Source organism: Papio anubis, chromosome 11 (assembly GCF_008728515.1).
Source record: "Papio anubis isolate 15944 chromosome 11, Panubis1.0, whole genome shotgun sequence".
In the NCBI taxonomy this organism is placed as follows: Eukaryota; Metazoa; Chordata; class Mammalia; order Primates; family Cercopithecidae; genus Papio; species Papio anubis.
In genome coordinates this window covers 77,183,339-77,244,286 of record NC_044986.1, presented here as the reverse complement: position 1 = coordinate 77,244,286, position 60,948 = coordinate 77,183,339, and the positions used below count along the sequence as shown (strand labels likewise).

General features: G+C 38.5%; 2 long non-coding RNA genes across 3 annotated transcripts; both read left to right on the top strand.

Annotated features, from left to right (window-relative positions):
• Positions 1-444: 444 nt before the first annotated feature.
• LOC103887494 lies at positions 445-14,667 on the top strand. Of its 2 annotated transcripts, none has more exons than XR_651611.4 (4): positions 445-934; positions 4,969-5,053; positions 7,355-7,472; positions 13,645-14,667. It is a non-coding gene; the product is annotated as an uncharacterized LOC103887494 (long non-coding RNA). The 2 variants fall into 2 exon arrangements; XR_002524299.2 differs by lacking the exon at positions 445-934 and adding an exon at positions 2,700-2,997.
• Positions 14,668-17,843: 3,176 nt separating this feature from the next.
• Positions 17,844-26,019, top strand: LOC116269462. The gene is made up of 2 exons (XR_004176989.1): positions 17,844-18,791; positions 23,969-26,019. It is a non-coding gene; the product is annotated as an uncharacterized LOC116269462 (long non-coding RNA).
• Positions 26,020-60,948: the final 34,929 nt, after the last annotated feature.

The window sequence follows — 60,948 nt, the reverse complement described above, 5'->3', positions numbered from 1 at the left end:
TGTCTATACCCAGAGGAAAGGAATGTAGCACAGGCACACAGGAAAGAATCTCAACAAACAGACCTTGCTAAGTCCCCCCGCCCCAGTTTATTACCATTTACATCATACTCTTTTGTCCTCCAATTATACTTCTGTGCAACTGTTCACAAGAATACAGGTTTTCCTCTTTTGGGGGGTCTTTGTTTCTCTTTTCTTTTTTTTTTTTTTTTTTTTTTTGAGACAGGGTCTCACTCTGTCACCTAGGCTAGAATGCAGTGGTGCAATCACGGTTCATAGCAGCTTCAACCTCCCATGCTCAAGGAATCCTCCCACTTCAGCCTCCCAGGTAGCTGGGAGGACAGGTACACATCACCATGCCCAGCTAATTTTTTGTATTTTTTGTAGAGATTAGATTTCACCATGTTGCCCAGGCTGATCTCAAACTCCTGGGCTCAAGCAATCTTCCTGCCTCAGCTTCCCAAAGTTCTGTGATTACAGGCATGAGCCACTCTGGGTCTTCATTAAAATAAATTTGTTTCCTTTTTGCTTGTTATCTGTTTTTTATCATAGGTCTTTCAGTCTTGAAAGAAATGAAACCTTTTCTCCTCTATGATAGGTATACATGAATTTCAGGGTGCGATGGTTTAAATGGGTCCCCCAAAGTTTATATGTTAGAAACTTAATTCTCAGTGCAATAATGTTCAGAGGGGAACCTTTAAGAAGTGATTAAGTCATAAGGGCTCTGCCCTTATGAATGAATAATGCCACTATTGGTGGAGTCAGTTATCATGGGAGTGGGTTCTTGATAAAAGCAAGTTTGGTCCCTCTTGCTTGCTCTCTCTTTCTCTCACTGCCTCTCTTTCTCGTCCTCTGCCTTCTGCTGTGGAATGATGCAGCAAAAAGGCTCCTCACCAGATGCTACAACTTGATATTGAACTTTCCAGCCTCCAGAACAGTGAGAAACTCATTTTCTTTTTTATAAATTACTCAGTCCTTGCTCTTCTGTTATAGTAGTACAGAAAGGACTAAGACACAGGGCGACTAAATGTTTACTGTTGTAGCTTAATATTTTTATTTAGGTATATATTGAGTGTGGTTTTCATATCAATAAATATTTCCTGCTTATAATTACTATGACAGTTTTTTCATCATTATAAAAATAACAAAGAACTTAAGAATTCCAGCAGTTTGAGTCAGGTGCCATGGTTCACACCTGTAATTCCAGCACTTTGGGAGGCCAAGGCACATGGATCACTTGAGCCCAGGAGTTTGAGACCAGCCTGGGCATCATGACAAAACCTTGTCTCTATGAAAAATACTTTCCTTTTTAAATAACAATAAATAAATAAATATCAAAAAAGTCAAGCAGTTTAAAGAATCAACGCTCATCAACAATTATATATTCTCATAGATATACAGAAATATATACATTTCTTTTCCATACCAATGCAAGCATACAATATGCACTGTTCTGCATTTTCCTTTGTTCACTTAACAACGTGTTATTGAAAATTTTCATTTCACTACCCACACAGAGTATGCCATTGGATGAATATAATTACTTTACTAGAATTCTACTGATAAAAATTAATTTTACTACCTTTTCAGTATTATAAATATAAAAATATTCTTACAATAAATATAACTACTAGGAGCAGTAGTAATCATCACAATATTACTGTTGATGTTATTATTTCTATGTTCCGGGTACTGTTCTAAAGTGATTTACCTGTCGATATTTATTTTTTTTTATTTTTTTGAGATGGAGTCTGGCTCTGTCTCCCAGGCTGGAGTGCAGTGGCACGATCTCAGCTCACTGCAACCTCTGCCTCCCAGGTTCAAACAATTCTCCCGCCTTAGCCTCCCAAGTAGCTGGGATTACAGGCAGGCACCACCACACCTGGCTAATTTTGGTATTTTTAGTAAAGACAGGGTTTTGTCATGTTGGTCAAGCTGGTCTCAAACTCCTGGCCTCATGTGATCCTCCCACCTCAGCTTCCCAAAGTTCTGGGATTACAAACATGAGCCACCACACCCAGCCACATGTCAATAATTTAATCCTCACATCAACTTTATGAAGTAGTCACTATTATTATCTCAGTTTTACCCAAATGAGGAAAATGAGGCACATAGAAGTTAAATAAATTACCTAAATTACACAGATAAATACATATGTATTTCCACATTAATAAACACATAGGATAATTTCTAAGATATGTGAGTCAAATAGAAACACATCTTAAATGTTGAATGATATGGTCAAATTGTCCTTTAAATGAGGCTGTATTAATTATATACTCTTTTCAACAGAATATGAAATCTCTAGAATTCTTCCATTTATCAGCGTTGGGCATTATAAAACTTGGTAATATGTGAGAGTTTAATAAGTGAGCAAATCAAATTATTGTTTTGTTTACAGTACTTTCATTATGAATAATTCTAGCAATTTTAATATAATTTTTAGCTATTTGTAGTCCTTTTTCTGTGAACTGTCTATACTATAAATGTTCTTTGCTATTGAGTTGTGAACTTGTAGGATTGCCTAATATGCCAAAGAAAATAACTCTTTGACTATTATATATTTTGCAAATATGTTTTCCCAGCTTTGCTTTTTACTTCCATTACAAAATTTTTGCAACTACCCTTTTGAGGTATTAAATTTAATTTTTATGTACAGTCCACTGCCTACAAAAAAGAAAATGCTGCTTCACTTTTATTTATTCCCTTGCATCTGTCTGTATGCCTACCAAACATTTTCTCTGTGTGTGTCTTGTTCTCTGCCCCTCCCTGACTCCTTCCTTTCTTTGTTTTCTTTCTTTCTAGTTTGATCTCAGTAGAAATAGTTGAGTTATTCATACTGCTTAAAGAATACTATAATCACATTCGCATGTTATGTGCCCCAATTGTTGCATTTTATTGTACGCCTCCAATCCAGTCCCCACTACCTTTCCTGCCCTGTAGGATCCCACAAAAAGAAGATGCTGGTAAAGCATGACCTTAGTAAAGCCTTATTTGGAGGTAAATTTGATGACTTCTGTTTATCAATCTAATTGTAATCTCCCTTTATATATACATACATATAAATATCATGCATTTTGTCATTTTATCTTTTTTTCTCATTTAAACCATTTCTACTATCAAATAAACTTCTACATATTTCATAGAAAACAGAATGAAATTTTAAAATTAAAAATTACTTTTCACATTAGGGATAGATAAAAATATTTGAAGTATGAGAACAGTAATTTATACTTGATTGCAAAATAAAAATACAGTGTATTGATTACTTAACATTTTATAATTCACCTTCTGTTATTTTAAATAAAACATTTTAATTTACATAAATGACATTATGCTACTGGCCTTTTTCTGTTTATTAATAGCTTCACACAACATTGTATTTTAAAATCTGTCCATATGGCTTTATATCCATGCATCCCATTTTTATTATTCATTGTAATGAATGTGGGCACCTCTGCTGCTCATCTCAAACGGTGTCATGGTAAGCATTCTCACTCTTGTCTGCCTATGACCTGAGTGAGTGGGAGCCTGGCTCATAGAGAATACCCATTCTTCATTTCTCTAAGTGCTGCCAGATTGCTCTCTCAAAGGACAGTATCAATTTACACTTTCAATAGCTGTAACATATTTTTTTCTATATATCTTGGTCAACACCAGGAATTATTCAACATTGCAATCTTTGCCAATATTGGGTATAAAATTACATCTATTTCTTTTGAATTACATTTATCTGCTTATAACTAAGACTGAGAATCTTCTCAATTTTTGTTAACTGTTCAAGTTGAACAGTTGAAAAGATGTTAACTGTTCATCTTTTCAAACTCTTAATAGTTGTAGTAGTTGGCAGTTGATGATGAAGTGACTAGCAACTCAAGTTAAATATCTCAGGGTAAACTTCTGAATCCAAGTTATGGTGTCTCAACTATATTTAAATTAGCAGCTCATTGTCTGTCTTCCTAGCTAGGGCTGATATTCATTCAGATGCACTAATCTAGCTGTATGGGTTTTTCACCTTGCTGTTCACTCTGATTGATCAGATACTACTTTTAATTATGCGATATCTATATCAAATGAGCTGTTATTTTTAATATTATCCTTGTTTCTAGCCCCTAAAATTAAACAAAATCTTCTCACACCTTCCTTCTATCTCCCATAAAAACATTTTAATAGTAATGTCACAAAATTATCTTAATCATTTGTATCTCTGCCTATAAATTTGAAAATCAGCAAGGCAGAGAGATGGAATTTGTGAGGAAATGGATACGAAAGCTACAAAATAATTGCTCCTAAAATCAATAAGTGGCACAGTAAAACGGTTCAAACATTTGGAAAGAATTATAAAAATTCAAGTGATGGTTTCTTTGATCCAGCAATTGATTCCTAATTTACTACCTGAAACAATTCCAAAGACGAAAACTGGCTTTACCCAAAGATATTCACTGCAGTCATGTCTATCTGGAGGGAAGAAAGTTATATTTAAAAAGAAGGTTAATTCGATACTAGTTAAAACTACATGCACCTAAGTAAAGCCCAAACATGGAATTTGTCATTTTATTTTTAATTTTATGTTACTATTTTTGTTATTTTAATTATGAGTAAAGATTAAAAAAAGATAATCATGGAAAAGAATTAATGTTTACTTCTTAAGACATAATAAATTTAAAATTATCTTAATGCTATTAATCAAGTCTTAAGGGATAAATAGGGAATAAATAGATGGAGCATGTTTGAACAAGGCAGAGGTGAAAGATGAGAGAAATGCTAGAGATCAGAGCCTCTAACATGAAAATTCAGCTTTTTAAGAAGAGCAATTTTGGTTTTATATATTATATGGATCATCAAGAACTGATCTAAAATGAAATGTGTGTTGAGCATTCTATTAAGGATCAGCACAGTGTCAAGAAATGTTATCTGCATCCATAATTGTAAGACTCAAATTAAAGTATCGACCCAACTTTGCTCCCTCAGCATCTGAACAACGACTTGCTTGTTAAGCCTTATTTTCTCTAAGATCGCTGAGTTGCAATAAAGAGGAAGCATTTTACAAAAGCAGGTAAAGATTTCTCTTTTAGCGTGTGTGACCCCAATCTATCTTTTGAGTGAATTCTCAGTTTGTGTGAGAACATAACCCTGCTCTTACATAAATCCATATCTGAATGATGAGAGATAATGGATTGACTCTCTTCAGGTTTCATGACTGGAATAGCATGCTTATCTGTTTAAACAGGAACCCCTGTATGTCAACTAAAAATGCTGATGTGTTCATATATTGCAACTATGTATCTTCCATGAAGAGAGTTCTATAGCTGCTAGGACTATGAAGATGGAAATGGTATTATCTGTATACTGATGATTCCTAAATATTAATTCCCAAGTTAAAACTCCTATCTCTTCAACTCAATTCATACAAATCAATTACCACCTAAGCCACTTCCAGCCAGGTGTCTTAAAAACACCTGAAAATAATTGGGTTCTATACTGAATACATCCCGTTACTTTGCAAATATTCTCTCCAAAATCTCTGAACCACTGAGTGACACTACTGTCTCTACCTTGCCTCCGAATCCAAGTGATTCTTGGTTTCTCACTCTCCCTCACTTCCCACAATATAACACTCACCAAATCCTGTTATGTCATCTATGTATCAGTATAATCCAACAAGTTCTCATATGGAGACTTACCGTACTTGGTGGGACTTTTAACGGGACTTACAACACTTGGTAATAATTGAATTTTTATATATGAATTTGCTTAAATCACTGAACAATAAGCTCTTTGTACTTGTTGTTTTGCTTATAATTGTGTTCCCAGAATCTAGCCCAGTGTCTAGCGCATAGTAAACATCACGTAAACATTTTTAAATCACTGAAACTTTCAAGTGATGAAATTTGAAAATAAATCAAAATGCATAGAAGATAAAATTCTACTAAAACTAAAATATTTTCAAAAGCTGAAAATACAGATGAATATAAACAGAGTCCATTTGTTTCATCTGACCTTTTAAATAAAATACATATTCACTCCTTGTTTGGAAAACTGTGTTGTATAAGCCTGTAAAATGTGTTTCTTTATAACAACTTTGTAAGTTCCTTACACATCAAGTACTAAAGACTGAAAAAAATCAGGTACCTCATAAATAACAGTATCTCCAATATTATCATACTTGTTTTTCACTAAACCCTTGGGAAATAAATGGGGATTTTAAAAATATTATTATTTTACAAATAAGAAACAAAGACTTAGAGAAAATAAAAAATCACATGCAAGTTTCCTTGGTTTTTATTCAAAGTTGTTAATATTATGAAATTTATAAAATGGATTGTCAAAGGGCTGGCTAATTCCAGCCAAACCTACCTAGAAGATGATGGAGAGAGAAAAACACTTCTTGTTTCATTTTAAGAAAGAATCCATGAGTCATAATCATAACTGCATTTTCCAAACTACACCTCTAGATGATTTATCTGGTAATATATCCAGTAAATTTGCCTTATTGTATTAAAAATCGTGATTAGAATTGACTTCTTAGTTTTAAAGTGATACATTAAAATAAAAAAATAAATGGCCGTATCTGAATTTTTGCATTACTCCACATAGCACAAAATCATATGAGGGGATGCTATTTTGGGTGGAAAAATTCTATACAAAAAAAGGCATTTTATCACTGTATTAGTCCGTTCTCATACTGCAATAAAGAAATGCCCAAGACTGGGTAATTTATAAAGAAAAGATGTTTAATTGATTCACAGTTCAGCATGGCTGGGGATGCCTCATAAAACTGACAATCATGGCGGAATACAAAGCGGAGGCAGGCACTTTGTGCACAAGACAGCAGGAGAGAGAGTGAATGCCAGATGCTTATAAAACCATCAGATCTCATGAAAACTCATTCATTATCACAAGAACAGCATGGGGGAAAACACCCCCATGATTCAACTCCCTCCACTTGGTCTCTCCCTTGAGACATGGAGATTATGGGGATTATACTTCAAGATGAGATTTGGATGAGAACACAAAGTCCAACCGTATCAATCACTAAAACACAAAGATATTTGAGTTTTGGTTTGCATCTATTTCTTACTGGAAACTTGTACTAGCAATTTTAGTTCAATCTATTGGAAATTTGGTAAAAAGTCACCAAGAAAAAAAATACATTGTTCCTGACCATAAATTCTGAATTTTAAAAATGGGTCAGCAATGCTGACATGCCTATTCATTGGTTTGTGTAGCAAAGTGATTTAGCAAACAGTTTTAGAAACCAAAATTTGGGATTCTAGTTCTACCTCCATAACAAGCTATTTTGGTACACCTAAACAAGTTACATACATTGCCTAAACTTCAGTTTTATATTTTGTAGATTTCCTATGATTATTTCAAATAACTAAGCACCATACAGCTGACAAAGTGCCTGGCATATAAGATTTATTAATACATTTACCGGAAGTTATTAAGAGCAGAATTATAAACTGTCAAAGGTAAGAGGACCTTAATAACCACACACTCTATCCCTGCATTTTATCGGTTTGTAAACTGATTCCTAGAGAGGAGGAAACAGGTGATTCAAAGTCACGGAGGTAAGCTTTCAGTGCAGCAGTGAGTTTTAAGCTTTGCAGTGCGTCAGAATTACCTGGAGGGCTAATTGAATCACTGGTTGCTGGGCCAAAGATTTTTGCCAGTTCCCAGATATTGCCAGTGCTGCTGGTCCAGGGAACACACTGCAGTGAGCTTTCCACTACACTCCACCACCCTACTTCATATCCCTATGGTAATCAGGGGGGACTGATGTCCACACCAGTCAGCCTAGGCTTTGTGTTTCATGAGTCAGAGTTGGAAAAAATTTTTTAAATGTAAACTAGTTTTATTACATATTTACACATTACATTCATCAGCCTAAATATTAATAAATTAAGTCTATGTAGCTTCCCTAAGGTCTTACACACGAGAAGGGGCAGAGCATGACTTCAACACCTGCCTGTGTAACATCACACCCTATGGCCTTACCCCTGTTTCAAACCTGGCATTCTTTCCAATATCCCACACTGAGTAAAACCCTACTCCTCAACAGGCAGTATTAACAAGCATCAAATTGGTAGTAAGGATAGAGGTGGAGATTATGCATTTACATGACACCTGCCTTTGGGAAGTCAGAATCCACTGGGGAGACAGATATGCACTCAGTAAAAACAAAAGCACAGAATGGTTCAAGGCAGCAACATAGGAAGTACTAAGCAATTGTATCTGGAATTGGTGGGTTCTTGGTCTGGCTGACTTCAAGAATGAAGCCGCGGACCCTCGCAATGAGTGTTACCGTTCTTAAATATGGTGTGTCCGGAGTTTGTTCCTGCTGATGTTCGGACATGTCCGGCATTTCTTCCTTCTGGTGGGTTCCTGGTCTGGCTGACTTCAGGAGTGAAGCTGCAGACCTTCACAGTGAGTGTTACAGCTCTCAAAGGTGGCGCAGACCCAAAGAGTTAGCAGCAGCAAGATTTATTGCCAGGGACAAAAGAACAAACTTCCCACAGCACTGAAAGGGACCACAGCCAGTTTCCCCTCCTTGTTCAGGTGGCCTACTCTTATTCCCTTATCTGGCCCCGCCCACATCCTGCTGATTGGTCCATTTTACAGAGAGCTGATTGGCCCATTTTACAGAGAGTTGATTGGTCTGTTTTGACAGAGTGCTGATTGGTGTGTTTACAAACCTTTAGCTAGACACAGAGTGCTGATCAGTGCATTTACAATCCTTTAGCTAGACAGAAAAGTTCTCCAAGTCCCCAACAGTGCCAGAAGCCCAGCCAGCTTCACTGGCACTCGCCACGGGACTTTAGGGCACCAAGCCTGGGCACTCCCGCAGCCCAGAGGGAGCTTGTCCCCAGATCAAACCCAGCAGGCGCCAGCCGGCTGTGCCAAATGTGGGGCTTGCTGAGCCCGCGCTCACCTGAAACCCAGGCTGGCCCACAAGCGCCAGGTGCAGGCCAAACTCCCACCCACAGCTCTCTCTTTAGGCTTCCCCATGAGCAGAGGGAGCCGGCTCCAGCCTCTGCCAGCCCCAGAGAGGGGCCCTCATAGTGCAGCAGCAGGTTGAAGGGCTCCTGGAGCCTGGCCAGAGTGGACAACGAGGTTGAGGAGACATTGAGAGTGAGCAAGGGCTGCTAGCACGTTGTCACCTCTCAATCCCCCCTCTAAACAGGACACCCCAACTGCTGTTGGGAATTTGGCCGACAACTGCTCTAGCTACTTCCTGCTGGATGGGGTGAAGAAAGGGCCCTGCAGTTTAGCTGCACCATAGGAAGTATTAAGCAAAGGCAGGTGGTAGAAGGAAAAACAGTAGAGCTAGGGTGGGGCTCAGAGGTAGAATAATGTATTTCCAGGCAGTCCAGCTACAGGAAGGCATCACAAAGAACCCTGAGTTGAACCTCAGCCTTAACACCTTCCATGGGGTTACCTGGAGCAAGGCATATTGTCTTTCTGTATCTTTTTTTTCTCTTCCATAAATGTGGGATTATGATAGTGTCTGCCCCACTAGGCAAGAACCAGGCTGTAAACCCTGTTGAGACAGCCAGGTAGGAGGGGGTCACTGGAAAAACTACAACAGTCCCGCGCACTTAGGTGGAGTCTCAGGATGTTCCCCATTTGCAGTGGGGAGGAGTCTGGCCCATCCTCTTCCTGTGTGGAAGCTGAGATTCAAGCTGGGGGTGGGAAGTGCTCTAGCAGGGACTCTGGCCTAGCGAGAGTCACTGTTCCCCCCTTTTCTTCCTTTTCACCCAGTGAAACCCTGCTTTACTCACCCAGTGAAACCCTGCTTTACTCACCCTTCAAATCAACTGCAAGTCTAAATTTTCATGGCTGTGGGACGGACAAGAACCCCGTCTTTAGCTGAACTACGAAAAAGTCCTGCAACATTTTTGGCGGGCAACATGGGGACTCAAGAAGCAGTGAGTGAAATGGGGGCTCAAAATCTCTCACTACTGCTTCTAAGCCTTTCCATCCTTGTCCTTTTTTTTTCCTTTTTTTAGAGATGGAGTCTTGCCCTATCACCCAGACTGGAGTGCAGTGGTGTGATCTTGGCTCACTGCAAGCTCTGTTCCTTGGGTTCATGCCATTCTCCTGTCTCAGCCTGAGCAGCTGGGAATACAGGCACCTGCCACCACACCCGGCTTTTTCTTTTTTTTTTTTTTTTTTTTTTTTTTGTATTTTTAGTAGAGATGGAGTTTCACCGTGTCAGCCAGGATGGTCTCGATCTCCTGACCTCATGTTCCACCCACCTTGGCCTCCCAAAGTGCTGGGATCACAGGCTTGAGCCACCGCGCCCAGCCTTTATCCTTGGACTTCTGAAGGGTGAGGGAAACCATTCTACCAACCCCCATTGGTCCTGAGCCTTTTCATGGCCTTTTCCTTCCTTTTGTGGGAGGGACCAGTGAACAGCAGCTCCCTGCCACTCTCCCCTCATTGCCAGAGCTGGGACTCATGGCCCAAGGGTCCCACATAGCCAGCTGGCTGGCCTGTTCTGCCACATGCCACCGGAGCCTTCCCTTTCTCCAGCCAAGGTGTGTCCAGAGTTTGTTCCTTCCAGTGGGTTTGTGGTCTCACTGACTTCAAGAATGAAGCTGTGGACCTCCGCGCTGAGTGTTACAGCTCTGAAAGTGGTGTGTCTGGAGTTTGTTCCTTCTGGTGGGTTCGTGGTCTCACTGACTTCAAGAATGAAGCTGCAGACCTTTGTGATGATTGTTACAGCTCTTAAAGGTGGCACAGACCCAAAGAGTGAGCAGGAGCAAGATTTATTTTGAAGAGCAAAAGAACAAAGCTTCCACAGCGTGGAAGGGGAACCCAGCAGGTTGCTGATCCTGGCGGGGGGATGGCCAGCTTTTATTCCCTTATTTGTTCCCACCCATGTCCTGCTGATTGGTCCATTTTACAGAGCACTGCTTGCTCCATTTTACAGAGCGCTGCTTGGTGCGTTTTACAATCCTAGCTACAGAGTGCTGATTGGAGCATTTTACAATCCTCTTGTAAGACAGAAAAGTTTTCCAAGTCCCCACTCCACCCAGGAAGTCCAGCTGGCTTCACCTCTCAAAGGGGCTTTACTCCACAGGACAGTAATTAAGCTTTTCTCCTGCAGGAAAAACCAGTTGTATAAGAATAACAGGTTCTTCCCCAGGAATTTTTAAATCTTTTTTCTTTCCTCTTCTCCACCCCATCAGCAGTTAACCTTCACTTTTTTTTTTCTTTTAAAAGACGTTTTTACTAGGCCAGCCCCCGCAACTATCACTGTTTATATTCTTTGCAAAGTTTTGGTTGTGAAATCAAGCTTCCATCTTGTTTTACATCCTGAGGGCGTGGCTGGTAACAGCTTGGGAATTCTGCCTTAGGGGATGAGCCCCCTCTGGTTTCTTATCTGCATGTTATTCTAGCCCTGTTTCTTAAAGAACCCCAACCAGTGACTGCGTCGTCTTCTGCCTGTCTGTGTGTATACTGTGTGTGATGTCTGTAAAAAGAGCTCTAATTAATTTAACATAAAGAAAGACAATTGCCTGGATCTCATATTTTTGAAAGCGAAGATAAAAGCTGTGGTATCTTTCAGTTCACATGACTTTAATCTTTGAGAAGAAAAAAACAGCCTTAAAGATTACTGATAAAAAGCAGATGTCATTAAAATGTAAATAGGTGGGCTAGATAATGCAGGTCAGATGCAAGATTTGCTAGGTGTTCTGAGGTTACAAACTGCTTTGGGGGGTTTTGAGAACTACTTGACTTGCCAGCTTCAAAACTGGTAAGGCCTGGGGACATATGGAACTAACCATACCCCTAAGAAAGCAAGCAACCCTTGGCTGCTGTTAGCACACAATTAAAGCTACTTACCAAGTTTTACCTTAAGGTTAATAACTGCTAGGTGTTAACATTATAACATGTAATTGAGACTACTGAAATAGATTTACATACAAGGTGTGTAAGAACAGTAAAATGTATATTTTTAGTAAAAGGTTATAAGCAAGCATGGACACATAAACTTCTGCCTAGGGTTAAATGATTGTTTTGAGTTAAGAAAAAGCTAATGGTTCAACGAAGTTGTGGAAGAATTGTCTAAATTAATCTTGCAAAAGAGGTTCTCTGTGTGAACACATTGACCAAATTCAAAAAAGGGTATTATATGGTTTTTCTGTAAATTGAGCATTGAAATAAAAGCATAACACGCTTTTTCCCAAGGCAAGAATCTGCTCTTTGGTAAAATTTTAAAGGGTTTTGCTTCTTTAAAATGTCTGAGTCATCATTTTGGCAAAATAAATTTATGATAATCTGGAATTCTATTTCATGGTATCAAGTGTTTTAAACCTCAGATATTTAACAGCCATCCCAAAATCAAACTTTAGTTTCAAAATTGTCTTCCCTGGCATCTGGCTTTTCAAATACTTCAAAGAGCCCTGAAATGTCCAGAAAAGAGAGGTAAACAGGATTATTTGATGTATTTACGTACATGGGATTGCCAAAATGATGCTCAATCTTCTTTAGGTTGTATCTTGGAGAATAGTGCTAATATATTTTCCAAAATTGTATGGGATTTCTAAAATTCTAATGTCTGCATATATGCTATCAATCATAATTAAGGTTGTTAAGTTATTGTAAACCACAGAGATAACCAAATTTCTTTGTGTTTCTAACTGTAACTACCCTGGACATTTTGATATTCAGAGATAATTGTTTTAATCCTTTTCAAAGATGGTTTATAATGAGCTATAGAACTTTAACAGGAGCTCTCAAATACAGGCTTCTGATAACTTTAGAGATTATAACATTGGAATAAAGGCAAATGTACAGGACTCATAAAGAGCTGAATGTTCATTAATACCAAGCAAAACAAGAGTTAATTAAATGGACTGAACTCAGAAAACTGAAGCAAATCTTTTTGACTTCTGCTTGAAATATTACTGATCCTTGTTTTTTCAAAGTCAAAGAAACTTATTTTAAGAAACTTACTTAGAGCATATTTGTTTCTTTCTGCCTGGTTCCTCTAGAATTTGGAAACTATCTGAGAGTATTCTTATGGCAATATGGTTGTTTACATCAGTGCAATAAGAATCCATTTCTCTTTTGCAACAGTACACAATTGGAGAAAGTGGTTATTTTACCAAGGCTTAGACTGGAAGGGTATGCTTCCCTTTAAGGAGTCAATCTCAACTTGCAGAGCCAATAAAAGCCCAGTGGAGAAAGGGGCCTCCTACCCTTGTCTATGCAGTCCCTGTACAGGGTTCCTGACCTGTGATCAGTAAATAATGTCACTTTCTAACAGATCTAGGAGCTCCAAGTTTATCTTGGGACCTCACCCAACGCACAGGTGTTTGAGGATACAAATCCATGGTTGAGCTCAGCTTTAAAAGGTCTTATCTGAGATTCCTAGTAGAACAAACTTCCATCAAAGCCAATCCAAAAGGCCTACATAGAAATAATTACTCTTGCTGCCCTTTATGCAAATAATCAGGCCAAGTATAAGACTAAAGTATATTTTGCAAACAACTCGGTCCTATTAAGACTTGTTTGGTTTTTTTTTTTTTAAACAAAAATGAGGACTAGAAAGAGAAAAATTATGTTTCAAAACTTATGTTTTGTCATTAAATTCTAAACTCACTAGTTTTTAACTTTTTATCTACATTTTAGACTAACCCTGCTCATTCCTGTGAACCAACCAGAAATCTCCAGCTGCAGCTCAGAAAGAACAAAAGGGGTGGGTAATGTAAAAATCTGGATCAGTATGCCTGCAAACCTTGCCAGGTGATAGGAATAAATAAATAAACTCAGCGATTTCTTTTTGGGAAAGTAAGACAAAGGGAACTAACCAGAGCCAAACACCATGCACCCAAATCCTAGCAAGCATAACTATAGCTACCAGTTATCTGGGTGTGTCACAAGACATACTTTCCTCTCTTTTTGGAGGAGGACCCGGGTCTACAGTTTCACTTTAGCATTTGGCTTATGATAAGAAGTGAATGCAACCCTGAGATACATTTCTGTCCCAGACTCAATTCCAAACTTTGGGTCAAAGCCCTAGGAAAGAAAACTGGATCTGAGGAATCCAGAGGCAAATGGTAACAGAGGTTAAAAGGCACAGCACAGGTTAGTGTGGCTGATTCCTGCCAATTAAGCCAACCCCATGGTTCCTGCTTCATGGATAAAGCCATGCTAGTATGGCTTTTAGCCATGTTAGTATCCATGGCATAAATGAGGTCTAGGGAACTCCAAGGCTACTGACAGCAGTGGGGAAAGAGGCATAGATGAGAGCAGATAATTCCTATTCTCTAGGCCCTCCCTGCTTCATGGGTGCAAGCCGCCTTTACACCCATGGCAGTGCCTGCCAAGGTCACCAGAACTCAGGGATGCAAGGATGGAAGAAGGAAAGAGGATGCTCTTTCCCTCTCCCTTACGTAGTCTGGGTATCTGCTAGGAAGAGAAAGGAACCAGGGATGCCTGCTCCCATCTTTCTAGAAGGGGAGCCATTCATCTTCAGTCTGTACCCCTTTTGAATGCCTCATGAAACTCTGGGACTCCTTTGAAAAAGAATGCCTTCTATTTTCTTCTCTCCTCCTCAGTTCTCTCTTCACTAGTAGGTAATTGTGTCTCCATACTATGGGAGACTCCCCTCAGATGCATCGTCCAAACTGGAGGGAGTTAATTTCCCCATTTTTTTTTTCTTTTTTTTTTTTCCGAGATGAAGTCTCACTGTGTCACCCAGGCTGGAGTGCAGTGGCGTGATCTTGGCTCATTGCAACCTTCACCTCCCAGGTTCAAGTGATTCTCCTGCCTCAGCCTCCTGAGTAGCTGGGATTACAGGCGCATGCCACCACGCCTGGCTAATTTTTGTATTTTTAGTAGAAATGGGGCATCACCGTGTTGGTCAGGCTGGTCTCAAACCCCTGACCTCGTGATCTGCCTGCCTCAGCCTCCCAAAGTGCTGGAATTACAAGCATGAGCCACCATGCCTGGCCGGTTTCCCAAATCTTAAACTTATTGGCTTAGGATTAGACTCAGGGGAAGGGAACCCAGAAGGCCAACATGCCGGCAAGAGAGTAAAGTTTCTTTGCGAGTCAAGTTTTTGACCTCCCTCTCCCTGTGTAAACTGGTAAAAGGCCTCGAAATTTTTTATCTGTTCTTACCTCCCCCTTGTTTCATTTTGATACGTTTTCTGATAACCTGGTTTGTCTGTTCTTCCCTTCGGGCCATCAAACTCCAAACAGTAATGCAACCAGAGCCTTGGGCGATAGCCCCTTTGGCTGGGAACTCTTAAGTAGGCCTCTGAGGGATCTCTGATTGCTTTTTCCCCAAAACAGTGCCCCCTGTCGACAGGAAGCAGTTAAGATCTTTCTTCGCTCTTCTTAATCTAACAGCAGTTAGATGTACTTCTTTAGAGGACTGAATGAGACAACCAGGTTGAAGGCGGGTTCCCTGAAAAAACTCTAACTGGACTGCACACTTGGGTGGAGCCTCAGGATGTTGGCTGTTTGCAGTGGGAGGAGCCTGCCCCCTCCTCTTCCTGTGTGGAACCTGAAATTCAAGCTGCAGACAGGAAGTGCTGTAGCAGGGACTCTGGCCCAGCACGAGTCCCTGTTTCCCCCTTTTCTTCCTTTCCACCCAACAAAACCCTGCTTTACTCACCCTTCAAACCATCTGTGAACCTAAATTTTCATGGTTGTGGGATGGACATGAACCCCATCATTAGCTGAACTAAGGAAAAGTCCTGCAACACTGTAAAAGATAGAACTAGATTTTTGTTTTTATGTTTTCCTTCCTTTTTTTCCTCAACAGTGGTTTGCTAGGACCTGGCAAAGTATAAGCCATATTGTAGACATTCTATAAACATTTATTAAATAAACTAATGAGAACTGATATGGAAATCAAATTAGGTAATAGGTGCAATGAGTTAGAACAGGATCTCGTTCTTAATAAGACCCTCAATGGATGCTACTTATTGTTATCATTTTTATTAGATGATAGAAATGAGTATTGAAAAATCAAAAGGTATCTGAGACAAGAATCAGTTAATTTAAAAGCTTATTTTGCCAAGGTTAAGGACATGACTGTGACACAGCCTCTGGAGGTCCTGACAACATGTGCCCAAGGTGGTACGTAAGGCTAAAACTTGGTTTTAGACATTTTAGGGAGACATAAGACATAAATCAGTACAAATAAGTTGTACATTGGTTCAGTTTGGAAAGAGAGGACAACTGGAAGCAAGGGCTTCCAGGTGGTAAGTGTATTCAAAGATTTATAGGTACATTCAAAGATTTTCTGATTGGCAATTGGTTGACATATTATCCAAAGACTCAGAATCAATAGAAAGGAAATATCTGGGTTACAATAAAGGCTTGTGGAATCCAAGGCTCTATCATGCAGATGAAGCCTCCAGGTAGCAGGCTTCGGAGAGAATAGATTATAAATGTTTCTTATCAGACTTAAAGGGTCTGTTCTATCAGTCTTAATGTCTGCATTGACGTTAATGGTTTTGAGGCATGTCCAATTCCCCCTTCCTATTATGGTCTGAACTAGTTTTTCAGGTTAACTTTGGAATGTCCTTGGCCAAGAGGAGGGGTCCATTCCAATAGTTGGGAGGTTAGAATTTTATTTTTGGTTCACAGTATCAAAGAATGAAAAATTTAATAAGATATGAGGACCTAAAGTTATGTCAACACAACTGTTTCTGAATTGGTTACAGGATTAAAATAGCATTTTCTTTTTTAAAAGATCACTTGCTTAATACATCAGTACTAACATACCAAAGTGTAAATCCTCACTACTATGTTTGATACTTACATACACAGCTTGTCCTGCATAAATATGCTAAATTACTAAGTAATATCCTATGTTTTTATTCCTATTGTTATTTATCAGTCTTCTTTATTCACTCTGAGAAAGGAATTAATGTGTAACCACCATGGTATGGCCAGCCTCAGGTCTATTAAACTCTCTCTCTAGTACAATACTGGGGTCTTTCTTTATGTGGTGGGTGGAAAGAACCTCTCAGATGGTTACAAATTTGGAGGCTTGTCCAGAATTGCCCTTCTGGCTCCCTGCCTGCAGTTCAGTAGCCCCCCACCAGCAAAGAATCCAGAGGCTAGCCCAAGCGGCTGCTTAGACTGGAGACTGACTCTGGCACCATCTCTACCTGTGGGGCACTGCCCACCCATGGTACATGGATTTAATTGCAGGAGAGAAATAGTTCCTAGAAAGAGTTTTTAAACTGGCCTGGTGGATATTCTATGTGCTGCCAACATCTCCTTCCTTCTCCTGATTGGTTCAGCTCCTTAGGGGTCTTGGTTCAGCTTCTTTGGAGGTCTCGGTTGGCTCTACCTGAATAGTAAGAATAGTCTTGGTTCAGGAGATTTCTCCTCAATTGAGAAGTTTGGGGGAGATTGCTCAGATGGAGAACAGGAGTTTAGTTTGGAAGAAATACTCATGAAATTCTTGTTTAGGGATCTTGGTTTAGAAGGCCTTCTGTCTTATCTGTGTGTGTGTCTGGGGTGAATTTTGTCTGAAAAGATCCCATCCCTATAGGGCTCTTGTCATGCTGTCTTTTTTTTTTTCTTTTTTTCTTTTTTTTTTTTTTTTGAGACAGAGTCTTGTTCTATCACCCAGGCTGGAGTGCAATGGCACGATCTTGGCTCACTGCAACCTCCACCTCCCAGCTTCAAGCGATTCTCCTGCCTCTCAGCCTCCCAAGTAGTTGGGATTACAGATGCCCACCACCACACCCGGCTAATTTTTTATTTTTAGTAGAAACAATGTTTTGCCATGTTGGTCAGGTTGGTCTCGAAATCCTGATCTCAGACAATCTGCCCACCTCAGCCTCCTCATTCATTATTGTTACTTCTGTCAGAGGTGTTTGAACCAGAGCAACTCCTGTGCTGGGATTATAGGCCTGAGCCACCATACCCAGCATCTCTTACTATCTTAAGCCCATTTTTGAGAGTAAATTCTTGGGGATCATAGAGATGCCTTTTCTACCCCCTTTCTGGAAATACCTTTTGTTTATATGGTAAAAAAACCTGGAAAGATATCTCACAAGGCCAGTCTACAATAGTGGTGTTACTTGCAGGAGTAGCTGGTAAAGTTGCATATCTTAAAACCTCCGGAATCATGGCTGACAATCATATTTATGTCTGCGCCTTGGCAGAACTCAGACTCCGTTTCACCTCCCAGCCTGTTGACCTCCCATTAGCTTTACAAAAGCAGTTGAGTTTTGGGCAAGACCTATTATCATTTACACTGTAGCCTAAACATCTTCCAAAGTTAGCTCAGCCTGATAACCCAGGAAAAATAAAGGGAAAGGCAAGATGGGGGGTGGGTTAGCTTCTTTATAACCATTTTTCTTACTGATATGATTTTTGCAAAGGTGGTTTCAATTGCACTGAGAAACTTACACACTTTAATCTTTGTGCTTTCACAAGAAACACTTTCATTATCATCGATTTAGTAGTAAAGGTAAAAGTTTAGCTATGCTCCGTGTAGCTGTTTTTGTTGTCTTCAAGAGTTATTTGGTTTGGTGTGGAGTAGCAGTTCTTTAGGTTTGCTTTTTTTGTTTTTCATTTACAAGTTTAAACTCTTAAAATCTAAAATAAACTTCAGAATATGTATATACTTCTCACAAAGAAAAGAATTTCTTAGATAACGTGAACTGTAGACAAAAGAAAGAACACCAAATTCAAGCAAAGATTTTTTTGTGTTAAAACTTCTATGTGATATTTAATGTGCTTTATCTTACTTCATTTTACAGGCTTAAAAATCATGAGGGAAATCAAACCATCTTTTAACGGGTAAATGCCAAAGGAAGTCCTTTATTAGTTGGTCCTAAGACTTTGGATGTATTTTTTTGGGGGGGGGGAATAAATAGAAAGATAATTTAGCTAGAGCTTATAAAGTAAGTTAGTATTTTAGTTTCCAGTGAGCTCATTATTTTGCATTTTCTCAATTGCCATGGAATTCATGTTTAACCATAGCAAGTAACCAGAGGAGTCACTGCAAAATAAGCTATGTGGTTCAATAACAAATCTTTGTTTATTCTAAAATAAACATTTTTTGTTGTTATCTCATTCATTATTGTTACTTCTGTCAGAGGTGTCTGAACCAGAGCAACTCCATCTTAAATTTAGGGGCTGGGTAAAATGAAGCTGAGACCTACTGAGGCAGGACACTAGGGTCTGGATGCAGGGAACATAAGGCCAATCCACACTTCAGCTGTGACAGGAAATACCCTCTCCATAGGGCTTACGTGGGGTAAATGACTTTGTAACTTTACTTCACCCTCTCCCTTCATATAGAGTGTACTCCAAGTAACCAATGGAATCCTCTAGAGGGTAAACTCCCAAAAATTCTGTAATGGGGCCCTCGAGCCCCTATGCTCGGGCCCCATCCCACACTGTAGAGTGTACTATCATTTTCAATAAATGCTTTATTCCTTCCTTGCTTTGTGTGTTTTGCCCAATTCTTTGTTCAAGATGACAAAAACCTGGACACCTTCCACTGGTAAGACTACTGGGCTTCATTCCCAGACAGTTAAGACATTCTAAGTCACAGGATACAATAGGAAGGAGTTTGGCATAAGTTGCAGGTCATAAAGACCTTGCTGATAAAACAAGTTGCAGTAAAGAAGCCAGCCAAAACCCATCAAAATCAAGATGGCGACAAGAGTGACCTCTGGTCATTCTCACTGCTACACTCCCACCAGTGCCATGACAGTTTACAAATGCTATTCCAACCTCAGGAAGTTGCCCTGTATGGACTAAAAATAGGAGGTATGAATAATCCACCCCTTGTTTAGCGTATCATCAAGAAATAATGTAAAAATGGGCAACCCGCAGCCCTCAGGGCTGCTGTCTATGGACTAGCTATTCTTTATTCCTTTACTTTCCTAATAAACTTGCTTTCATTTTACTCTATAAACTAGCCCTGATTTCTTTATTGTGCAAGATCCAAGAACCCTCTCTTGGAATCTGGATCAGGATCCCTTTTCTGTAACACTTCTATTTAGTAACAAAATTTGTCTTGTATACTTTAGCACAGGACTCAAAGTATCTCCCTGTGGTTCTGTGAGAAAGGAACTGTAGGTAATGAAAAATAATTTTCCCTTCCACCCTTCATAGGTTCTTAGCTGGGATTTCTTGTAACAAAAGACAAATTAACGAGAACATCAAACAGAAGTTTAAGAACATGCATACCTCCTACATACATGGCAGGTAACACAGAAAAAAATTACTAAATCACTACAATAGATTTTCAAAGAGATTTCTTAGACTTTAGGTTCAAATATCCACTGCTGTTTGAAACAAAGAAAGAAAGGTGTGGGGAAAGGCCTATCTGAGTGTAAAACAAGATGTAAGATTTACTATGCAGATTTAAATGTGATGCCTTCTCTACTGACTCAGAATCTTTAGTGTATTAACCTTCTCTTTCTGGAACAGAGAGGGAGAATTGAAAATTATTATTTTTATTATAAACATATAAAATTTTCTTTTACTTCTACAAAAGTAGAATGTCAAAAGTTCTTTTAAAGTTTCTAAGCTCCTTGAATATGGTATCATTGCTGGTCATGATTCCTTGCAATTTGAAAAATTCTCAATAAATATTTGTGGAATTGTTTTGAATATAATTGATTGGCATAATGACATACTCCTGTGTACAGTTAGCACTAAGAACAAATTAATGTCATTTACATCAGTCCAAAAATGATCTTTACAAAGACTTGAGTGAATATGTCATGACATCACAGAATATGAGTTTGGGAATAACTTAAATTTCTAGAATTCCTCCATATTCACTTTCTTATAAAAGTCACAGAGTAAATGTTGCGGACACTGAATATTTAATGTACATAACTTCTCTTCCTCCTCCTGTTGATGTCCCTCCCACAAACATGATTTAGTCTTTGGCCTCAATCTTGGTAACAGGTTCTATAGTGGCACCTCACATTTTTGGAGAATTAGAAATAGCAGTTGATCTCTTTAAGATTGACGTTCTTGTCATGCAACTGGTTATAACATTTATTCAATGAAAAACTTGAGCTGAATTAAATTTAAAGGATAAGTTTAATTAAGCAATGAACGATTTGCGTATCGGGCAGCCTCCTAAGCCAGAGTAGGCTCTGAGAATCCAGCGCAGCCACGTGGTGGAAGAAGATTTATAAACAGAAACAGAAAATGACATACAAAAAATGGAAGTGAGGTACAAAAACAACTAGATTAGTTACAGCTTGGTGTTTGCCTTATTTGAACACAGTTCAAATAGTTGGCTACATTTGCTTGGCCAAAATCTGTTGATTGGCACAAGTGTAGGCTATGGTCTTTTTACACCTCCACTTGTTATAGTTCACAATGTAATGAACTGAAAATATTTCAGGCCAAACTTAAAATATGTAAGGAGGCAGCTTTAGGCTAAACTTGATTTAACAAATTCATAAAGAGAGGAGGAACATTCTTATCCTACAACATTTATTTGAAATGTAAGATAGTTCTCTTTACTTAAACATAAATATTTTCATTGTATTATATTTGTGCCAGTTATTAAAGTAACTGTTGCGACTCCAGGCCAACTTTACCCTCAGCTCTGTAATGCTGGAGCTGAAACTCTGCACACCATATTCTTGCATTGCCAACTGTATCTGTTAGGCTCTGCCAGAAGAGGACAGTAGAGGGAAGCTGGCTAGAGGAGAGGGAGATTAGCTTCCTCCTGTTTGTTTCTGGACAGCCTAGCATTAGAATGACCAAACACCACACCTTTCTTTTTTATCCTGTCAGTAGCAGTGGCAGCAGCTTTATTCAGTTTGCAATCTTTTCATCACTTACAAAACCAGCCTCATGCTCTCCTGACCTTACAGACACCAGGACAGGCCAGCCGTGAAGGGTCTGAGTTTCAGCTTTGCAGGGCTCCTCTTTTAGGTTATTCTTTTAATAATTCAGACTTCTTTCCTTTGCTCCCCCAGCCCTGGGAATGACAGCTGTTTCCTACAATTGCTACTACCCTGATATCTTAAAGTTGGCTTTTTACCGTTTCAGTTTCCTGCTAAACACCTTGACAAAGATTCTTTTCTTAGCCAAACTTTACTCAAGCTCCCCTGAACCTTCTCATCTACAAGGCCTGTTCATGTACTTTCTTTGTGGAGTCCAGTTTTAGCAAGAATCCTGCTAGGTCAGCTTAGCAGAACTCCCAACCCTATAATACAGACAGGAGACAAGGAAATACTGGGTAGAAGAGGGTGGTTCCCCAGCAAAGGCCCCACCCACACCCCTGGATACCCGTGGCCCTAAATTCCTGTTTTCACACCCAAAACTTGCCTTTTGGCCTGCCAAACCCCCTATCCTGTGCCATATAAAACCCAGACCCCTGGCTTCAGGACAGACAAGGAGACAAGCAGACAAGCAGATGAATGTCAGAACGGTGCGGAAGAGAATGAGAGAAGGCGCGTCTGAACATCAGGAGGAGTTCGGCTAGGGACAGTCGGAGAATCAGCCACTGGAAAGCCAAACTCCAGAGGAAGATCATTTTCCCACTCCATCCATGTCCAGCTCTGCTTCCATCCCACTGAGAGCCACCTCCACCAACCAATAAATGCCCGCATTCACCATCCTTCACGTCCATGTGTGAGCCCATTCTTCCAGGATGCTGAATAAGAGCTCGGGATACAGAAAGCTGTCACACTGGCCCTCTGCCCTTGCAAAAAGGCAGAGTGTCCCCTGGGCTAGTTAACACTTAAATTACCCATGGACGGCAATGCCGAAAGAGCGCACTGTAATGCAAGTCTGCATGCTCCCACTCCTGTAAGGGGTTTGAGCAGCAGTGGTGACTAAACAGACGAGCCACACCCCTGTTGCACATTCTGTGAGGGGGCTCAGGGAACCCTCCTGTTTCCCCTTCATATTTGGTATCTGATCAGACTCTTCATCTCCACTACCCCAAGGTTAAGATAGCTGGTCATCCTGCCCTGCCTTCAGCAGGAATCCTGTTAGGCCAGTTCAGCCAGAATCCCCTGAGACCTGATGTCTCCTCTTCTTAGTAGTTTTCCAGCTATCAATTTCCCCACACCCCCAACTTGCTCCTTGGCTATAAATCTCCATTTTGTTCTAATTATATTTGGAGTTGAATCCAGTTCTATTTCTATAGAACTGGAATCTCTCTTCTGCTATTGCAGTAGTTTTTGTTTTGTTTTTCTTTAATAGACTCCATCCTCACTGATTTAATTTCTGTCCAGCTCTAGCTATCCTTAACAGTGTCTAGTTAAATTATCTGTGTTCAAATAACTAGTTCTGTCTCCTGGTGGTACCCTTACCTGACACAGTATTGGATAATCACAGTAATGAAATACTTATTTTAAAAATATATACCTGAGCTATAAGTATTTAGCTATTAAAATATTAAACAAATATGAAGCCAGATACACACAGAATCACAGAATAATGATGCATTTCAAAAAACATGAAAAGTTGGAAATATTAATATTCTGAGAGGGTCATGGAGCTATTCTGAAAATCTCTGAATTCATGCTGAATTATAACTTCAAATTGCATGAGGATGTTAAGTTGAGCAAAAGATTAACCAACTTTGGCACTTCAGAACCTGAGACGGAGGAAGTAACTGGAGGAATAAATTAGAACAAAAAGGGGAAAAAAGAAGGAAGATATGTGGATTAAGTATCCTAACTTTTAAATCAGTCATTGTTTTGAAATTATTAAAAAAGGTACATTCACAGAAGAAAAATTGGAATAGAAAAAGACAAAAAATAATCCAAAATCTCCACAAGCTGCCTACTGAGCAATTGAAGTTAACTTTGTGTTCAGGTTTTCAATTTTCTTCTATATCATTACTTTTTTTTTTTTTTTACTGTTTTACAACTTTATTCTTTTATTTAATAAGATAGGATCTAAGACAGTAAGTAATTCTAATGTGTTGATATTTTGAACATTATTAATATGTTCTCTCTCTTACCTTATCCATCTTCCAGCAGGGAGTTGAACATGTTTCAGAAGAAATGAAAAGGAAAAGAACAAAGCAATAATCAGCTTCTGATAAGAAAACTAGGATTTTGCCACAAGAAAATTAGCTTGAGAGGCAAGCATTTTGAGATAGGATTTTCACAATTTCTTTATCTCCTCTATTTAAAATTGCAGCAGCCGTGCCTGCGGATACATACTTACAGAGTTCTCCCACAGTTTGGCAGAGATAGACCTTCTACACAGGACAATACATTCATAAAGCTTTTCTCTTGGTAATAGAAGGCTATGACAGAGGAGATGTAACAGGATAAGAAAAAGACAGAAAAAAGGCATTGAGATGAGCAGATAAATGGCCCTGTTTCATCTCAGGTTTGGCCATGACCTATTGACCAGGCAAATGTGACTTCCTGAACGATTCCTAGTTTCCATGTGATAGACACAGGATTCAAAGATGTTATGAGTTCTGCTGTGGAGCATGTTGAAAGGCACCAAGAAAGGAGCAAAGGGAGTCTCTAGCAGCAGCCACAAAGCACTTCCTCTGAACTGAACTACAGCAGAGACACAGCCAGACGTCAGTCTTCTTCTGCCAGGGAGACACAAAGTAGGCACAGCAGTGTCAGCCAAAGAGAACAGAGACCCAACATAGCTGAGAAGGATGGGCATATGACTTATATTAATCAAAATTTTCTGTCTTGAATGCCAGTGGGGCCAAGAATCCAGGTAGAAGGAACATTGTCCTGAAGACCAGCAGACCAAGCATAAATTAAAAGTCACCATGAAGATTAGAGGATCATGCTCACCTCCAATACCATGTGTTCTCCCAAATCACCTACTGTATGCAATTTCAAACATAACCTATCTGAGAGAAGGAAGCATGAGGACGGGAGAAATTAAGACAGACTATTTTTTATGAAAAAGTGACTGAATATTACCCAAAGTTACCATTTAAATTATCAGCCTGGACTAAGCTTAAAGCAAGACTAAACACAGGTCATTCTTCCCTCTAAGCTGTGGGTAGGGACTTGAGAGAGAAGATTGTATAAATTACAGATAAAAATTTAGAAAAGTACATTTTTTCTACACATCATAGTTTGAATTTCATTTTGCAATTCAACACATGATTACTTCCAAGACAATTTTAAGAGATACATGGCATTTCCTTTCATGGTATTTCATATCATGTATTAGTTATCTATTGTTGCCATAACAAATTACCACAAACTTAGCAGCTTAAATAACAAGTATTTATTATCTTGCAGTTTCTGAGGGTCTTACAAGGCTGAAATCGAAATATTGGAAGGGGCTGCAGTTCTCACCTGGGGCTTGGGGCCCTCTTCCAAGCTCCCTAGTTATGGGCAGAATTCGGTTCCTTGCAATTGTAGGATTGATGCTCCTGTTTTTTGGACACAGTATTTCCTTCATCTTCAAGCCAACAATAGTGGCAAATCCTTCTTGTGCTTCATATATCTCTGTCTTCCTCTGCTTTTAGGGCCTCATGTGTTTACATTGGGCCACCTAAATATCCAGGATAATTTTCCTGTTTAAATATAAACTAGTAACCTATCTGCAAATTCCCGTTTGCCATTTAACATAACATAACCACAGGAGTAACACCAAAGTAGCAGAGATTACAGGGACCAAAATTCTACTACACGTGATGTATCTCAAATAATTTGTTTTGCTAATTGACTACCATTATCCATTCAGACTCTTTGTTTCTTTGCTTGTGATACACAATTAAACAATCAACATCCTTGCATAAAGCTTCAATGCAGGACCTTGGACCAGGAATTTTGCAGAGGAACAGTGGCTGATCTTGTCCTCAAGAAGCATGACATACATTAAATATTCGCACGCATTCAGCTCATGGGGACCCTTCCATACTTGCAAATAACTGACAGTCATAAGAGTTAGGTGAAGCTGTAGAAAGACTAAGCAAGGCACTGTGCTGTCAAGCACCACTGATGCACAACTCATCCACATCTTACAAGCTCCAGTTCTCCTTGGAGAGCACATCCTGAATACCATGGTGGTATAAATAAAAAGAAAGTCATCTTTTTCAACAGTCTCTGCTGTCTGACTGTACACAATTAAGTTGGAATCTTACACACTTGGCCAGGATGCCATAGTTAATATACTTACACCAAAGAAAGGCAGAGCAACCGAGCCAGAATCATGATGGCCCCATGGGCCCACTAAGCCCCAGGCTTCCGACTGCAGATGTTCTGTTATATAAGACCACAAACATGGCTTTGATAGGGGGAGGGTGAGTCCAGCACAAGGATCCAGTGCAGGATCTCACACAAGGTTTCAAAAAGAAGTTTGAAGAAATCCCTTCCAGTCCCCAGTTTAACCTTCATGAAGTAGGTAAGATCCCTCATAATCCTTCTGCCAAACTCTTTAAGCCCATCCTAAATAAACAAAGCAAACTGCAAATAAAAATTTGTGTATGACCACAGATGCTAAGAAAATAGTTGTATGTAAAAAGGAGCTCTATAAAAAACCTGATATTAATACATTTTAAAATCTCAGTTAAGTCAATATATAGAAAAATTTTAATTATAAAATGTACTTAGAATTAAGTAGAAATGTTTATTTGCCAACTTTAGCATATAGAGATGACAGGTCAAATCATTGGAGAATTTGTGAAATTCAGTAAGTTGCCTGGGATAATAATGTAATTATTTGGAAATAATTATATTCTACCTTTACCTTACACAATGCACTAGTATTTAGTCCAGGTGGGTTTAAAAAAACTATCCAATATAAGAGTATAGAAAATAAACACAACATTTAAATAATCTCATGGTACATTAATCTTTCCAAACTTTGACACATAAGTGAGAAGCAATCAAGTTACTTACAACGTCCTTTCAATCTGATAATGAAAATAACACTAAGTCATTTCCGTTTTATACTTCATTTAATTTTCAAAGACAGCATAGCATCATGATTATAATCCTGGATTTAGATCCCAGCTCCTTTCTTCTGAGCTGTGTGTCCTTGGGCAAATTCCACAATCACTTCATGCCTGCTTTTCCTGAACTGTAACATGAAGATATTACAATTTATCCTCTAAGACTGTTATGACAATTAAGTAAGTAAACACGGGCTGAAAAACTGGAACAGGGTCTGGGCCTATGGTAACCATTCAGCAAATGCCTCTTTTTATTATTATCCATTTTCCCTTTGCGCCCCTGTTCTATAATTCCAGACATGTCCTCCACGTCTTTTTAAACCTCTCCTCTCATTTATTCACCTCATTCGTTTCCTCTGAATCAGGGAGAATTTCTTACTTTGTCATCACAACTTATGATTTGCCTTTCTGCAGAATCTAGTCTGCTTTTCACTGTCTCCTTTAATCTATTTCAAATTTTTGGAAATGAGTGTTTTTCATTTCTAGGAAAACTTTCTGTATATCTGATTATTTCAGTTTTAATTCACTGGAATCTTTTTATTTTGATCTCTTTAACCCATTTGAATTAGACTTGCTCCCATTTTCTTTGTTCACTTGTAACATTTGCCTCAAATGTCTCATTCACTTTGCTTCCTTGAATTAAGCCAACTTTATAAACATTGAAATGCTTTTTCCCTCTGATAACTGTTTCCTTCTGTTTGTCCATCTTTAGAGAGGTCAGTGAAGGGAGCTCATGATTGGCTGAGATGATAAATCAGGTGATTAATCTTTCAGAGACTAAGATAATTTCTTTCAGAGATTGAACCTCTCCACAATTTTCAAATCTCATGGAAAAAAACAAAAGACAGTTTAGATGTTCACTTTTCTTTATTAGAATTCTAAAGTAGAAATAGAGTTTGCATTACTTTGCCACGTTATTGGCTTTCTGAACTTCCTATGAAAGCATGAAGTTAGTCAAAGCAGGCTTCCGGTCCATCCCCTAACTGGTAACCTCCTGATTAGGAGACAGCTTTGAGAGTTCCCCTTTTACTGAGCATGACAGTCCTTAGCGCATTTGCCAAAAGCATTGAATTCATTTCCTCCAAAATCTGCCCATGACCCACCTTTCTTCCTCTTTACAGCCCCTCTTTTCCATGACTCTCTTTTATCTTTCTTTCAGCAGCTATCACCATCTGACATGTTATGTATTATAGGTTCATTTGCTTATTGCCTGCCCCCTCACACACACAATAAGTGCTCAAGAAATACTTGTTACATACGTATTTTCCTCCATATAAAATTAATATTGACCCATTACCCCTTTCCTCAATACAGTATGCATTTCTACTATATCTGCTGAAAAGATTCTGCAAAATTCTGCAAAATTGCTGACATGGTTTCCAAGGCTGACCTTTTGTATAGTTTCAATGGGAATTGATACAAGCTGGATGACAAATGCAGTTCTAAAATTGACATAATGAATCATTAGTTTTCTTTATAGTTTATAGTTTTTCTTAAACTTCAACAGTCCTGAATTTTATTTGCTTTTAACATGGTGAAAAGCAAATACGATATAAATGGTTTGTGGTATAAAACATCCCAAACTCTTTTTTACCCTAATGTAAAGCAATTACTTTTATTTTGTGTGTGTGTTATAAATGGTTTGTAGTATAAAACATCCCAAACTCTTTTTTACCCTAATGTAAAGCAATTACTTTTATTTTGTGTGTGTGTGTGTTTAGTTCTTCCATGGCTTTTTTTTTTTTTTTTTTTTTTTTTTCTTTTTTAGATAGAGTCTAGCTCTGTCACCAGGCTGGAGTGCAGTGTCATGATCTTGGCTCACTGCAACCTCCACCTCCCAGGTTCAAGCGATTCTCCTGCCTCAGCCTCCCAAGTAGGTGGGACTACAGGCGTACATCACCACGCCTGGCTAACTTTTGGTATTTTTAGTAGAGACAGGGTTTCACCATGTTGCCCAGGATGGTCTCAAACTCTTGACCTCATGATCCACCTGCCTTGGCCTCCCAAAGTGCTCGGATTACAAGCGTGAGCCACCATGCCCGGCCCAGGACTTACTTTTATGACTTCTTATATGGTATACTCAATTCTCCAGGAAACAGGCTCTGAGATGGGGATCACATTCGGGAATTGTATTGGGGGGTGCTTTTGGGATCAACTCTAGTAAAGCATAGAAGGAAACAGGACAAAGCAAAGTGAGAAGTTAGAATTGTTCAGCTGCACCAGAGCCCTTAGCTGATCCCCCAGAAAGTTCTGGAGCTATGGTGGTTCTTCAGAGTTACCTCAAATCGAGACAAGGGAGTTGAGCCTTTTTTGTTTTCTCACTGAACAGTCATTAGATGTGGGCTGCCCCAGGGACAGGGTAGACCTTGGGCAAGGCAGTTCCCAGACCAACAGCAGTGACCAGAGAGCAATGCAGATGTAATTCTGCAGTCAACACTCCCTGAACTGGGGAAATCGTGTGTTTCAGTCCTTAAGGGAGAGTCCAGGCAACACACACGAGCACTCACCACATTGCATAGGATCACCCCACATATTTTTGCCTCCTGTTTGAGGAAGAACAACAAGTGGAAGTGGAGGAGGAAGAGGGAATAAAGCAACCAAAACAACAGTAACAACAACAGCTATCAATGCATGGACATGCATCTTAATAACTGGGAAAAGGAGAGACAAAGAAAACAAGGATAAGGCAACTCTTCCTCTTTTCTAGTAAGGAGAGCAAGTAGATAATACCTAACATCCAGAAAATGTAAAATAGAACTACAGAACATTATTTAGAATTAAGGATATGACCACTAGGAAAACTGAAAATAGAAAATCAAAAGAGGCACATAGGTAAAAACTGAAAAAATGCCTGAGAGCTTAAAAACAACAGCAATTTATTCTTGATTCACCATATGCTTAACCCTACTCCCCAGGGCAAACACTTTTAACTTGTTCTTCTGACAACAATTTTATTATACTTAATAATATGCTTGCATATCTATTTCTTGGCTTCCATGCTCTATTCTAAATATATTGGCTTGCCATTATGAAACGCACTAGGCCACCTCCACCTTCATCTCCCCTATTATCTGCTCAGACGAGCTTCCAAAGGGGTCTAATTTCAGAATTTTGAAGATGGAAATACAGAGGGCTGAACACATTGGACTTCATTACAAGTTTGTTTACAGTAAAGAAATCAAAGTCATAACCTATGCCATGACCTAAGAAACATAGCTTTAAAAATATCTGAAGGAAGACTGTTAATTTCACAAGAATTCTGGTATCAGTTGATGGACTGCGCACCGACATTTGCCACCCCCCAATACGAGAACCAATAAAATAACAGTCAAATAATTTATGATGGAATTGACCAATACAGGGAAAGGGGCAGGAGACAGCATCATGAAAAAGTTAAGATTATTTTCTGGAAGACAAAAAGTGGATGAAAAAATATTTTTATTTGAAACCAAAAAAGACAGTTGCAGCTCAAATATACATGCTAGTAAATAGAGGAGATAATTCAAGGTCTATATTGAAAACTATAATGCCAATCGCCTCAATCATGGCCCCTACAAGCACACTGACAAGCAGTACAGCATATATGCTTCAAACCAAACAAATGATATCAAAAAAAAAGGCTCTTTTCTTAGGAAATTAAAGAAAATGCTCCTGGGAAACTAGACTATTGGGGGAAAAAGCCCTCCTTACACTGGCGTTTGTGGAAATTGCCTCCTCCTGGCTACTCCCACTAAAAAACCCAGCTAAATCAGCAGCTAAATGAGAAAACCTGAAGTATTAGAGAAAACAAACTAGTAAAGAAAAAAGATAAAGGAAAATGAAGGCTTTCATTTCTTTTTCAAAGAAAAAGAGAAAGCAAACGAATATGGAAGGAAAGACTCTATAGCTGATAGACACACCCAAATTAAAATAGTAAGAAACAGTGGCTACCGTGAATGAAACAAGGGCAGTCACACACCCTTTGTTCCTGGAGAAGGTAGCTCCAGTCTGAGCTAAGACAGTTCCTGAAACCAGAGCTGAGACACGTGGCCAGAAAGCTCCCCCAGCTACCTAAAAGGGCCAGACAACCGACTTCTGGTTTGGGGCTTAGAAACTACCCAATTGGGACTCAGACGTTCTCAACCAATCTGGACTGAATGCATTTAAATCTTTTTCCTTTACATATACAGACCCAGTTGAAGGCCTGGAGCAGGAACTCTCCCTATTTTAGTCAGCGCCCCTCTCAGTTCTCTGAAACATGCTTTCCTTTTACGCCAGAGATTATGTCTCCCCAATTCGAAGATTTTTGTTTTTTTTAAAATAAACCTCTCCCTTTTTCTTCTGCAGATCTCATGGTCTTTTGTTAACACCACTAAGAAACAGATTTTCTGGGAAGAATAATGAACTTAAAGCAAAAAGACAAAAGCTTTTTAGTGTCTCCAGAAAATTCAAAAACATGTTCATATCATTACAGTAAGAGCAAATGTTGTAAATAAAAGAGATATTAAGGAACTACAGTTTGAGGAAATTAAATACAGCTGACCCTTGAACAATGTGGAGGTTAGGGGTGCCTCCACACAGTTGAAAATCCACATACAACTTTTTATGTCCCCAAAATTTAACTATTAATAGTCTACTGCTGATCAGAAGCCTTACCTGTTAACTAGAAGCCTTACCATTAACATAAACAACCAACATATATTTCGTATGTTATATGTATTATATGCTATATTCTTACCATAAAGCCAGAGAAAAGAAAATATTAAGAAAATCATAAGGAAGAGAAAATAAATTTACTATTCATTAAATGTAAATGGATCATTATAAAGGTCTTCAGCCTCATCTTCCTTGAGTTGAGTAGGCTGAGGAGAAAGAGGAAGTGTTCATCTTGATATCCTGTCCATTCATCCATAATAAACACTGTTTCCACCTTTTGGCTATTGTCGATAGCACTACTATGAACATTCATGAACAAGCATTTGAGTAACTATTTTTAATTCTTTGAGGTGCCTAGGAGTGGAATTGCTGCTGAGTTAAACACTAATTCTATGCTTAACTTTCTGAGGAACTGTCAAACCATTTTCTTTTTTCTCAAATTTAACATTTCAGTTCAGGGGTACATGTGCAGGTTTGTTATATAGGTAAACTTGTGTCATTAACGTTTGTTGTACAGATTATTTTGTCACCTGGGTATTAAGCCTAGTACCTATTAGCTACTTTTCTTCATCTTCTTCCTTTTCCCACCCTCCACCCTCTGATAGGCCCCAGTATGTGTTGTTTCCCTCTTGTGTGTCCATGCGTTCTCATCGTTTAGCTCCCACTTACTTATAGGTGAGAACATGCTATATTTGGTTTTCTGTTACTGTGTTAGTTTGCCAACGATAATGGCCTCCAGTTCCACCCATATTCCTGCAAAAAAACATGGTATCACTCTTTTTTATGGCCGCATAGCGTTCCATGGTGTGTATGTGCCACATTTTCTTTATCCAGTCTATCACTGATGGGCATTGAGGTTGATTCCATGTCTTTGCTATTATGAATAATGCTGCAATGAACATATGTATGCACGTGTCTTTATAACAGAATGATTTCTATTCCTTTGTGTATATACCCAGTAATGGAACTGCTGGGTCAAATTGCATTTCTGGTTTTAGGGTCTTTGAGGAATTGCCACCCTGTCTTCCACACTGGTTGAACTAATCTATTCTCCCACCAATAGTGTATAAGTGTTCCTTTTTTTCCAGGAGAAAAATTTTGCAAACTGTGCATCTTACAAAGGTCTAATATACAGCATCTATGAGAAACTTTTACAACCAAAAAAGAAAAAAAAACCAAACCCCTCTAAAAAGTGGGCAAAGGACACGAGCAGACCACTTTTCAAAAGAAGACACAGATGTGGGCAACAATCCTATGAAAAAAAAAAAAAAAACGCTCAACATCACTGATCATTAGAGAAATGCTAATAAAAACCACAATGAGGTATCATCTCACACTAGTCAGAGTGGTCATTATCAGACCATTTTCCAAAGCAACTACATCTTTTACATTCCCACCAGGTACATATGAGGGTTCGAATGTCTCCAGATTCTCATTTACTTTTATTTTTCTTCTTTTACTTTTAGCAATCTTAGTGAGTATAAAGGGGTATTTCATTATGTGTTTGATTTGCATTTCCCTAATGAGTAATAATGTAGAACATATAGAACATATTTTCAGGTGCTTCTTGGCCGTTTTTATTTCTTTGAAGAAATGCCTATTCAAGATTTTTACCAATTTTTAAATTGTTTTTCTTGTCTTTTAAGTTATAACAGTTTTTTACATATTCTGGGTACCAGATCCTTATCATATATATGATTTGTTAATATTTTCTCCCACTCTGTAGTCTTTTCACTTTTTAAATAACAGTCCTTCATGTGCAAAGTTTTGAATTTTAATGTTATTTATGTCATCTTTTATTGTCACACCTAAAAATTCATTGACAAATTTAGGTCAGTGAAGATATGCCCCTATGTAATATCTTAAAAATTTTACAGTTTTAGTTTTTACATTAAGACTCATGATTCGGGCCGGGCGCGGTGGCTCAAGCCTGTAATCCCAGGACTTTGGGAGGCCGAGACGGGCGGATCACGAGGTCAGGAGATCGAGACCATCCTGGCTAACACGGTGAAACCCCGTCTCTACTAAAAACTACAAAAAACTAGCCGGGCGAGGTGGCGGGCGCCTGTAGTCCCAGCTACTCGGGAGGCTGAGGCAGGAGAATGGCATAAACCCGGGAGGCGGAGCTTGCAGTGAGCTGAGATCCGGCCACTGCACTCCAGCCTGGGCGACAGAGCGAGACTCCGTCTCAAAAAAAAAAAAAAAAAAAAGTAAAAAAAAAAAAAAAAAAAAAAAGACTCATGATTCATTTTGAATTAATATGGATATATAGTGTGAGGTAGGGGCCAAATTTTTTTTTTCCTATAGACATCATGCTGTGACAGCACCATTTGTTGAAAAGACTTTTATTTTTCTTTTGTCCAAACCCTGTTGACCACAGATGTGCCTCAGTTTACTTCTGGGTCTCAATGCTTTTCCATTTACTTATACGTCCGTCTTTACGCCAATATGACACTGTGTTAATCACAAATGTTTTGTACCAAGTTTTGAAATCAGAAGGGTGTGTCAGCTGACTTTGTTCTTCTTTTTCAAGACTCTTTTAACTATTTGGATGCCTTCACAATTCTAATTTAAGAGTCAGCATTTTTATTTATGTAAAAATGGCCATGAAAATTTTAGTAAGAATTATACTGAATCTATAGATTACTTTAGGTAGCATTGTCATCTTAATAATATTGTCTTCCAACACATGTACAAAAGTTTTTCCATTTACTTAGGTCTTCCATAATTTCTTTCAGCAATATTTTGTAGACTTCACCTTGTATTTCTTTGCTAGTATTGCCATAACAAAATACCAAATATTGGGTGTCTCAAATAACATAAACTTATTTTCTTACATTTCTGGATGCTAAAAGTCCAAGATGAAGGTGTTGGCAGGGTTGGTTTCATTCTAATACTCTGCCTTTGGCTTGCAGATGGAAGACTTCTCACTGTGTCTTCACATGGTCTTTTCTTCGTGAGCGTACATACCTAGTGTTTGTGTGTTAAATTTTGTCTTCTTATAAAGACACCAGTCAGATTAAGTCTCACACTATAAGAGCCTTATACGTTAATTTTACTGCCTCTTTAAATGCCCTATCTCCAAATACAGTCACATTTTGTGGTACTGGTCATTATAGCTTTAACACAAATTTTGTGGGGACACAACTCAGCTCATAACAATCTGCCTGGATACACTTATTCCCAGGTGTTGAATTCTTATAAACACTATTGTAAACAAAATTGTTTTCTTAATTTCATTTTCAATTATTCATTCCTAATATGTAAAATATACCTGACTTTTCTATGTTAATCCTGCAAATTTTCTGAATTCATTTTTTATCTCTGACAGTTTTTGTGTATGGACTCTTTAGGATTTTCTGTGTAGAAGATCATGTCATCAACAAACAAAGGTAGTTTTACTTCTTCCTTTACTACTTAGATGCCTTTTCTTTCTTTTTCTTGTCTAACTACTCTAGACAGAACATTCTGAACGATGTTGACTAGAACAAGAGTGGCCATTCTTATTTCTAATTTCTGGTAGAAGGCTTTTAGCCTTTTACCATGGAGTATAATGTTAACTGTGGGGTTTTTGTTGTTGTTGTTGTTTGCTTTTCGTTTTAGTGTCCATTATCAGATTGAGGAACTTCCCTTCTATTTCTAGTTTGCTAAGTGTTTTTAATCTTAAAAGGCTGTTAGATTTTTGTCTGACGCTTTTTATGCGTCTATTGAAATAGTCATGTGATTTTTAAAATTATTATTTTGACATAATGTATGGAATTTATTGACCTTTATTGAACTACTCTTGCATACCACTTGATCATGGTGTATAATCATTTTTAAATGCTGTTGGATTTGGTTTGCTGATATTTTTAAGGGTTTTTACATTTGCATTTGTAAAGGATATCAATCTGTAGTTTTCCTGTGTGCCTTTGACTTTGGCATTAGGGTAATGCTGAGCTCATGGAATGAGTTAGGAAATTTTTCCTTTTCTATTCTTTGGAAGAATTGGAGAAGGATTTGTGTCAATCCTTCTTAAAATAAAGGATATCAATCTATAGTTTTCTTGTGTGTCTTTGGCTTTGGCATTAGGGATGCTGAGCTCATGGAATGAGTTAGGAAATTTTTCCTTTTCTATTATTTGGAAGAATTTGAGAAAGATGTGTGTCAATTCTTCTTAAAATGATTCATAGAATTCACCAGGGAGGCCTTCTGGTTCAGATTTTTGACCACTGGTTCAATGTCATTTTCAGTTATAGGTCTATTTATATTTTCTATTTCTTCTTTTTTAACAGTTTTATTGAGATATAATTCACACCCTATACAGTTTTCCCATTTAAACTGTACAACTCAATGGCTTTTAATACATTTTACAGATGTTTAATTATCACCAGAGTCAAATCTGTAACATTTTTATGACCTCAAGAAACTCTATGCCCTTAAGCTATCATCCTTCCATCCTGTGTTCCCCTGCTCCACACCCAAGCCTAAACAACTATGTTCCAACTCTACAAGTTTCACTATTTTAAACTTTCATATAATATGTGCTCTTTTGTGACTGACTTCTTTCACTTAACATAATGTTTTCAAGGTTTATTCATGTTGGAACACGTATCAGTTCTTTACTATTTTTATGACTAAACAATAATTTATTCATTTATTTTGGGTTCCTTCTGCCTTTTGGAAATTATGAATAACGCTGCTATAAATATTTTACACAAGTTTCTATGTGCACATGTTTTTACTTTTCTTGGGTACACATCTAGGATTGGAATTTCTGGATCATACAGAAAGTCTGTCTTTAATCATTTGATGAACTGCCAGATTGTTTTCCAAAGTGGCTGCACCATTGTACATACTCCGCAGTATATGAGGTTCCAATTTCTTCAACTTTTCAGCAACGATTGTTTTTATCTTTCTGTTTATATCCATCAAAGGGAGTGTAAAATGGTACCTCATTGTGGTCTTGTTTGCATTTATGTGACGACTAACATTGTTGAGTGTCCTTTGCTTATTGACCATTTGTGGTCTTTCTTGCAGATATTTCTATTCAAATAATTTGATTGCATTTTAATTTATTTGTCTTATTACTGATTGCCAAATTTTTTTAAATTTTTCAGATATAGATTATCAGATTGCAAATATTTAATTTCCATTCTGTTGTCTTTTCACTTTTTTGATGGTGTCCTTTGAAGCAAAAAGTTTTTAATTTCAATGAGGTCTAGCTTGTTGCTTCTCTTTTTGCTCATGTTTTAGTGTCAAATCCCTTAAATTTGCCCAATTCAAGGTCATGAAGATTTACCCTATGTTTTATCATAAGAATTTTATAGTTTTGCTCTTACATTTAGGTATCTGGTCCATGTAGAGTTAATTTTTGCATATGGCAAAGGTAAAGGTACAACCTCATTCTTTTACATGTGACAATCCAATTGTCCCAGCACTATTAGTTGAAAAGATTTCTTTCTCCATCTAATGATCTTAGGACCCTTGATGAAAATCCCTTGACCACAAATGTATGGGTTTATGTATGGACTCTAAATTCGATTTCATTTAGCTATACGTCTATCCTAATGCCAGTATACGACCTTGCTTACTGTTGCTTTATAGTAACTTTTGAAATAAAAAAAAGTATGAGTCCTCCACATTGTTCTTTTTTTTCCCCAAGGTTCTCGGTCACTTGGAATTCTACCTAAGTTTTAGAATTAGCTTGTCAATGTCTACAAATAAGTCATTTAGGATTCTTATAGTGATTGCATAAAATCTGTCGGAACAATTTGGGAATTATTGCCATCTTAATGTTAAATCTTCAGATTCATGAACATGGAATGTTTATCCACTTATGTAGGTCTTCTTTAATTTCTCGCAACAATATTTTAGAGGTTTTACGGTACATATCTTTCCATTTCTTGTTTAGTCTATCACAAAGTATTTTAGTCTTTACAATGTTGTAAACAAAATATTTTTCTTAATTTTATTTTCAGATTATTTCCAGTGTACAGAAATACAACCTATTTTTTAATTTTGTGATCATGCTTAATTCATTTATTCTAATGGATTTTTTTGGCATTTTCTATATATAAGATATTGTCATCTGTAAACACAGAGACCTTTATTTCTCCCTTTCTATTTTTGTTTTTGCCTAATTTCCCTGGCTTCTATTTTTGTTTTTGCCTAATTTCCCTGGCCAGATCCTCTAGGAAAACATTAAGTAGAAGTGGTGACAGTGACATCCATGTCTTGTTCCTGATCTTAGGAGCAAAGCATCAGTCTCCTACCATGAAGTATGTGATGTTAGCTCTGGGTTTCTCACAGATGTTATCGGCTGAATGTTCGTGTTTCCCCAAAATTAATATGTTTAAATTTATCCCCAATGTGGTAGTATTAGGGCTTTTGAGAGGTAATTATGTGATAAGGGTAAAGCCCAATGTGATTGCGCCCATATAAGAATTAGCCAGAGAGTTAGCTTGCTCTTTCTGCCATGTGAGAACATAGGAAGTTAGCAGTCTACCAGAAGAGGGCCCTCACAAGAACTTGAGCATGTTATTTCCATGATTTTAACTACCAGCCTCCAGAACTGTGAAACATAAATTTCTGTTGTTTGTAGGCCACCCAGCTTATGGTATTTTGTTATAGCAGCTAAGCTAAGACAATAAAATTCTAGTTATTTTCTTAGTGATACCTGGGGATTATAATTAACCTATTAAACTTGTAACAATCTATGTTTAATTAATTCCATTTAGGTTCAATAATATACAAAATCTCTGCTTCTACAGTCTATCCCTGCCCCTTTATGTTGTCACAAATGACATCTTTATTCATTGTGTTCCAATAAACATAGATTTACAATTTTTATGTATTTGTCTTTTAAATCACTTACCGAAAGAGTTACAAACGAAAATTTCCACAATACTGGCCTTAGTATTTACATATATGTTTCTACATTTGCCAGGGTTCTTTCTTTTTTGTATGACTTCAGTTACTTTCTTGTGCCTTTGCTTTTGCCTGGAGGACTCTATCATTTCATGTGTTCCATGTTTGCTGGTGATGAACTCTCATCACTTTTGTTTATCTGAGGCTCTCCTAACTTTCCCTCCATTGTTGAAAAAGAATATTGCTGAATATGGAAATCTCGAGTAACAAGTATTTTTTCCTTCATCACTTTTATTATGTCATCCCACTGCCTTCTGACTTCCAGTTCCTGCCAAAAACTGGCTGTCAATGTCATTGAGGATACCTTGTATGTGACAGTCACTTTTATTGTTGCTTTCAGATTTTCTTTATCTTTGACTTTTGACAGTTTGATTATAACATATCTCAGTGTGGATCTCTTTGCATTTATCCATCCTGGAATTCAATGATCTTCTTAGATATGTAGTTTTGTGTCTTGCATCAAATTTGGGAAGTTTTCAGTCATTGTTTCTCCAAATATTATTTGCCCATTCTCTCTTCTTTTGAGAGTCCCATTTTACTATATTAGTATGTTGTATGGTGCCCCAAGGGTCTCTTAGGCTCTGTTTATCATCTTCATTCTCTTTTCTTTTTGCTACTCTTTCTTAATAATTTTAATTAACCTACCTTCAAAGTTGGCGATTCTTTCTTCTGCCTGCTCACATCTGCTATTGAAATCCTCTAGTGGATTTTTTTCTTCATTTATTATCATTCCTAGCCTCAAAATTTTTGCTGTATTTCTTTCTATAATTTATAATACTTTGTGAATATTTCCTATTTGGTGAAACATAGTTCTTCTGGTTTCCTTTAACTCCTTGAGCATATTTAAAACAGTTGACTTAAAATCTTTGTCTAGTAAGTCATTCACTGTCAGTGATTCCTCAGGAACTGTTTCTGTAGTTTCTCTTATGCATGCACTATATTTCATTTGCATGCTTATTTTTTTGTTGAAAGCCAAACATCTTAGATTATTATAATGTGGCAACTCTAGAAATATGATTCTTCTTCCCTCTCCAGGGTTTGTTTTTGCTGCTTACTTTGGGTAGACTTGTTTGCTTAGTGACATTCTAATAACTTTAGTAAAGTCTAATTCTTTGTCATATGTAGTCTCTGTTCCTTTAGCTTGGTCAGGTAGGGTATTTACCGTGCCCACCTGGAATAAAGAAAGAAAAACTAGGAAGAGAGAGAGGAAAGAAGAGAAAGAAACTTTCCCAGTCTTTGGAGATGGGCTCTGTGTTGGGGCACTTATTTAATGCTTAGCCAGGCAATTTAGAACTCTGCCTTAGCCTTCTTTACCTGTTTGTGCTGAGCCTAGGGGTCATCCAGAGATAAAAGCTTAGGGTCTTTTCAGATTTTTTTCTGAGCACACATTTTATGCCAAGCTTGTGTATGACTTTCAAAATTCCCTGATATACATGGGTGATATTCTTTCCATAATTTCCCAAAGAATCTTTCTCCCAAGCTTTCAGCATATCTACTATTTGCGTCAACTGTAATCTTTAGCCCCAGATAGCACTGGGTTGCTCATTTGTCTTACATCATTTTCAAGAAATACCCCAGGTATAGGTGCTTTCCTGCCCTGAAAAAGTTCAAAACTAGGTAAAACGAAGGCAAATGCTTTTTATCAGTTCTTCAGGTAGTCCTTGAACAGTCAAAACAGACCAAAAAAGTTATTTGAGATTAAGTTTTTTCTGCTCCGTCCAAAAGCAGGAACCAAGGCTTTACACTGGGAAGAGCAGCTTCTGTCTTTAAGACCACAACTAAGCTAGGGATGGCAGAGGAGTAAAAGCAGATAAAACTGCCACAAAGCTTTCTGGCCATATTTATGTTATCTTTTTTGATTCAGTGTTTGCTTACTTGCTATTAACCTCTGACTATATCCCAGAGTTCTGACAAAGTTGATTATGACCATTTTCACTCCATTTTTTAGTGTTTTTTTCTGAAGAGGCAAGCCTTTGGAACTACCTACTCTGTCGTTTTTAATTGTGGCCACTAAACTCACTGTAATTTTAACTCAGTTATGATCAACTTGACCCATTTGTTGCCTTTGCCTCCCAGTTTGGGGAGATTTTTAAACAGTGTGGCATTTTAAGTAAGATCCCCTGGCTTTGAATTTCAGCTCTCCACTTACTCGATATGTGATCTTCAAGTGGTCACGCTGTGAGGCTTAGTTTCAGTATTTGTAAATTAGGGATGATAACAGTAACAATCATCTCCAGTTTTGAAGGGATATTATTACACGCATAAAATGAAATAACATACTTGAAAAAAATTTTTAACTATAACATGAGAAAATACCAATTATTTTTAAATGCAAATTTTTTTAAGTTGTAGTTTAACTTTCATTCCCTCAGCCATTCAATCCTATTCAAAATCTTTCAAGTATTTGAACTTGGAAAGACCTTTGTTTGATTATTTTTATCAATCTTTCCAAAGACTGTAATATTCTTGCCACTTACTTATAAAAATATTTTAAATGAGAATGTATTTATGAGGAACATAAGCCAAAAAATATTATAAAAGTGTAAAACAGAATAAGATAATACACATTTTAATGTTACTGAGGAAAAAATATATCTAGGGTTGCTCAAAATACTTGTTTCAAAGACAATCAAAGTAAAAGTTTTGCTCTCTCAGAAACACTACCACTCAGCTATTCAGGAACTTCCTTTTCCCATTTCAGTTTTGAAAGTTTAGAATTCTTGTCAGAATTGCACATAAGAATCATCTGTGGAGGTTTTGGTTTTTTTTTTTTTTTTAAATACAGGACCCTTTCTGAATTTGTAATAAGAATTAGGAGTCAAGCATATGTATTTTTAAAAAGCTCTGCAGAAAATTATGACAAGCGGTCAGGATTGAGAACCATCAGTTCGAGTGTTTCTATATTGTTAAACACAGGGGATACATTCCAAGACCCCCACCGAATGCTGAAACTGAGGATAATACTCAACTCTATATAAACGGTATTATGTGTTTACATATACATGCATACTTATGATAAAGCTTAATTTATAAATTAGGCACAGTAAGACATTAACACTAATAACCAATAATAAAATAGAACAATTATAACTGCATGCCAGCATCACTAGTCTTGCATTTTGGGGCCATTATTAAGTAAAATAAGGATTAAACACATGCACTGTGATACTATGACAGCCCATCTAATAACCCAGATGGTTGCTAAGTGATTAACAGATGGGTAGCATGTGTACAGCATGGATATGCTGGACAAAGGGATGATTCACATGTCAGGTGGAACAGAACAGAAAGGCATGAGATTTCATCACACTACTTGGAATGGCATATGATTTAAAACTTGTAAATCGCTTTTTTCATTTAATATTTTCAGACCACAGTAGACCTTGGGTAACTGAAACCACGAAAAGCAAAATGGTGGATAAGGAGTGACTATGCATAAAGAGAATCAAGAGTAATACGGACATCATAACATTCCACAGACCTTACTGTGCATCAATTTTACATATGCATAAAACATCATCAAACCTATTATTTCCCTTGAGTCCGATACCAACGAATGCCATAGAAAAGTAAATTTTCCCATCTTACCATTCAACTGAGCTCAGAGTCAATGGATGATTCATGCGAGGTCAGCCTGCTAAGAAGTGAGAGAATCACAGTCATATCTTAGTTTGATATCAAGCCCAGTTCTCTTTCCACACCACCAAATATGAACTTGTATAATGTGTTGTTCACACAGCTTTCTCATCTCTCATTCCTAGCATTCCTACAGTTAACACTTTTTGGAAACCCAAGTCTTTTAAATTATCTGTATTTTAGGGTCATAACTTAGTCAAGGATTCATGTTCTCTCTATCCTGTGTAAATATTGTGATTCAATATGCCATACTCTCACCAACATCTACAGTAGTTCCATCCATTTGTTTATCTACCTAGATTCCTGCCCTTAAAATCTTCCTTCTTAGATCAACACAATCTTTCCTTCCCTGGTTGTCTTTCCGGGTGTCTGTAGACCTACAGAAAAGCACATGATGTGCGAATTGTTATGTACAGTTTCCATCCTCATTGAAAATCTCTGTGTCACTCAGCGATCCATATCAAGGCTTATATTGTTCTCACTCTCTATTGCTTAACTCTTCAAAATTTCTCTCACTTTCTAGTCACTTTTCAACTCACTGCCATCAGGGTTCTGTCCTGATTGTTCCACTGAAACTGCTCCTGCCAGGGGCCCCTAATATCCAAATACAGTGAATTGGCTTCAGGTCTAGCCTTTTTTGACCTCTCTGTGGAACTAAAACTAGATCATTCTTTTTTTTCCTGAAATTGCTTCTTTCCTTTATAGTACTCCCAGTTTGTTGTCTTATTTCATTCTTAGTAATTGCTTTTCAAGTTTCTTATCTTGTTCCCGGATGTTATGTAATGACATTTCCTGAGGAATCTGTAACGTTTTCGTCCTTGACCTCCTTTTCATACTCTATATGGTGTTCCTCAGAAAAATCACCCACTCCTTTGACATCAAATATCTCACATATACCAACAAAGCTTTCATGGATCACTCTTAACTATGGAGTTTGGGGAATTGCGGAACTTATCAAGGAAAAATATATGACCACGAAGTGGCAGTAGCATGCACATGCTTTATTTGGCTGATGTGTCTGAAACATCAGCCCCCACAGCATGAGACCATGGGGTAGGGGGGCAAGGGAACTCTTAGGGAAAAGGAGTACTGGAGAGGGGCTTACATGTCTAGTTTCTGTCTCTCAGTAGCAAAGCAGGAAGTCTCTGGGTCACAGAGCTCCAAATGGCAGTAGTAACTTGGGGTATTAAATACCCAGAGTTTTATTCTATCTATAGCTAGCAGATGTTAGATGCAGTTTTGTGGGGTAATGCAAAGGAGACAGGCTCCAAATGGCTAAAATCTGCTTGTCTGAGCTATATTTAAAACAACTTGGTGTGTAGTAACTTGAGTTTTGGACTAGTATGCTTTTGAGCTAATCGGTCTTAGCCTGCCATGAAAAAATAAACAACCTAGGGACTAACACACAGAGGGCATCATGGGTCATTTATGTAGTAGTTGGTCAGATTTCTGGCTGAACCTCAGGAACCTCAAAACTAAACCCAACATATTTCTAATAAATGTACCTTCTTTTCCTCTTATTCTATCAGAAATATAATATACTGTGCCATTGAAACTAAAGCACTCCTCCTTCCTTTCGTATACTTTAATCCATGACTATTTTACTGATTGTACTCTCTTTACATCTTTTACTCTCTTACACATTATTTCATTCATCAATGGCTTGGATTATGGCTTCCCTATATCTTGCTTAGGTTATTATCATTGTCTTTGAAATAATCCTGTTCTCCCCTTTGTCCTGCTATTGCCTGGTACATTATTTGCACTACCATTGAGATAATTTTTCTAAAACTCAAATGTGATGTTACTTGCCCAGTTAAAACGTATTTAACTCTCCATGATGTAGAAGAGGTGTTGGCAAACTATGACCTGTAGACCAAATCCAGCCCTCCACTTGGTTTTGTAAATAAAGCAGCTTTATTAGAACACACACTCCCATTCGTTTGTATATTGTCTATGGCTGCCTTCGTGCTACCACAGTTGAGCTGAGCAACGGCAAATAAGACCATATGGCTTACAAAGTCCAAAATAGTTGCCCCCTGGCCACTTACAGAGAAAGTTTGTTAACCTCTGGTCTAACTGTAAAGTTTAGAAGCTTGGCATGACATACGGTGCTCTTCAGGAGGTAGCCACTCTACATCTTAGTTTTATCCTAGCCCATATTTCCCACTACTACTCAAAATCACACCCATATGGAACTACTGGTAGTTTCCAGAATGTACCACGATACTTCATCCTTGAGACTCTTGCTCCTTCTAGCCAGTATGTATTTCCTCTATTTATCCACTTCTCATTCACCTCATTTTTAAGATTTAGGGGCTACTTACTCTGTCAAGCCTTTCTTAAATCTCTCCCAGAGTAGCACTGACTTTTCCTTTCCACCTCACTGTACAGACTTTGATCATAGCAATAATCTTATTTCATGTTTAAAAATGATTTTATTCTACTCAGGTGACATTTCCACATTTAAAATCATATTCCTTCAATTTCGAAAGCATTTTATGCCACTGTTTTTGAGAAGTCTGGTATCAATCTGATTCTTGATACTCTGGATATTACTGTCTTTTATAACCTTTTTAAGATCTTCTTATCCCCAGTGACTTTAACATCTTTACAGAAAAATCACATTGAGCAGGAAGCACAGCGCTCCCATACATTCCCTTACCCCTCCACCCACACACACACGGTTTATTACAATTGAACCAATATTAATACCTTATTAACTAAAGTCTATAGTTTACATTAGGGTTTACTTTTCCTGTTGCACATTTTGTGGGTTTTCACTTATTTATAATATTTGGCTAGCATTACAATATCATAAAAAAATAATTTTACTGCTCTAAAAATCCTCTGTACTCACACTATTTATCCCTTCTCCCTGAACTCTCCAACTGCCCCCCAGCTCACCACCCGGCAACCACTAATCCTTTTACTGTCTCTTAATGTCTCTACAGTTTTGTCTTTTTCCAGAATGTCACACAGTTGCAGTTACAGCTAGCAAGCATTTCAGATTGCCTTCTTTCACTTAGTAGTACACATTCAGGTTTCCTCCATGTCTTTTCCCATTGTGGTAGCCTCTTTTCATCCCCGAATAATATTTCATTGTCTTGATGTAACACATTTTTTAAATCCATTCACCCAATGACATTTTGGTTGCTTCCAAGTTTGAACAATTACGAATAAAGCTGCTATAAACACTTGCGCAGTTTTTTTTGTGTGTGTATCCATGAGTTTTGAACTCATCTGGGTAAATACCAAGAAGCATGATGACTGATTCAAATGATAAAACATGTATTTAGCTTTTCTAGAAATGGCCAATCTTCCAAAGTGAATGTATCATTTTACACTCCCACAAGCACTGGATGAGGGTTCCTGTTGCTCCACATCACCACCAATATTTGGTGGTGTTTTTGAATTTTAGTCAATCCAAGAAGTATGGAGTGGTATTTAATTAATTTGAATTCTCTTAATGACATATAATGTTGAGCATCTTTTCATAGGTTTATTTGCCATCTGTATATCTTCTTTGGTTAAGACGTCTGTTCGGATCTTTCGCTAATTTTTAATTGGGTTTACTTACTGCTGAATTTTACCGATAACCTTTTACTTCTGTTATGATTACCATCAACAATATTACTAACAATGAGATCAAACATTCATAACGACTTACCAAAGTCCCAGATACTGTTGTGTCCGGAATTGGTGGGTTCTTGGTCTCCGACTTCAAGAATGATGTCGCTGGCCCTCGCAGTGAGTGTTACAGTTCTCAAAGATGGTGTGTCTGGAGTTTGTTCCTTCAGACATTCAAATGTGTGGAGCTTCTTCCTTCTGGTGGGTTCTAGTACCTTCATGGTGAGTGTTACAGCTCTTAGAGACAGCACGGACCCAAAAAATTAGCAGCAGCAAGACTTATGGCAAAGATAGAAAGCACAAAGCTTCTTCCCCTGTAGACAGCAACCCAAGCAAGTTGCCCCTGAGAGGCTGGGGAAGCCTGCTTTTATTCCCTTATCTGGCCCCAACCACCTGCTGATTGGTCCATTTTACAGAGAGCTGATTGGTCTATTTTACAGAGAGCTGATTGGTCCATTTTATAGAGAGCTGATTGGTCTATTTTACAGAGAGCTGATTGGTCCATTTTATAGAGAGCTGATTGGTCCATTTTGACAGTGCTGATTGGTGTATTTACAAACCCTGAGCTAGACACAGAATGCTGATTGGTGCGATCACGATCCCTTAGCTAGACATAAAATTTCCCTAAGTCTCCACTACAGGCAGAAATCCAGCTGGCTTCACCTAGTCATCCTGCATCGGGCTGCAGGCGGAGCTGCCTCCCACCCAAGCGGCACCTGCACTCCTCAGCCATTGGGCGGTCAGTGGGACCGAGCACCACCGAGCAGGGGGCAGGGGGCAGAGCCTGTTGGGGAGACTCGGGCTGCGCAGGAGCCCAGGGTGGAGGGGGCGCTCAGACGTGGTTCCCACCCACGCCTCTCCCTCCACACCTCCTTGCAAGCAGAGGGAGGCGGCTCTGGCTTCGGCCAGCTCAGAGAGGGGCTCCCACAGTGCCCTTGGGGGCTGAAGGGCTCCTCAAGCGTCACCAGAGTGGAGGCGGAGGCCGAGGAGGCACGAGTGAGGGCTGCTAGCCCGTTGTCACCTCTCACTGTGACAAGTGTTTTATAGGCATTATTTCATTTAGTCCTCATTAATGTTACTAATTTATCTACTTTTGTTCATGAGTAAGTGGCTCGGAGAGGTTCAGTAACTTATCTAGGATCACACAGTAAATAAGGACTAGAGCTAGAATTGCAAACCAGTTCTCAAATTTCTAGGACCATAACTATAAACACTGGAAGACAGTCTTTACTGTCCTTCCACTGATGATGACGGGCTTATTTCTTCTGGTTAAGCTAGGAACATCAAAAGGGTAGAAGGGGTAATGTGCTAGAAGTGGAGATTGATCAATGCATTAATCAGGGTCTGTATCTATAGCCATCTAAATCTGATTGGAAACTTGACAAAAGAAAGGCATCTACATCTAAAGAGAAAACAAAAAGCCTGGAGAACAGATTCTACTGAAAGTTGACTACTGTGAATGCTACTTTTTTTTTTTTTTTTTTTGAGAGAAATTAAATTTCCGCCTACAGTCAAATTGACTACACTTTAAAGTGTAAGGTTTTTTGTTTTGTTTTTTTTCCCTCCCAAGTCACTAATGGGGCAATCAGCAATTTCTAATTTGGTCTGTTACTCACTTTCATGTGAATCAATTATTAACCCAAGTAAGTCAATCATCATAATTCATTTAGCATATGAGGGCTTCTTCCTTTAGAGACATGTATACATTTCTGGACACCAAGGCAATTTATAGAAATTATATATGTTATACAAATGTCATGTGAAAGATGAAAATAGGCGTTTATTAAACTTAGCAGAGTGCCTATGCTTATACTAATGCGTAGTGATTAGAATTCTGTTCACTGGGGATGAAAACATTTAAACATTTCAGGCTGACACTACAGTCCTCCTGGCTTCTCTCACTTCTACACCTCCTCCTCCTCCTCTGGCTGCTGCTTGTGATTTTACGTAATTATTAAAATTCCACTCCTAGTGAAGCAGTTGCATTGTCTGGGGTACATACCCAGGATTCGTCACCTCGCGCCAGGAAAATTTAGGACACAGACATACACTTGGAGTTTATGAATGGAGGTTTAATAGGCAGAAGAAAAGGGAGAGAAAAACAGCTCTCTCTATTGAGAGAAAGGAGCCTTCCGACTGACCAGTGGCAGATGCACATTTTATAGTCCAGCTTGAGGAAGCGGTGTCTGATTTCAGTAGGGCTTACAGATTGGTTCTATCAGGTGTAACTTTTACATAGAGAAGGCTGATCGCCCCACCCTAATCTTATCATGCAAATAAACTCTCCTTGGCCAGTGCCATGTTGTGTGCTCTTTACTGTACACGTGACTGGCAGAGAAGGGAAGATGGAGTTGCCATCTTGAACATGTCTAGTCCCTAGTTCCCAGTTTGCTTGAATATGTTTGCAGCTCTACTTTACAGACTGCTCTTTGTTAAGAAATGATTTGGGGCTGCTTTTCATTAAAAAAGAAAAGCCTTACCGAGGACTGCCATACCTTTACTGTCTGCCTAAGTGATTTCTTCTTAACTCCTATATCACCAGAATAGCAACAAAATTATTTTCACCTTCCTCAGGAAGACTCTGGTGGGATCAGGCTTGAAAGAGAAGTTTCCTGCCTTTACTTCTCATCCTGCAGTCTCAGCACCCCCAATAGGCCAGTGCTTGAAAATGAGGGGTTCCTGCTGCTGAACACCCTAGCTCACATTTTGGTCCCACTCAGATTCTTCCCTGAGCCTCAGGCCTTCGGGCCACATTGCTCGTTTCCCTCACTGCTTTGGTTGATTCTAAGTCTTAAACTACTCTCCCCCTTTAGTCTTCCCTCTCCACCAAACCACCCACCTTCCTTGTTTTGAAATACAAATCCATTGAATGTATTACTCAAAACATTCACTGCCATTTCTCAAGAGATGGAGAAGAATACGAAGAGGAAATGATGAAAACCAGTGCAGGGAAATGCCCAAGATTCTAGCAAAGTATGCCAATTTTGGAGTTCTCATCTCCCATCTACAGTTCTTGACAACTTGATGCTACGTACAGATAACCTGAAGGTCTTTTGTTTTCTTTCACTTGGGAACATGACTCTCTTAAATTCCCCGTATCCGACATCAGCACCTTCCTAACCCTCACCACAATAAACAAAAGCTACTATTCATTAAACACAGACTAGTAGTAAGACATTGAGATGGTTTTTTTCTTGTTATCTTATTTCAACCTCTTTGTATTATCTTCAGTTTTATAGATAAGAAAACTGAGGTTCAGACACATTAGTCATTTGCACCCAAACACAAAATGCATGCACAGTACTGAACAAGGACATGAAGCCATGTCTTTCTGATTCCTGAATCCACCCTCACTTTACTTCATTATCTCTTCTCTCCAGGAATAATGTTAGGATATTAGATAAAAATAAATGGCATTTAGGCATCCGCTCATCCTAAACAAGTCATGTCATCTGTGGCCAAGCTGCTAATGCAATCACTCCCCACCATGCTCTAATACCCTTCTCTCTTAAGTACACAAGAAGGAGGGAGCACATTCTTGTTGAGCTCTATTCAGCAAGGGAATCAAGTCATTTCCTCATCTATATTGTGAAATATAAAACTCTAAGGCCCTATCCTCTAGTTCACAAGTCTCTCCACAAGAGAAACCTTGCCTAATACATCACTCTATATATAGCACACTCCATGTAGAGCACATAAGAATTCTGGATGTCTAGCAGATGCTTGACATTTTTATTTTATTTTTTATTAAAATGCTGAACTGAGCTATTCACATCTATAATTCAAGGTTGCTATGTTTCATCATTTTCCCAATCAATAATATTAAAAACAATAACTGGAGAAAACATCCCAAACTTCAATGGCATCTAATTTAATATAGACATTATGAAACACTTCAAATAAAATTTCTCATTAATTCCTCTTCCAGCCTGTCAGTTAGCAAATAAAGGAAATATTGAGGGAATTTTGGTCTTATTAAATTGTCCAAAATTATAAAGCCCTGTAATATACATTCAAATCCATGACTCGGTTTCCTTTTAATTTTTTAGTTTTAACAAATTGGGGTTTATTTCCCTGCCTCTCCAGGTACCAATAATAGAAACCATTGAAAGCGTCAATGCAAATACGCTTCATATTACCATTAGGGCTGTCAAATTTTGGTAACAGCAGCATAAACTCACAAATGTATCTCAAAATTCAAAAAATTAAATACACAAGCAGGTCCTTGCAACAAATATGCTCTTAATCTGAAACAGTCCTTACAACTGAAAAACTGAATTATCAAGAGTCACCAATTAAGAGACAGTTAGCACTCTCCTGGTTTAAACTCTTCTGTTCCATAGCACTTCTTAGGATTAGCAACTAATTTGTGATTTCAAAGCAATCATAGAGAAGGCAGACACAAAACTCCTATTAGGGGTCTTGAGATTTTTCAGGATGAGTTCAAGTCACATTCGTCTTTTACACCAGAGTATCAGGTAAGCACTGGGAACAAGAGGTGAAGATACCATATAAGTCAGAATTTTTAAGTACATTCCTAATAGGAAATATAGAATCATTTTAATATAGATATTTTAATCCGATAGATTTATATTTTTAATTTTTTGTTTTAAATAAATACTATGGACAAGAACTTCCTTTTATTTCTCATTAAATATAAAGGTTTTCAAAACTGCTATAGGTTTAAAGGTTGTTCATTTAATGAAGTTGGCACAATGATGCAGCATATAGGCTGCTCAGCTCCAAGAAGATACTTTCTGGCCCTTATCTTCGCTGGGGATGAAAGGACAACATAATTACCTGTCTCTGAAACATTTGTTTACCACATATAGCAACTCCTCTATCTATCACATTCAAAGCGGTCTGCCCAGCTCTGACGGCTGATGTAAATTGACCCAAGGCAGCAGTGAGCTCTGAGCTTATCCAGGGTGGGTGCAGCTGCTCCATCACTGGCACAGGTGTGGAGAGATCGGAGCAAGTCCTTGCCACTCTTCACATGCACTCCTCTTAATGACTTTGCAGCTGGTAGAGCTGCAAGCTGAAATCCACCCAGATCCAGTGGCGGGAATTAGCACTGTGGGCAGCTTAGATCCCCAGACCAGGGAAACCCCAGTGAAGCCAAATTAAAAAGACTAGCACAACTACACTCGCATATGGTTTTCAATGCATTGACAGGAATGATGAGCAGGACAGAGGCAGGAGAACATAACTGGATGCCATTTTATCAAATATGATACACACCTACACATATACACACATACCATGTATCTCAAACACATTATATGTTTTTATAACCTATTTTCTTCACCTAAATAATGTATTGTTAGAAGGTTGACATTTCTACAACCAGCATTTCTAATGTCTACATGGTGTTCCATTATATGGGTATATCTCTTTATGTAATCAACCTCAATATTTGATATTTTGGATATTTCCAGTTTGGGCTTATTTTTAAGTGCCATGAGGAATAGTAATAAGAAAGAGTTCATACATATTTCAGATAATCTCCTTAGATAAAATGTGTAGAGGTGGGATTATTGGGGAAAAGAATATAAGCATGTTTAGACAATTTTTGACATATTGCCATGATGCTGTCTAGAGAAGATGACACCCAGCAGTAGAGAACGTCACACTGGGTTAGAGAAAGCTTGGCTTGTTTGACGTATTGGAATCTCGAATATCTTGCAATTAATAGAATTTTATTTGAATCTTTGTGAAATTGAACAAGAGTTCATAAATTCATTGGATGTTTGCTTCTATTTTGGTAATCTCTGATTATGATGTTTACCAATTTTCCACTGAGTTTTAGTCTTTTATTGACTGATACGATGTTTAAAATAGCTCTTTGCCAAATGTTTTACAATAGTACTTTGCCAGTTTGTAGTTTGTTTCAAATTTTAATGGCATTTTAGGCTATGTGGATTTTTCTGTTATCAAATGTATTAATAATTCTTAAATGATACCTATTTTCTCTCCCCAGTTGTAGGCTTAGAAATTCCTCTACCACCAAGAAATTATATAAACACATTAGATCTGTGTCTCACAGGGAATTTTTTGGTCAACACAGAATTTTTTTGTGTGTGTTGTAAAATGACTGAATCCAAATATCCCAGCATTTTCAAAATTCAGAAACATGAAATCTCTCTAGATTTATTTAAGAACCAAATTAGTGTTCTGCTTTTTATCATATAGATGGGTATTATTGCGTATTATATTTGTTCCAAAGAACAATAAGAGAGATAAGAGAGAGACCAGGTAAAATATTTGTAAATGCCTTCTGTTCCTTTATCAATAAATGAACTTCTTTCTCCCTGAACTTGATCTATCATTAATTTAGCTTTAAGTCTCGATTTAGGAAGAATGAGAAAGTGACACAGGGAGGATAAAATTAGATCAGAGAAACTAAGAGAAAAAAATAATACCATCCCTTTGACCCTTGTTGAATTTTATAAAGATGAGATAGACAGAAGGAGGGAAAGGTTATGTATGAGAAGCTGTTTCTCACTGCCTCTACCACCATACAAGGAAGGTGATGGTAGGAGACTGCCGGGAGGCTGCCATAGACTGAATATTTGTATTCCTCAAAATTCAGATGTTGAAATCCCAACCCTTAATTGGATGGTATGAGGAAGTGAGGCCTTTAGGAGGAAGTGAGGCCTTTAGGAGATAATTAGGTCCTGAGGGTGGAGCCCTCATTCGTGGGATTAGTGTCCTTATTAAAGAGGCCCCAGAGAGCACCTTTGCCCCTTTTGCTATGTGAGGACACAGTGTGAAACGATGGCCATCTCTGAATCAGGAAGCAGGCCCTCACCAGACACCGAATGTGCCGGCCCCTTGCATTTGGACTTCCCTGCCTCCAGAAGTGTGAGAAATAAATTTATGTTGTTTATAAGCCACCCAGTCTATGTACTCTGTTTTCACAGTAACCTGAACAGACTAAAACAGAGGCATTTCTTTAAACACATCCAGATAAGTATAGGGAAGTTTAGAAAGTCTGACACCAGCAGCCCAGTTTACATGATATGAGAGGCCCCGAGTCTCTCAGGAAAAGACTTTCTTGTAGCCAATGCAAACACAATGTGAGCCCATGGTATGGCAGATGTATGGGACTAGGATAACGCTCCTGCTTCCCACAGCCTAGATGTACGTGCAAGAGACCCAAGTGCGTCCCTGAATCCATAGGGGGCATGGAGGTACTGAAAGGGTTGTAGGACAGAAGAAACCTGGATTCAAACAAGGCTTCCCACCCCCAAGATATGGGGGATTTAAAACCAGAGGCAAATAATGATGACTGCTGACTACAATCACATCTCCTCAAAAATTCAGAAGGAAGCAGTTATGCTATAAAGGTCATGAGAGAGGAATCAGTCTTGGTTGGTCACTCCATGGCAGCCACACAAAATGATTCAAAAGGCTGGGCATGCTAGCTCACACCTGTAATCTCAGCACTTTGGGAAGCCAAGGTGGGTGGATCACCTGAGGTCAGGAGTTTGAGACAAGCCTGGAGTTGAACTTGGAGACAAACCAGGAGTTCACTAACCAGACAGGTAAGTGAAACCCTGTCTCTACTAAATATACAAAAATTAGCCAGGCATGGTGGCGGGCGCCTATAATCCCAGCTACTTGGGAGGCTGAAGCAAGAGAATCACTTGAACCTAGGAGACAGAGGTTGCAGTGAGCCGAGATCAAGCCATTGCACCTCAGCCTGGGAGACGAGAGTGAGACTCAGTCTCCAAAAAAAGAAGCAAACAAAATGATTCAAAAGACATTGTGTAGATTCAAGGAACCCACTTCTTCTGTCATCACAAAGTCATATCATCTGAATCACCACTCCTCCATAACACTGGGGTGATTTTGGAAAAGGCAAGCACAAAAATAGTCATTTACCTGAGCCATCCAAGCAGAGATTAATTTTCTTAAAAGGCAGTTTAAATTGTTGGAAAGAACAGAGATCACAAATTTGGAATAAATATAGTGATTCCCTCTCTTTACTCTTTCCTTCCTCCCTTTGGAGTGGGGAGTGGAAGGGAGCTAATACGGAAAATCAGGACAGTTATAAAGGAATAAATCCTGAATTGCTTTGTATGCCCCAGTTAATGAGACTGAATTTGTTATCTTAATGTGCACACATGCGCACACACAAGGACACACACACGTTTCTTTTTCATTTTCCCAGTTGTTTTATAATGGTCACATATTGCATTTCCTTGAAAGTAAAGAAACATTTATTTTTGAAATCTTAACTAGTCTTGAAAATTCCCAAGCAACTATGTATTTCAATACACTTCAAAGCAGTTGGAAGATTTTACTTAAAACATTGCTCCTATATTTCTACTTCACAAACTACTTGGCAAATCTGAGTTTAACCAACATAAGTATCCTTGCCTCTTGGGCTGCCTTTGTTATAATTCAGATCTAAGAAGATTTTCCCAAAATTTTCCATCTGAAAATTGTATTTCAGAAATGAAGTGCACAAGAGAGGTAGGTATAAACATTTATTTCACACCTGGTTGGGATCAAATTCTATTTTTAAAAGACCATGTAAGCAAGCCTGTTGCTGTTGAAAGAGACAACTAAGACCTAACAAATTATTCCAAGAAGTCTTGGAAATACAAAGCAATCTTTTCCAGGTCGTTTTTGAGTCATTTCTTAATGGAATTATTTCACCCTGAGTTAGACTCAAAGTTGTACTCAGATGTAAGAATAAAAATAGATGATGGTGAAGTTGAAGATCTCACCTTTATTAAGCACATACCATGTGCCAGGCACTTTAAATGCCTTATGGGATTAATGCCTTAATCCTTCCCACAACCCACTGATATTTTAACGATTAGCAAATTGGGACTCAGAAAGGTGAATGAGCTTGCCCAGGTCTGCTGCTGGGAAATCGTGGATCTGACATTTAAGCCTGGATCCTCCAAAGCCAGAGCCCATACTTGCCTGCTGCTCTGCTGCTTGTGTCTTGAGTTTGTATATTGATGAAAACAGCACACTTAGCAACTAGTAACCCATGTCCACATCTTACTTTTTTTTAGAGATGGGGTCTCACCCTGTTACCCAGGTTGGAGTATAGTGGCACAGTCATGGTTCACTGCAGTCTCAAACTACTGGGTTCAAGGGATCCTCCCACCCGTCTCCAGAGTAGCCAAGACTACAGGTGCACACCACCATGCCAGGCCATTTTTTGTTTTTTTTTTTTCTTTTGTATAGAGAAAGGGTCTTACTATGTTGCCCAGGCTAGTCTGGAACTCCTGGCCTTAAATGTTCCTCCTGACTCAACCTCCCAAAGCACTGGGATTAAACATCTGTGAGCCCCTGCGCCCAGCCTACATCTTACTTTTGCTACATCCTTGTCACGTTATCCTAAGCAAATGATATTACATGCTTAGAAAAAAACATGGGTTGTTTTGGAGATTAAATGGACCTCACTTTTCTCCTCTATAAAAAAAAGAGGTAACATTATCTAATTCAGAGTTATTTTGAGGGTATCATTAAATGATATATGGACAGCACAGAGTGCCAGGCCCATACAGCCAGGCCCTTATAAATTACAGTTATTATTATTAGTTGGATACATTCCAACTCACTTCCATTATAAAGCACTACATTGGTATAAAATGATGCTAGTCTTCCAGAAGCAGGGCATAAAATAATGAATGTACTATTCTGGAGACACTTAGGCACAGAAATGATAAACAAATGCATGATGCTTCCAGTGAGAGGAGCCCTACCCCGTTTAGACAAGCTCACTTCTCATGACTTTCCAATACACCCATTCCACAGGTCCTTGAGAAACATGAGGGTAATCCTGGACTGTGGGCCCTTCTTCATGCTTTTCTTACCCATCTGGAAAGGCTCCTCTTCTCCAAGACAAAACCTTCTCATAGCATGAGTCATAGCACTTTGGGAACAGCAATGGCCTGGAATTAGGATGCCAAGCTGAGAGCCACCTCTGTCCGAAACCATCAAAGGAGCTCAGGAGACTTGCCTAGGCTCAGAGGATGCATACAGGGGAAAGGACCCTCCAGGTCCCTACTGCTCTTAACGTCTTCTATTGAATAATTAAAGACAGAGAATAACTATATTTCTTCCAAATTTGTAATCTCTCAGCTCAGTTCCTTCATTAAACTTTCTAGAATGACTCTCCTCACACTAACCATGCCCTTCCCTATCAGAATTTTGAGTGCTAAATAGTCTTCTCGGCATATTCCCTGCAGAGCTGGCCAAATTCACCAGCCCTTTCGGCCTCATTAGGGGAGGAAGACATTTCCCTTTCCCCAGGCCAGAACTGGTTGTACGTCTGTCTTACCATATTGCTACCTAGAGTTCTTGGAAAGTCCAAGAGCAGAACATCAAAAGGCATGACAGCTGAGTTTCACCTTCCAGCCTTGGGAATCAACTGTTTCGATGCCTCTGCCATGGAACATGCCTACTCTCTGGTGGAGAGAGGAAGGTGGGCTTGATTCACTCATATCCCTGGCCCAGATACCTGCCAAAGCACTGTAGGAACACAAGTGTGTATCATAAATGTGATGAGTACAGCAAGCTGTCACCTCCTGTAGATCTATCTATATGGAAGAAAGTTCCATAAAACAAATTGTATTAACAGATACTTTTAAAACCAGTCTTTTGTAAAGATGTTCAAAGGTTTTAAGTGTAAGAATGGATGAGAATTTATGTGTTGCCTTTTATTAACTGTAAAGCCTTTGTCAAGTTACCTTACTTCTATATGCCTCAATTCCTCATTTTGAAACAGAAGCAAAAGGATCTAGTTTATGGGGACAATGTAAAATATAGTGTGCTCAAACAAGCCAGCCTGTGGTAGTGCTTTAGGAACTCAACAAGAAGCTGCTACTGTAAGGACAGCTGTGATGATTATCTTCTCAATGTCACCAAAGGCCCTAAATTCTAAGTCAAAGCAAAGAGAACAATAATCAATACCCAAGTGATCAGGGTTTCATCATTTAAAGAAAAATTGCTTTTCCCTCAATGTATTTCTAGTCTAGGGTACTGCTTTTGCTGCAGACACCATTTTTGTTCCAATCAAACGTGTTAGTGTCCCGTTGCCACTGTAAGAAATTACAGTTGGCCTTTGGTATACATGGGGATTGGTTCCAGGATCCCCACGTATACCAAAATCCACACATTCTCAGGTCCCACAGTTGGCCAAAACTGCATGTACAAAAAGTCTCTCTCCATAAATACAGGCTTTTCATCTCCTGAATAGCATATTTAGGATTCATGTTTGGTTGAAAAAAATCCTGATAAACAGACCCACACAGTTCAAACTCATGTTGTTCAAGGATCAACTGTAGCACAAAACTGGGGATTTAAAACAACTCATATTTATTATCTTACATTCCTGGAAGTCAGAAGTTTAGCATACTCTCACAAGGCTAAAACAAGGCTGTCAGCCTCCCTGGAGGGTCCAAGGAGAATGTTTGTTGTTACTTTTCCAGCTTCCACTGGTTGCCTGTGTTTCTTGGCAGGTGACCCCTTCCTCCATCTTCAACGTACATCACTCCAGTCTCTGTTTCCATCACCACATTGCCTTCTCCCCTGACTCTGACTCCCCCAGCTTCACCCTGATAAGGATCATTGTGATTCCGTAATAATCCAGGATAACCTCCCTATTCAAGATCCTTAATTTAATCATATCTGCAAAGTCCCTTTTGCCAAATAATATAACATTCATAGATTCTAGAGATTGGGACGCAGACATATTTTAAGGTTATTATTCAGCCTGCCATACCACGTTTCCACCATGATTGCTTACATACTCCGTCTTGCTACTCTTTCTAGCTAATGAACTCAGCCAAGAGGACATTTGGAGTTGTCTATTTTTAATCATGACTGAGCAGTATCTAGAACTAGCAGAGACCTGGAAGCCTGAGAAACCCTCTAACTGGAACCTTCTTTCCCTCCTATCCCACTCACTATAATGTGTCCTTAGAATATCTAGATTGTAATTTTGATGGGGCACCAAGACCCATTTCCTTCACCAGCTTGTGCATTCAAAGAAAACATTGAAGTGGAAGCCATTTGGCACACACTTCAGAAAACGTTACTGGAAGTACAAACTTATGGGGAAGAAAAAGCAGTGTGTGTTTTATGTAGAACAAGTGATATAGTATAAATCTAGCAAAGGAATAAGTGGTGCTAGTGATGATTATAGTTGGAAATTATATTAGGCTAGAAAGTGCAGATACCTAAATATCGTTTAAGGGATTTCTGATTTATCCACAAATTTATGTTTGAGTAAGACACAACTACCTCTAGTTATGTCCATAGGAATTCTCCTATCCCAACTAGTATTAAGCATCATGATCTGCAGGCTAGGAAAGTAATCACCAAGGTACTTGCATCTAAACTGGAAGTTAGGAGGCTTAGGATCCAGTGCTAGAGTAGCAGGGTGAACTATGGCTTGAATATTTGATACCTCCAAACCTCATGTTGAAATTTTATCCCCAGGGTTGGAGGTGGAGCCTAGTAAGCGTTTGGATCATGGGAATGGATTCTTCGTGAATAGCTTAATGCCCTTCATGGGATTTGAAGAGTGAGTGAGTTCTTTCTCCATAGCTGCAGTGGGAATTGGTTGTTGAAAAGAGGCTGGCACCTCCCACTCCCCCCTCCTCCTCTCTCCATGTGATCACTGCACACACCAGCTCCCCTCTGCCTTCTGCCATGACCGGAAACAACCTAAGGTCCTCCCCAGAAGCACACGCTGGTGCTATGCTTCTTGTACAGCCTGCAGAACTGTGAGCCAAATAAACATCTTTTCCTTATAAATCACCCAGCCTCAGATATTCCTTGGTAACAACCAAATGGACTAAGACAGGTAACTTATTTATTGTCTACATTTGGCCACATATGAGAATAAACAGGAGCTCTAATACCAGGAAAACAGGCACAAACCAAGATATATAGTCACTCTGTGGATAAATTACTTCACCTCCTTGGCCATTGTTTTCCTTGTCAAATGGTGACAGTGCCATATAAGTTTCTGAAAGCATGAAACATGAGACTAGGCATAAGAACACTTTGAAAAAGTACATAGTGCTATACAAATAGTGGTTTTACTGTTAATACAAAAAATTGAAATTAATTAATTTTAAGTTTCCCCTGTGAGTTGACTCTAAGGCATTTTTTTAAAGTATAGACACTATGATATCCAGAAGTTATAGCAAAACACCTGGAAACAACTTAAACATTACCAGGGCTTCCGATACCTTCTCCGAGCTAATCATTGGTAACACCACTATTTCATTACCACAGCAATTCATCAGTGAGAACAAAGGAAATGGGGTGAATGGCATCCTAGAAGTGACAGAAACCTGCATCCCAGTGTGGCATAAGCTGAAACAAATGCCTGTAACACACAGCCACACTGCACCGTGGTTCTGGACTGCTAAATCCTTACTAATCTTTGGTGAAAATTTTTACTCTTCAGCTGTGAGTCTGACTTAGAATGTATTTTATCTGATGATAATAGTGCAGTAGCTGTTGATATAATAGATTACATTTTCCTCACTATAAACTATTCACTTTTATCCTAGGAAGTGGGAAAAAAAACCACTAATGACTTAAAGCAGACATAAAATCCTTAGTTCTGTATTAGGAAGGGAAGCACTGAGGATGCTGATATTGACATAATCTAAAAAGTCAGAACAAAGTGTTGCCCAGTGGATGCCGTGTTGTGGCATGCTACAAGAGTGGAATAAAATTCAGCGTAGGAGCGCCTTCCAGGAGCCAATGAGGAAAATGAATACAAAAAAAGACTAGAAAGGACTCTCTAGGGAGGAAAGTGACAAATGAAGTTAAAGAAGTAAAATAAAATAAAACAATAGAATTAGAGAAACAGATGGAAAGGCAACTAAACACCCTGTTATAATATCAAAAACGGTCCTTTTTGTAATCATCAGATTTTTGACAATTTGCGAGACAGCGGGGATTCTATGTGGCTTCTATTAGGTTGGTGCAAAGGTAATTGCAGTTTTTCCCATGACTTTTAATGGTGCAGTGGTGCCTACGTTTAATCCTAGCACTTTAGAAGGCTGAGGTGAGAGGATCACTTGATCCCAGAAGTTCAAGACCAACCTGGGAAACATAGCAAGACCCCATCTGTAAAAGAGAATAATAAATAAATTAGCCAAGGGTGGTGTCATGTGCCTGTAGTTCTAGCTACTCTGGAACCTGAGGCAAGAAGATTGCTTGAGTCCAGGAGTTCAAGACTAGCCTGGATAACGTGACAAGACCCCCATCTCTACAAAATTAATCAAACAATTAGCTAGGGAATGTTTGCATTGCTTGTAACAGCAAAAACTCCAATTACCTTTGCACCAACCTAATAGACTTATGAAATGGAAGCATTTGAAAGAAATCACAAAAGACTTATCAGAAAGATCTTCAAAGAAAATTGGGTAGTCAAAATGGAAGAATATCCCTCTACTTCAGCTCTTAAAATGCTTTATTAATAATAGTGCCAGGGGTATGACAGCAAACAGGAAATTATAAAAGCTATTCCTCAAATTCCCATTATAACCTTGGAAGAAAACTGCTAGTTTTTGTGTCAGTATCAGTTCTCATCATCATTCTTAGTAATAAAACCTGATTATTGACTGGGTATACATTTTATATGACAATTAATATTACACTTGTCCGCTTTTTCTGTAGGCACATTTGGCCGTATGACTAAGAGCTATGCATTGGATCTAAGCAGAATTGTATTCAAGAAGAATCCTAAAAGTAGGGCACATCCAATTTTGCCTATTCCTCCATCACACTGCCTGGGATGTGGATGTGAATACTGAAGCCAAAGCAGCCATGGTCCAGTATAAGGCTGATGTTGAAAGTGATAAAGCAAGAAGATAGGAGCAATAGGAAAGCAACCAGAATGGCCCTAAATTACTAACCCCTGGATGTCACTTACATGGAGAAGAAAGGAAACTATCTAATTGAAATCACTGTTATTTGGAGTCATTGCTAACAGCCAAAGATTACCTTAATGATAAATTCATTGAGTTAATATTAAACACCTTTTAAAACACTTTAGAGAGAGGCTCTTGCTCTGTCACCCAAGCTGGAGTGCAGTGGCACAATGACAGCTAAATGCAGCCTCAACCTCCTGGGCTCAGGAGACTCTCTCAAGTAGCTAGGATTATAGACAGGCAACACCATGCCTGGCTAATTGTTTAATTTATTTTATAGAGACAGAGTCTTGCCATGTTATCCAGGCTAGTCTTGAACTCCTGGGCTCAAGCA